Here is a 69523-nt window from a genome sequence, read left to right as displayed (position 1 = left end):
AGGCTCAGCTGGCAGGCCCCAGGCAGCACGCCGCCCCCTGACCTAGACTGCACAGCCCAGTGCTCCCCTGACCTCTGCTCCCAAAACCATCCCCCGGGAAAATGCTGCTGCCCAGTTGGGCAGGGGCACTGGGGCGGAATGCAGGTGGGAGTGCCGGAGGGAATTTCCTAAGAAAGCACCAGCGACAAGGGGACTTCCCCCACAGCCTGGCCGTGGGAAGGTCTTACACCGTGCCCAGCACCTCTGGGTTGTGTGTTACCTCACTCATTCCCACCCCCCACTCTAGAGAAGATTCTAGAGTGGGCTTGCCTTGCATGGAGCCAACCCGGTTTGATCCTCAGCACCTATATGGTCTTCTGAGCTAATCAGAAGTGACCCCTGGGGCTGGAGTGGTAGCACAGCGGGTAGCGCGTTTACCTTGCACACGTCCGACCTGGGTTCTATTCCCAGCATCCCATAGGGTTCCCCGAGCATTGCCAGGAGTGATCCCCCCCCCCCAAAAAAAACAAAAAAAGAGAAAAGGAAGAAAGAAAAAGGGAAAGAAGAACTGATCCCGGGAGGGCGGGAATGCCGACCTTGCCCCAGTTGTCCACCAGGGGGCTCTGTGAGCGCGCCCCTTCCTGAGCACCCCAAGGGCAGGAAGGGAAAGTGGAGTTTTCTCCCGGGCTTCACTTCGCCCCAGGCGGGGAGAAGCAGATCTGGCTGGAGGCTCTGGGGTCTCCCAGTTTCTCCGCCTAGAAAGAGGAGAGCATCGGTCTGGCGCACGGGAGGGCCAGTGAAGGCCTCTGCGCCGGGCTGGCCGGCTCTGTGGCACCCCTCCGCTGCACAGAGCTGGCGGGCAGGGAGCCGCTGGCCCTAGGGCCCCCCTCGCCTGTTGGCCCTGGCTCTGGGCTCGCAACGACCCCGGCGGTGCTCAGGTGCTCAGGGATTGAACCGGAGGGGCGGGGGGGGGGGGGGGGGGCTCGCCGGCCAGAGCCTCAGCCCTCGCACCGGCTCTCCTGCGGGACTGCGAGTTCTGGCTGCAGCCGGGACTGTCTCACCTGCCGTCCCCACGGGCCCCTGCCCTGCAGCTTCTGCTCCCGATGGTCTGGCCGGCTGATTAAGCATTCCTTCCGGTCATGCTCTCCAGCTCTGGAGCCGGGCCCTGAGCAGCGTGAATAAGGTGCACGAGACTCTATAACCAAGAGTTCTGGTTGCCTCCTCTCCGCATGGCGACTGACTTGGTAGAAGAAACTGTAATTGGAAGCAATTACAATCTTTACAATCTTCTCTCGATTTCTCGAAAAAATGCCAAGGAAAAAATAAACTTTTCTTTTTCTCTTCTCTCTGGTGCTTTTTTTTTTTTTTTTTTTTGGTGTGGGGATGGGAATCATGTCAGGGATTGAACTCAAGACTTGGACATGCAAAGTATGTACTCTGTTTCTTTTCTCTTTCTTCTTCTTTTTTTTTTTTTAATGATTTTTGGGTCACACCCAGAGATGCACAGGGATTCCTCCTGGGTCATGCACTCAGGAATTACTCCTGGCAGTGTTCTGGGGACCATATGGGATGCTGGGAGTAGAACCCGGGTCAGCTGCGTGCAAGGCAAACGCCCTATCCGCTGTGCTATCACTTCAGCCCCTGTACTCTTTTTCTTGAATCACATCCCCTGTCCAAATTTCCTTTTATTTGTTTATTTATTGCTTTTTGGGTCACATCCAGCAATGCTCAGGGATTGCTCCTGGCTCCTGTACTATCGCTCTGGCTCAGGTCCAAATTTGCTTAAAAAAATTTTTTTGGACACATATGCTGCCTGAGCCCATGTGCTACTTGTGCCCACGTGGCCAAGCACATGTGGTGCCCGAGCACAAGTGTCGCCCACGTCTCCCCTCTTGAGATGTGTACTTTCATGCTTTCATGTCTAATGCTGAGATGTGTGTAGGGGCTCTCTCCACCCTTGGAGAAGCCCAGGATCTCTCTTGAGCAGGTTACTCTCCACTCTCTCCCAACTTTCTCTCCCTCCTTCCCTTCAAAGCCTCCAAATAAAAATTGGAATTTCAAAAAAAATTTTTTTTGGTTTTTGAGTCACACCTGGCAATGTTCAGGGATTACTCCTGGTTCTGCACTTGGGAATTACTCCTAGCAGAGCTTGGGGGACCAAAGGAGATGTCAGGGGGCTGGAGCAATAATACAGCAGGTAGGGCGTTTGCCTTGCACATGGCTGACCCAGGTTCAATTCCCAGCATCCCATATGGTCCCCCCTGCATTGCCAGAAGTCATTCCTGAGTACATGAGCCAGGAGGAATCCCTGTGCATCACCGGGTGTGTCCCAAAAAGCAACAACAACAACCAAAAGAGATGCCAGGGATCAAACCCCAGTCAGTCATGTGCAAGGCACATGCCTTAGCCGCTGTGCTACCGTTGCTCTGGCTCCTCTCTTCTTCCTCTTCCCTTGGCTGCTGCGACGTCCAGGAGATGCCCATGTACAGAGATTATGCAGCAGTGCCAGGCGCTCAGGCTTGTGGAGGGGTCACTGTCACCATCACTGTCCTCCCATTGTTCATCGATTTGCTCGAGCAGGCCCAGTAACATCTCCATTCTGTTGCTACTGTGTTTGGCATATCGAATACGCCACGGGGAGTTTGCCAGGCTTTGCTGTGCAGGCGAGATCCTCTCAGGAGCTTGCCGGGCTCTCTTGCCAGGCGGAGGAATCGAATCCGGCTCGGCTGGGCTGGCTGCGTGCAAGGCAAACGCCCTACCGCTGTGCTATCTCTCCAGCCCTTGTGGAGGGGTCCGGGGATCAAATTCTCAGCCTCACTCATGTAAGTCAGGTGTTCTACCATGGAGCCACCACCCCTTCACCTGAACATACTTAGTGTCTATGAGGTAAGTTTTGATATAAGTATACACCTGGGAAAACGTCACCACAATCACAGCAATGAGCGTGCCCACAGCTTCTAAGAGCTCCCTCCTGCACTTTGCAGTTCCTGCCTTTTGCCCCCTGCTCATTCCCAGGTGACCACGCATGTGTCTGCGCATCTGCTTCTGACCACTGCTGATTACTTGGCGTTTTCTAGAATTATATCCACGTGATATCACCCCTCATGTTCTCCCGACTGCCTGGCTTCCTTCACTCAGCAGAATCATTTTGGGACCCGGCTACGTGGTTGTCCACGGGCATGATTCATTCCTTCTTGTTGCTGAGTTTAGCTGTGTGAGTTGCACAGATCATGTCTGTCGCTCACTCCACTCCCTGGGTGGAGGTCGCTTGGGGTCTCTTTCGTTCTGAGCTCTATGGAAGAAAAGCTGCTTTCCACATCTGCCTACTTCCAGTCCAGCAGTGGACAAGGTAGATCTGGACACGTTCGGGACCCTGCATGCTTTCCAAAGGACCACTTCCATTCATTTTGTTCTGTGTCCACACCCAATGCTGCTCTGTGGTCAGGGGCTGTTTCTGGGGACCAGATGATGATACAGAGGGTGGCCAGGGTTTGAACTGGACCCACCAGCATGCCAAGCCCACACTCAGTCCGTCGTGCCCCCTCTCCAGCCCCGCTGACACTTCTCACCAAGTGCCCAAGCATTCCTGCTGCTCCGTTCCTCTCTGGCACATAAAGGTCCATCTTTTTCATTTTGGTCCTCACGGCTCTGTGTGTCTCTCAGTGGTTAGGACTGTTGAGACCAAGTCAATGATCCCTAGAGTGGGGAGTTCCAGGGGAGTCATAGCTGGAGGCTCTCAGGGGTGGCAGTAGCATTGAATGCAGTTGGGGGGGGCTTTTGTTTGCTTAAAAAGAGGATCAACTGAGGTCAGAGGGATAGTACAGTGGGTAGGGCATTTGTTTACCTTGCACGCAGCCGACCAGGGTTCGATTCCCAGCATCCCATATGGCCCCCGAGCACTTCCAGGAGCAATTCCTGAGTGCAGAGCCACGAGTAACTCCTGTACATCACTGAGTGTGACCAAAAAAGCAGAAAAAAAAAAGAGGATCAGTTTCCTGGTGGCCCATGGGATGGGGACACTGTGTGTGTGTGTGTGTGTCTGTGTGTCTGTGTGTGTGTGTTTAAGTTTTGGAACTCCTAGAGGAGATGGTCAGCCTAGACCAAAATGGTACCCATGGCCCGTATCCTGCGTAATAGAAAGCCAGGAGCTGTGGTGAGACTTTGGAGAGTGAATACTCTATCAGGGTAAATTAGTTTGGGGGCTGGAGTGACAGCACAGCGGGTAGGGCATTTGCCTTGCACGCGGCCAACCCGGGTTCAATTCCCGGCATTCCATATGGTACCTCAAGCACCACCAGGAGTAATTCCTGAGTGCAGAGCTGGGAGTATGAGCATCATTGAGTATGACCAAAAAAAGCTAAATAAATAAATGAATGAATTGATCTAATCTTCATACTAACTGAAGCAATCAGAACAACCCTTAAACAAATTGTATCTGGAGGAAACTGGCTCAGAGAGATGATGACTAGCCCAAGCTCACACAGACACAGGATTTTTTATTTCTTCCTTAGGCCACGCATCAAACTCAGTTCTTACACCTGCAGGACAGTGCTTGGCCACAGAGCCTCAGGCCTGACCCCTCCCTTTCCGCCCCCAGGATTCAAACCCAGGCTTTCCTGGCTCCAAAACTTGTAATTGACCTGCATTCCACCCACCCCTTCTGGGTGTCACCATCCTGGAAAATGCCCACCATGACCTAGAGGTCACAGAGGTGGGCAAATGGACTGCCTGAATCGTGTCCACTTTGAGGTATGGATGAAGGGATTCGGGCCACTTACCCAGGAGGAGAGTCACAGCAGTGGGACGGAAAAAGCCCCTAGTCTTGGGAAGGACTGCATTGGACCCAGAACCTTTCCCTTTTTAGCTTTGCCTTCAGAAATAGTCTCAGGATTAGTCATGCAATAATCAATGCATGGATCAGCATTTTCTTGATTCATTCTTTCATTTAAAAACAATGAATAATTAGGAAGTAGGCATTTTGGTTTTCAGTAAAAGGGCTCATGTGGGAACTGAAATTAGCCAAACAAATTCGACCTCACCCTGTTTCACTCCTTTAAATCTTCAACACAAAACCTTCAAGGAGTCACAGGAAGTGACAATTGGAGTGGGTCAGGCTCTCTTTCACATTTATAATCCCCAACCTCTGTTTTTGTTTACTGGGGGGCTACCCTGGAGGCTCTTAAGGGGTGACATCCGGCTCTGTGCTCAGGGGCCTTACAGGCATGTGGTGTTAGGATGAAAGAGATTCTCTTGCGTGCAAAGCCCGTGCCCTGGAGGCTGGAGCAATAGCACAGCAGCTAGGGTGTTTGCCTTACATGCAGCTGACCCGGGTTTGATTCCCTGCATCCCATATGGTCCCAGGAGCACTGCCAGGAGTAACCCCTGTGCATCAACCGGTGTGACCCAAAAAGAAAAAAAAAAGCTGGTGCCCTGCCCACTTTGGGATGAGTGCTATAACTGGAAATTCTCCAAATTCACTTCTTCCACATAACCTACCTTTTTAATACTATTTTTTCAGTAGTATAAAACCCAAACCCAAACTAGATAGCAGTAAGTTTGAAGGGGCACACCTGGCAGGGCTTGGGGCCATTTCCGGAGACACTCTGGTGGTGTTCCGGGAAACACACCGTGCTGAGGATGGAACCCCAGGCTCATAACTGCAAGGCACATGCTCTGGCCTTTGAACTATCTTCCCAGCCCCACTGTCCACTGTCCACTGAACTCCCGTTGTTCATCGATTTGCTCGAGCGGGCCCAGTAACTCTCCATTTTGAGACTTGTTGTTACTGTGTTTGGCATATCGAATACCTCATGGGTAGCTTGCCAGACTTTGCTGTGCGGGCAAGATACTCTCGGTAGCTTGCCAGGCTCTCCAAGAGGGGCGGAGGAATCGAAACCAGCTCAGCTGGGCTGGCTGTGCGCAGGCAAATGCCCTACCGCTGTGCTACTGCTCCAGCCTTCTTAGCGCAGCAGGCAGCGTGTCAGTCTCCCAGCCCCAAAGGAAATTATCAAAAAATGCTTAATTTTTATTTTATTTTGGCTTGGGGGCCACACCCAATGATGCTCAGGGTTTACTCCTGGCTCTGTTCTCAGGAATTACTCCTGCAGTGCTTGGGGGACCCTGTGGGATATGCTGAAGATCGAACCCATGATGATCGTGTGCAAGACAAACACCCTACCTGCTGTATTATCACTGTGGCCCTGAGAAGTACTGATTTAGGACCCCTGGGATTGCTCAGTGGTGGAGCACCGGCCCTGCAGGCAATATGTCAAGAGTTTGATCCCCAGAACTGCCCCACATGCTGAGGGTGATGTCACAGCACTGCCATTTGGTATCCCTGGCACTGCTAAAGCAAGCCACCGCTAGGCAGTGAAACAACGAACAGGGAAGGGATACTTTGGAGTACCCATCCCTCCACCAATGCCCATTTCCCACCACCAATAATCCCAGTATCCCTCCCACCACCCCCACCCCGTGCCCTCTCCCCACCCCACCTCTGTGGCAGCGCATTTCTCTTTGTTCTCTCTCTCCTTTTGGGTGATGTAGTTTGCAATAGAGGCACTGAGTGGCCATTGTGTTTGATCCATGGTCTACATTGGGCAAGCATCTCCCAACCCCAGCGGGTTCTCCAAACACCCTTTACTTGGTGTTCCCTGCTCTATCTGAGTTGCTTTTCCCCACAGCATCCCACCCTCCCCACCCACCGCTTCCAAACCTTGTAGTAAACCTCCTGGTTCTTATCTCTACTATTTTTGGGTGTTAGTCTCCCATTCTGATACTTTAGGTTCCACAGATGAGTGCAATCTTTCTATGTCTTTTCCTCTCTTTCTAACTAATTTCACTTAACATGATACTTTCCATGTCGATGCACTTATATGAAAATTTCATGACTTCATCTTTTCTAACAGCTGCATAGAATTCCATTGTATAGATGTACCAGAGTTTCTTTAACCAGTCATCTGTTCTTGAGCACTCAGGTTTTTTCTAGATTTTGGCTATTGTAAACAGTGCAGCAATGAACATACAAGTGCAGATGTCATTTCTACTATACTTTTTTGCCTCTCCAGGATATATTCCCAGAAGTGGTATTGCTGGGTCAAATGGGAGCTCAATATCCTTCATGTTCTTCATTTTTAAATTATTTGGGGGCTGGCCCCGCGCCTGACTGTCCTCGCCACCGGGGCCCCTTGGAGGGGGAGCGGGTTGAGCTTTCCTCCCCGCCCCGACCAGGGCTCCGGCAGCCAAAGACCTCCAGGACCAGCCACCACCATGCTGAGACCATTCTCCGCATGCATGAAGGTACTGGCAGAGGGACAAAGTCACGAGGGTTCCGGGGCCGAGATCTCCAAGCCTACTCGGATTTGGGCCGAGCATCCTCCACCCAGATCCTCCAAATTCCAGTAGTCGGGGGTCACACCCACCAACTGGCCCCTGGTGCCGTGTAATCCCATCAACGGCCAAGACTCAGAGACTATAAAAACCAGCTCCCCGAACCGTGTGGCCGCGAATGCGCGACATCCTATTATGACATCTTATTATCTTATTCCTACTTTGGACAAACTGGCAGGCTACCGAATGTAGCCTGCCCACACGGCAGAGTCTGGCAAACTCCCCTTGGCATACCCAATATGCCAAATACCAGTAACAATGATGGGTCTCATTCTCCTAAAGAGCCTTGAATATAATCTCAGGGCTAGGATGAAGGAGATGTTACTGGGGCCTGCTCGAGGCAATCGACGAATAACAGGATGATTTGATTTTGATTGATTTGATTGGGGGCTGGAGCAATAACACAGTGGGGAGGGCATTTGCCTTGCATACGGCCAACCCGGGTTCAATCCCTGGCATCCCATATGGTCAGTCTCCCAAGCACCGCCAGGAGTGATCCCTGAGTGCAGAGCCAGAAGTAACCCCTGTGCATTGCTGGGTGTGACCCAAAAAGAAAAAAAAAAAAGAATTTTTTTTTAAGCCCAGCTGAGGTTGGTGATGGTGGTGGTGGTGGTGGTGGTGGTGGTGGTGTGTGTGTGTGTGTGTGTGTGTGTGTGTGTGGTGTGGGGTGTCTATTTCCACCCTGTGCTTGGAAATCATTCTCAGGGTCCTTTGGGGTGTCTGTGCTGCTGGGGCTTGAACCAGGGTCGGCTGCAAGCAAAGCAAACGCCTTCACCCTTGTGCTATCCCTCTGACCTAAAGTGTTCAGGGTCAGGCAGAACATGAGCGTTCAGTCACGAGGCAGACAGCAGCGCCTGCGGAGTTGGCCCTGTGGGTAGGAGGGGGACGTCCCAGTTGCCAGACTCCTGCGCGGTCCGTGGCCTGTATAAACACAAAGATAGCAGCGGTCTATCTCTCCCGCCGCGCGTTCTGTAGTCTCAGGCCGTTTCTCCCACTCAGAAAGGTACATGGCGATGGGCAGGCGGAGGAAGGAAACAAGGGCCAGGCTGGTTGGTCTTAGTTGCAGTTTATTCCAATCCTCTTTCCATTCACTCCTGTCTTTCCTCTGTCTCTTCCAGCCCACTCTTACAGTCTCATTATACTGGTTTCTTGTGTCCATACAAAAAGGACAGTGCTCTGAATAAACTATGCAAAAGACTTAGGGAGAAGAGAAAAACAATATTTACAAGTCAACAGAGAACAAAGTAAGAAGTTACAAATAAACACAGAGGAATAGCAGCACTCTGATGGGAGCAACCCAGTATACCTAAACTACCTGAGACTATGCAGGAAGGACAAAACAGTGTTATCCTACAGTGGCCTGCACCCCGTTTGTGAGGGCCAGGCCCACAATGGACCACCACCAGAATTAATTTAGCTTAGCTTAATAGGAACCTGCATTGCAGAATAACTGTTTTTTTCAAGGAACAGGTCTAGATAAGCTTTTTCAGATCCACTTTACAGGAGCCTGCACTGCAAAATAACTGTTGTTTCTGCCCCTGAGCAAGGAATTCAGATATAGGTACTCGAAGGGTGGGGGTCAGACCAGATAACCGGATGTCTCTCATAAGACCCATGTTGCAAGACCCAGGACTGCCCTAAAAACCTGTCAGTTCCTAAGCACTGACGCAAAATGCTGATCTTTAAACTATAGGCTAAGAAGTGATGTACCCTTAATTGGATTGGTCAGGAAAGTTTGGGTTATTACAAATCTACTGGCTATAAAATGCGCAGGCTCTGCTGTAACGGCCGGTGAAGGCCTATATAAGATCTCCTTTGGAGAAGCCTGCGTATCTGTGTAGGCGGTTGGACCCTGGCTAGCCAGTCTTGCAATAAACCCTGCTTGCTGTTTGCAGTCTCTTGAGTCTTTTTGTCGCTAAAGGGAGATTTTGATCCGCACCCTAACATCATTTCTGCAGGACGCTCGGATGCAGGAGCAATGGGGTAGGACCTCGGACTTGGACGTCCCCCCCCCCCCCCCCCCCCAGAAGGGAAAGGATTAGGCTCAGGCAAGACTGTCCACAATCGGGCTCACCCGGGCAGGAACCGGCTGCTGCGTGGAGCTCGCGCGCCCTCTGCTGACGGCAGAGAGGATGACAGTGAGCCGATGGGTGAGTTGTGGTGGGTAGCTTTGGACAGGTGCTTACCTGGTCCAGGTCTTTGCTGTTCCCAAGGTGAGGCATCACTGTGGGTGGCACCAGATCAAGGCAGGCAGGTGTAAAGCCCTATCGCGGACTGCACTGTGAACCTCGGTTCTCAGATTAAAAGAAAAATCAGAACTTTCCGGTATCAGAAGAGTGTTGCAGGTGTGTGTTGAAATTCCAACTGGCAACGTGATGGCCTGGGAGGGTGCCCAGGTCTCAGCGAGGCTTTGGGGTCCACACGACAGAGCTCTCGGCCAACTTCCCGCCACGCGAGGGTCAGCCACGGCACTCGCCAGAACCGAGCCCTGCTCCCAAGGTGCTGCTCGGTGGCATTTCGGGATCACAGTTGAACGGACTCAAAACACTCCCGACGTCACCTCCCACTAGGAGAGGCCCATTTTCACCCTTCCCAGGAGCTGGAGTTGGAAGCCGGGGCACCAAAAGGGACTGGGGGGGGGGTGAGTCTGGACAGCGTGGAGCTGTGTGCTACTAAGTGTCAAGAAGCAGATCTCTGAAACCCCAAGTCCTGAGGCTGAGGTGAGGCAATTTGTCATTTCCATGGTGCGGATCTTCCCAAGGTGGCTGACTTCCTGTCTCAGCAAAGGAAGGGGCAAACCACCTTTTCATTTCACTTTACTTCTAATTGAACCACCAGGAGATACAGTTACAGAGTTGTTCCTGATTGGGTTTTACCCACACATGCCTTCAACACATTTCCAGCCATCAACGTCCCCAGCTTCCCTCCTACTGACCCCAGTTTGCTGCCATGGCTGACTTTCTTTCTGTCTCTTTTTTCTCTTAGGGCGCTGTGGTTTGCAATACTGTTACCGAAAGGTGGTCATGTATAGCTCTTTACCTCCTTTTAGCACCCAGTTCTTGACCAGAGTGATCATTTCCAGCTGTGACTGTCATATTGGTCCCTTCTCTGTCCTAACTGTCCCCCTCGGCCCCATGTGGCAAGGGGGATGCCATCTTGGTCCCCTCGTGGTCTTGGTTGTTCTACAGGAAGAAGGGAGCTGAGCACGTGTGGCAGGGGACAAGGTGGTCTCTGCGGCCATGAGCGGGTGGACTGTCAGGCTGGCTAGAGAGTGGAACTGAGGCATCAGTCTGTGACCTCGAGAGCCAGAATTGGGGCTGAAGGTGGCCCGGGGGTCTGGGACTTTTCGGAGGGGACTTTCCTCCACAGGCTGGTCGTGGGAAGTGTGCCTGGCACCACGGGGTTGTGTGTTACCTCACCCATTCCCCCACTCTAGAGAAGATTCTAGAGTGGGCTTGCCTTGCACAGAGTCAACCCAGTTTGATCCTCAGCACCCCGTATAGTCCTTTGAGTTAACCAGAAGTGACCCCTGGGGCTGAAGCAATAGCACAGCGGGGAGGGTGTTTGTCTTGCATGCGGTCCGTCGACCCGGGTTCAATCCCCAGCATCCCATATGGTCCCCCGAGCATGGCCAGGAGTGATTTCTGAGTGCAGAGCCAGAAGTAACCCCTGTGCATCGCCTGGTGTGACCCAAAATGGGAAAAAAATCCCCACAGAAGTGACCCCTGAGCTCATAGCCAGGAGTCGGCCCTGAGCACTGCCAGGAGTGCCCTTCGAACCAGAACCAAGTATCTAGACTGAAGGGCACAGTCCGGGTTAACTACATATCCCTGTTCCGTTATCCATGGCCATCCACTGGTCAGTGGCACAGTTCATCCTTGGATTGATTTGGAGCAGTAAGAGGGTCCCCTGCTCCAGCATATTTGCCAATGGATCCTTTAGAAACTGGAAAAAAAAGCCAATGGTCTCTGTGGGGTTGGTTCCCTGGGACGCTGGGTACTGAAGAAGGCCGGGGGCAGGGGTGGGGGGTGGAGGGGCTGGGTTCTCAGCTGGCAGAGAAGTGAGGTCCAGTTCCCCATAGCCTATGTTCCCAGTGGCCTGGGACGCTTCTTCCTGCACTGCTGCCAGCCCGGCACCCCATCTAAACCCACCAGCTCTGCCAGTTGTCCAGGAGATCCCAAGTGAATAAACCCCAAAATTGTGAAACTTTGGGTCCTCCTGCCTGGCTCCCTCTTGTGTCCACCAGAGGGCAGTGCAGGCACCAAGTGGCTTTGGGGCTGGGATGGAACTAGATGGTGCCAGCTTGGTCCTTGGCCTTGCCCTGTCACTGTCACTGTCACTGTCCTCCCGTTGTTCATGGATCGTCTCCATTGGAGACTTTGTTGTTACTGCTGGAGAATTGATCCCCTCCCCCGCCCCCCCCCCCCCAGCTCTTTGCACTGGAGGAAAGGACGGGGGTCCCAGCAGACCTGGGGGATGGCTATCAATCATTTTTGTCAAGCCAGACTTCTGGACTTGGGGTGGGGGGAAAGGTGCGGGTGTGACGGAGGAAGTTGCCCACATCCCGGGTCTCAGTTTTCTCCTCCGCAAAATGGGAATAATACTAGTCTCCAATTCAGAGCTGCTCTGCACGTTCTGTGCCTCAGAGCTGGGACCCACAGTCTGCCATTCGCCCCGCACATATTTCCTGAGCGTCCACTCTAGAGCACAGGGCGAGTGCTCGGGCTTGGGGGTGCCGTGGTGAACAGAGCAGCCCTCCACGCGGCCAGTCCCCATCCCGGTGGGAAAAAGCTGAGTTTAAACTGCTGACGGGAGGCCTGACAGATACACAGCAGCTCTGACCGAAGGAGGCAGGTGAGTCCCGCAGATAACTCAAACATCTCCTGTTGGGGTCAGAGGAACAGTTCAGGGTTAAGGCACGCGCCTTCCTTGCAGCTAATCGTGACCAGATCCCTGGCATCACATATGGGTCCCTGAACATGGCTGAGCATGACCCCTTGAGCAGAGATCCTGAGCACCACCGGGTGTGGCCCCAAAACCCAGGAAAAGAACAAGGGAATTTCCCAAAGGAGCATTACGGAGTGAAAAGAGATGAGATTAGAGGTTCTACTATTAGGCTTAGAACTTAAAAAAAAAATCTGTTTAAAAACATTAAAATTTTGGGGCTGGAGCAATAGCACAGCGGGTAGGGCATTTGCCTTGCACGCGGCCAACCCGGGTTCGATCCCCAGCATCCCATATGGTCCCCTGAGCACCGCCAGGAGCGATTCCTGAGTGCAGAGCCAGGAGCAACCCTTGAGCATAACTGGATGTGACCCAAAAAGCAAAAAATAAATAAATAAAGAAATAAAAACATTAAAATTTCTGGGGCCAGAGTGATAGCACAGAAGGGAGGGCGCTTGCCTTACACGCGGCCAACCAGGGTTGGATCCCCAGCATCCCACAGGGTCCGCCGAGCACCGCCAGGAGTGATTCCTGAGTGCAGAGCCAGGAGTAAGCCCTGAGCATCGCCGGTGTGACCTGAAAACAAAAGCAGAAAACTTGAAAACATTACAATCTCTTCCACTACATTAAAACTTTCCTCATTGCAGCCCCTGTCCCTTTAGGAGACAGGTGTGGGCAGGGAGGAGGGGAGCTGGGGTAGGGGTCTCAGGGTGCCGGCTATGAGGGCGCAGGCCAAGAAGGCGACTGGGACCCCCGCGAGCAGCAGGGCCCCCAGCCCGCTCTCCTCCCCACCCGCCTTCAGACTAGCGGCAACTCCTCCCCTGCACTGATGCCCAGCCTGACATTGGCTCTGCTGTCTCACAGAACTGAACCGTCTGGAAACGCTCTGGCCAGGACTGGGGTGGGGACAAAGCACCCCTCGGCCCCCACCCTGCCTACCCTGGGAAATGGTGCGCCTCCTTATTCTGGGATGGGACTGGCTGACTTCAAGAACTTTGCCCCGCTCTGTCAGGAAGAGGTTAAGAGGAGAGTCGGAATTAGGGTGCAGGGCCAGGAGCCGTCTTTGTGGGGCACAGAGCTTGGGGACCACTTGGTGGTGTCAGGACCTCACAGGGCAGGCATGCGCTGCATGGACCTTTGGTGGAAAGCGGGAGGTTTTGTTTCCCACAGGCTTTTCTTTTTTGTCATTCATTTAAAAATTTCTTTTAATTGATTCATGCATCATAATAATATTCACCTCGACAAAGGGTGCAAGACGGGACAGAAGAACACGTGCCTGGGTAGTTGGACCCCAGGCTCAATCCCCAGCACCGCAAAAAGAAAAAAAAGAAAAAAAGAAAAAAGCGTCCAGTTCAGTTTTGCTTGTTTTTCCAGTAGATTCCCAGAGCTCGTGGGGCATCACCCAATCAGCGTGAGAACACGGTCTTCCTCCCCTGAGGAACCTCCAGCCCCATTGACACGGGCCCACTCTCTGTGGCCTGGCCTGGCCAAGCCCAACCGTTTTTTGCAGACACTGTCACACAGGGGGTCCTTCTGTCACAAGGGTGGGAGATGCAGAGGGAGGCCCCGCCGCGTCTCCCTCATCTTCCTCAGATGCCGTTGGGAGCCCAGGCTGCGGCTGTGGGGTGCTGTCAGTCCCCTCCGGGCTCGCTGGCCGACCTCTCGCCCTTCCCCTCAGCCCCTGCGTCCACTCTGCCTCTTGCCTCCTGGGAACCCCGAGGCCCTTTCTACCCCCGCCAGCTCTGGGGCGGACATTCCTTTTCTTTTCTTTTCTTCAACTTTTTTTTTTTGGTCACATCCAGCAATGCTCAGGGGCTACTCCTGGCTCTGCACTCAGGAATTACTCCTGACGGTGCCCAGGGGACCATATGGGATGCTGGGAGTCAAACCCGGGTCGGCCATGTGCAAGGCAAACGCCTACCCTTTGTGCTGTCGTTCCAGTCCCCAGCATTCGTTTTGATTTGGAGGCATAGGATAGCCCAAAACAAACAAACAAACCCGTCCCCAAATCTTCCTCTCTACCGTTGCGTTGTCTGTGTTCCTCCTGGCAGCTGCTTGGGATCCAAGCGCCTCCCCCCTGCTCGCCCCCCGCCCAGCCTTCCACTCTTATCCCCGCATCCTGCGTGCTTAGGCAAAGGGGCTCTCTCTCTCAGCCTTGGTTTCCTCCTCTGTGAAATGGGCACAATTGCTGGGCTGTCTCCCACAGGACACTTGAGTCAAACTGCTCTCTCTCGGCGGGTGCTTGGTGATGGGGGCGCGTCCCCCTCTATGGCTGTGACCCGTCTCTGCTCTGACATTGGGCTGGCCCGTCTACATCCACCTGGCTGCCTGCGGACTCTTTTTCCAGGAAAAACCGGGATCTGGGGCTCCCTGCGATGGCCTCCCTGCCCCACCCCTGCGACAAGGCCCTCCCGGTCTCACCCTTCTTGGCTCCTGGCCCCTTCTCTCCAGGGGCCCGTCGCACCCCTCCTCCCCGCAGTCCCCTCTGCCCCCAGGCCCCGACCCCCTCCTCCACCTGCCCTCTCCGGGCGGCTTGGTCGCTGTGGCGCGGCCTGCTCTCTGCAGACTGAAGTCCAAAGTTCAATCCCTTCGCTAAGCACACGGATAAATATGAACCTTGGAGAATTTCCCCAGCTCCAATGTAAACAGAGCGGCCCGGGGCCCGGATTCAGTGGCCACCGGGGCCAGGGTTGGGGGCTGGGGGTGCCCGGAGGGCTTGCTTCGTGGGGTTCGAGGGGACTCGGGGGCGCGGGGAGCCCGGCGTGGGTGCTGGTAGGCGTACAGCCCACGCGGCGCAGGGGGCAGCCGGTGGCCGGCTCCGCGGCTGGGTGACCGTGGGCCGCGTGGCCCCGGGGCCGGCCACGCCATGGTGTCCAAACTGAGCCAGCTGCAGTCGGAGCTCCTGGCGGCCCTGCTGGACTCGGGTCTGAGCAAGGAGGCTCTGATCCAGGCGCTGGGGGAGCCGGGGCCCTACCTGCTGGCCGCGGAGGGGCCCCTGGACCAGGCCGAGCCCTGCAGCGCGGGACGCGGGGAGCTGGCCGAGCTGCCCAACGGGCTGGGCGAGCGGCGGGGCTCGGAGGACGAGACGGACGACGATGGGGAGGACTTCACGCCGCCCATCCTGAAGGAGCTGGAGACCCTCAGCCCGGAGGAGGCGGCTCAGCAGAAGGCCGTGGTGGAGACGCTGCTGCAGTAAGACCCCTGCTCGCGCCGCCCCCACCCCGCCTGCCTCCTGCCTGCCCCTAGCCCTGGGGTCCTGGGGCCGGGGCCTTCAGCCTCCGTGTCCAGGAAGGGGCCTTTGGGGGGCTTGGCTGGGCATCAGGGCCTCCCCCGGCCCAGTACTCGGGGCCCCCTACTTCCAGCTCAGCACTTGGGCGATGGGGAGACACCCCCAGGGGCCCAGGAATGGGGGTGAGGGGCAAGGAGAACCGCAGGGTCCGAGGCCCCACTGAACCTCCATTTCTTCTGTGCCCGAACCCCAACTTTCTTGAGCACTCAGACTGGGGTCGGGCCAGGAAGCGCGGTGCAGGGGGTGGGCTGCGAGGCCAGGGCCAGAGGGGGTCCGGGGGTTTCGGCCAAGCCAGGGGCTTTCTTACCTGAGGCAGCTGGAGCCCCGTGCTGGAGCTTTACCCCCTCCTCAGGGGTCTCGTCCCTCCCCCCACCCCGCAGGTCTCACGTGTGTGTCCCCCCCTCCACCCGACGCTCCCCATTTCTGGAGGACGGAGGCTCCCCTCTCCTCAGTGGAGCTGACCTGGTTACTAATTACCCACGGGCGTTATTATTTCTCTTTTGTTTTATAAATTTATAAACGGCAAAAGGCTCTGATAAGGCCTGTGATCATTAACTCGTGGGGATGGCGGCTGGGGAGATCTGGGACAACCGCCCACCCCGGCCCACAGTGGGGGTGGGGGAGCGGGCCAGGGAGGGGGGCGTTTCACAGGAAGCCCGGTCCAGGCTCTGGGCACCCCTCCCTCCGAGGGGCTTGCACTGGGGTGTCGGGGTGTCTCTGGGGGAAAATGTCCAGGCAGAGGCCTGGGCAGATACTTCCAGGTCAGGGAAACTGAGGCCCGGAGAGAGAAGGAGCTCAGCGGCAGCCCTGCCACGGGAGGCCAGAGTCCAGTCGGGGGGCCGGGGTCCTGGGGAGGGCCCGAGAGGCCCCAGACTGGCTCTTTTCTGTCCAAGGTCCTGATCCAGCTCGCGGCGGGGGAGGGCCGGTCCCGCCTCTGGGAGCCTCGGCGGCCTGGGCAGGGGGCAGGGGACGGCGGGGCCCCCTGAGTCGGCAGGAAGCGGAGGGCAAAGGGCTTCTCTGCAGGGGAGAGGCAGCGCCCAGCCCGCAGCGGCGGTGGCGACGGGGCCAGGGTGGGGCCGGGACGCCCGCCCGCCCGCCGGCCCCGCGCCTGGGGGCTCCGGCGGGAAGTGGGGGTCCGGGTGCCGAAGGCCTTCCTTACCTGGCGAGGGGCCCTCGTGGTCAGCGCCCCCTCGGGCGGCGCGGCGGGGGGGCTCGGTCCGCGGCATCGGTGGGGGCGGGAGCAGAGGTCAAAGTTCCCCGGGCGCGGAGGGAGCCGCGGGGCAGGCGGCGGCCGGGCGCGGGGGGTGCCGGCCCGGAGGCCGGAGCGGAGCGGACGCGGACCGCGCGCCTCCCCGCGTGGGCACGGGGCTGCGAGCGCGCGCGGCAGGCGCCCGCCGGCGGGACGCAGCGCTGCTCCCTGCCCATTGGGGTTTCTTTAATGCCAGCGGCGTGCTATTTACTTTCCATTTAAATTTGAGATGTTGCTATAAATTATCAACCAGCTCCTTGTTCCTGCGGAGTTGATAACTAACTACCTGGGTTACTTATTGTTCAGGTAACAAAAGGCGTCAGGAAAAAACGCCTCGGAGCAGAGAAGTGGGGCTTCCCGGCCCCAGGGTCTGGGGAGCCACAGGGGCTAGGCTGGGGGTCGCCTGGGGAGGGGTTGCCAGGGGAGGTTGAGGCTGCAGGGTCTGCAGAGGCAGGAGGCAGGAAGTGGTGGTTTCTCTGAACAAGGTTGGGAGGGTCTTGAGGCGGCAGGTGAGGGCTGGTGGGAGCCGGAGTTTGGGGTCCCAGCAGGAACTTCCATTCTCCCCTCAGCTTCACTGCGGGACCTGGTACTGTTCCTTCTGCTGCTTTCTGCCTCAACTTCTCCCTGGACATAGAATCCCATTTTGGTTCTCTTTCCTCGTGGTCTGATCCCCCATGCCCCACCCCACGCACCCAGGGACCTCCCTTTGCTGCAGTCCCTCTGATGTAGCTCATGCCCACCTCAGGGCCTTTGCTTGAGCTGCTCCTTCTGCCCAGATGATCCCAGGGTCCATTCCTTCTGCTCCTCCGCTCAAATGTTACCTCCTCAGGGAAGCCTTCCCAGACTGTTCCACCCCCAGTCAATCTCTCTTCCACTGCCTCCGCTGATCTTCTCCTGTCCCTTCCTGTCTTGATGATTATCTTCTGGGTTTTTCTTTTTCTTTCTTTTTGGTGGTGGTGTGGGATACACCCAGCTGTGCTCAGGACTTACTCCTGACTCCAGGCTCAGGGCTCATTCCTAGTGGGAACCATATGGGATGTCGCAAGCAGAGCAAGTGCCCTGTCCACGGCACTGCCTCCCTGTGTCTGTCTCCTATCTCTGGCATGAGAACAGATGCTTCAAGGGCAGGGTCTGTTACTATCCTGTTCACCGAGGGCCTGACATAGTGGGAAGGAATGACAAGGATTCTCGGGGGGCCCTGGGAACCTCTGCTGCACAGTGGAGACAAGCCTCCTTTGAACACGTCTCGAATGTCCAGCATCCCCCCTCCCCCAGCTGCGCGAACCTTCTCCCGGAAGCCCTCAGGTCTTGCCCACCAGGAGACCCAGGAACACCGGCTGGCCCAGTCCAAATCCCTGCTCTACCCCTTCTGGTTAGGGCTGGGGATTGCCCTTTCCTATGCATCAGTTTCCCCTTCAGGGTGGAGAGGATGAGCGCGCTGAGAGGGCTCAGGAGCACAAGGCATGTGGCAGGTGTGTGGACTGCAGCCTACAGGAAGTGCAAGAAATGGGTGTCACCACTGGCTCCACTTTACAGAGGAGCAAATGGAGGCTGGAGAGGACAAGGGGCTCGTCTGAAGTGATGCTTATCAAGGCAGGAAGGTTAGGACTTGGATCCTGATCACCCCAATCCCAGACTCTGCTCAGTCCCAGGGAGGCGGGGGGGGGTGCAGAGATGCAGCGGTGGGGAGGTTGGTAGGTGGGGAGGAGAGGGGAGATGGGGGGAGGGGCCGAGGGGAGGCGTCTTCCTGGCCCTGTTCTTCACCTTCACCTGGAGTCACTGGCTCCGTCTTCGGCTCCCAGAGTCCTTGCTCAGGAGACTCTTCTCCCGTGGCTGCTGTAAAGCCCCGTTCGCTGGGGTTTACAAGCCAAGCTGTGAGGAAGCTCATCCCTTAGCGTAGCTCCGCTGCTCCCTGATTCTTGCGTCTCCCCAAGGACGATGTCACGAAGAATGTGAGATAACTAGAAGCAAGGTAGAGGAGGGGTGAAGGAGCTACCGCCCACGGGCGTAGAGGGGAGTGTTTATGTAGGGCAGGGAGGGAACACAGTTGAGACCCCCCCTAAAGTGTGGGGTCTGGGAGGCCGTGGGGAGTGGCAGAGTTCTGGTTGCTGGTCTAGGCTTCCTGCATTTCCCATCCCCAGGTGGGTGGCAACGCCCAGAAGTGAGGTCCTGACCACAGCTGGTCCGACCATGGGTTGCCATGGGAACCAGGCGCAGGTGTGACATTCAAGTGCCACGTCCCCCAGTGCTCTCCTGGGTCCGACCTCGGCTTGCCCCCCACTGACACTCTCCCTGCCTTCCTTACAGGGAAACATAAAAGTGGGTGCAACTTTCTCCCTACCATGCGTTTGGGCTTGGCCGGACATCTGGTTCCAACACTAGCATCTGCTTCCTCCTCCCCTTCTGTACTCCCATCCTCCCACGAGCTTGGCCATTGGCTTCCTACACGCAGATGTGAAGTCTGGCTCTGAGAACTCAGCTCTCCTCCCCAGAGAGGGGCCCTGTTGGCTGGCTGTCCAGGTCCATGGCCAGGGGACCGCCCCCAGCAACTCAGGGACAGTGGGCCAGAGGAACCAACAGGACGTAGGAAGAGGGAGATGGGGCAGAGGGTGCTTCCCTGGGCCTGCCTCGGTAATGGCGGCATAATGTCGGTCAGCCTTTGCAGGGCCTGTGTGCTGGATTGCTGGCTCTGCGGCAGGTGCTCTGCGCAGGGGTGGGGCATGCGAGGTCACTTGGCAGGTGCTGAACCCCGGAGCTGGGGCTGGAGACCAGCTTGGCTCGTCTCCCTGAGCCCTTGGGTTTCTTATTTTATGGGCTTGGGTCATGCCGGCACTGCTCAGAGACCATTCCTGGCACTGTGCTCAGGGAGTGACCCCCGATAGTGCTCAGGGGGCCCCCAGGCAGTGCCGGGGATTCAAACCAGGGTCCCGACCACCCCAGCCCTGCAAGAAGGCAAGCGCCTTGCTGCCCACACTCTCCAGCCCCCAGATGTGGCTTCTTAGCTCTGAGTTGAAGAAACTGTCCTGAAATAAAGAGTGAGGAGCTGCGGAGATGGCTTCAAGGGCTGGGGAAGCTCACCTGGCCGGAGGGAGACTCTGAGGGCCATCCCAGGTGCTGCCTTGTCAGTCAAGCACGGCTGGGCGAGAGTCTGGTGGCCTCCGGCAGGGCACTGGGCCAGCCTGGTTGGCTGCATATTGCTAGACGTGGCTTATGGAACCTCTGGGCAGTGCTTGGGAGATTTCTTGTCCCAGCAAACAGGGACAAAACTGAAAACTCCTCTCTCTCTCTCTCTCTCTCTCTCTCTCTGTGTGTGTGTGTGTGTGTGTGTGTGTGTGTGTGTGTGTTGGGGTAAAGAACAGAGAACACCAGGGAAACAGGCAGACACACATCAAATAAAACCAATTTCTGGGGGAGAAACCAAAACCTACAATAGGAAAAAAAAACAAAAACCAAAAAACAAAACCAAACTAACACTATCTGGGTCAGAACGGAACCCAGAAAGTAAATTCTTTCAATTGAAAAATTCTACGTGCTTCCTATATGACCTCGTTATATCAAACGACTTATGAAATTGGTAGCTGAGAGACAGACTCACAGAGACAGCGACGGGGAGATTGGAGCTGACGGCTGGAGCCGGGGTGGCGGGAGGAGAGAGTAGGGAGGGAGCACTGGTGGGGGAGGAGGGGAGGCCGGGGCAGGCCGGCTCCTGAAATCAGATAAACATGTTTGCTGCCCAGCACACAGCTGGACTTTGCCCGCCCTTCCCTCCTAGCCCTGACTGGCAGGCAGCCCGCGCACAGGTGGGGAGAGAGGTTCAAGGAGCTCCTGAAAGCCAATGAGAGGAGCCTGGGAGTGGGGTGCTTGTCGAGTCTCAGCCCAGAATGGGGGAGCTCCATGCTTCTTGGTCTCAGTCTTCCTATCTGTGCAGTGGGCACGGACAGTACTTACCTTCTCTGGGGGCTGTAAGACTTGAAGGTCCGGCCCTTAGCACTGAGCCTTCCTTGACATCTGACTCCCTGCTCTGGTGCTTACCCAGTTGGGACGTTGCCACTGAGGCTTCAGACAGAACCTGCCCTCTGGGCCGGAGACCTCTCAGCAGGTCTGGGCTCAGGATTTGCAGGCAAGAGGCGTGGGCTCAATTCCTGGCACCACAAGAAGAAGTGACCCCCTGCCCCCAGCACTGGGCACTGCTAGCGTGACCCTCCGTCCCTTCCCCAATAAAAGCAACTGAAAATGACCTGTCTTAGCTCTTTCTCCTCCTGGTGTGAGTGGGAGCTCGTCATGGCTGATGGGAGGAGGCCTGTGTCTCTCAGGGGAGCTGGGCATGGTCCCGGGGGCAAGGCGGGTCCCCTGAGGATGAAGAAGGTCTGGGGAGGCGGGCCGGGCTTTCCATAGTTAGGTTTGTTTGCAGGGCGTAAGGCTGCGCCATGGGCCTCCTGTGTGCAGAGCACGTGCTGTAACTGAGCCACACAATTCCTTCCACCAGGGGCCATGCCCGGTGGTGCAGGGGGCTGATTCCAGCTCTTCTGGCAGTGCTCGGGAGTCCTCGGAATGGAACCTGGGCCCCCTGCGGGCAGAGAATGTACTTGACACTTGGAGCTTGCTCCAGCCTCTTAAATTCATTTTTTGCAGGTGAAGCGTCTGAGCTCCACCCCACCAAAAGTGCTCTCAGGGCTTACTCCTGGCTCTGGGCTCAAGAATCACTGCTGGTGGGCCTCAGGGGGTGACCATATGGGGTACTGGAGATGGAACCGGGGTCAGTGGCATGCAAGGGAAGTTCCCTAGCCACACACTATTTCATCGGCCCCCCGATTTCCCCTGAGACACCTCCCTACACTTGCTTCCGTGTCCTTGCATGAAGCAGGGACACAGATGTTGCTTTGGTGGCAGCACAGCCGGTGGCCAGCCACACTCGACCCCACCTGGTCTCCGGCTTCCCTTTTCTGTGGTAGCAGGGAGGAGGTTTACTCAGCCTCCCAACTCTGGCCGGGCCAAACAAGTCGGTGACACAGGCCACTCGTCATACCGGCAACATTGGAAGGCTCCAATGCCAGAAGTGAATTACTGGGCAGAGGGTTGAGCTGGTCCAGGAGGTTTTGGAGACCTGGGATCCAATGCTTCGGTTGCCTATTTCCATGCCATGGGATGCTGCTTTGATGTCCTTGTCACACAAGCTCAGGAAGGGGGAGAGAAGGAGGGCGGAGACTCTGTGTGTGTGTGTGTGTGTGTGTGTGTGTGTGTGTGTGTGTGTGTGTTTGATTTATGGGGTACAGTCTGGTGTTTGGATTCCTTCTGTCTGTGAGCAGGGGACAGGAATATGGACTCTAGGTGTCCCCTACTCCTTTGAGTCTTGCTAGTGGGAGTAACTCAGAGCACAGGGTGGACTCTGGGGCCTAAGGTCTCTGAGTGCCCTCTTGGTGCCCACTGCCCCTCACTTGGGACGTGGCTGCCGGCCTGAGGTTGTGGGAGCTGGGGGCAGCTGGCTTAGGACTGTGGGCAGATGCTCATGCCTTGCAAAACTGCCATTTCCCCTGTAGCTTGACTCAGGCCTGAACTCTTTCAGGTGGGATGTGATTCTGGTGGCACCAACGGCACGAGCTACAACACCAGGGTGCAGCCTCTGCAGTCCCAGCTGTGAACTTATTTTTCTCCTTGTTTTCAGACCCACTCCCGCCCCCACCCCCGAGATGTCCCTTATCCATCTATCCGGCCACCCATGTGCTCACCAGTTCACCCATTCATATCCATTCATCTCCATCTACCTATCCATCCATCCATCCATCCATCCATCCATCTGCTCATTGATGCTCACCAATATATCAATTGATATCTATTCACCGATCCTTCCACAGTTCATCCATCTATCCACCCATCCATCATCCATGTACCCACATGTACCCATCATCCATGTATCCATCCATCCAACCATCCATCCATCTTGCATGCATGCATCCATCCATGCATCCATGCATTTATCCATCCAAGCATCATCCACCCATTCATCCATGCATCCATCCAACCATTCACGCATCCGTTCATACACGCATGCATGTATTCATCAATCCATCCATCCATTTACCCATTCATCCAGCCACCATCCATCTCTCCACCCACCCACCCATCCACCCTTCCGTCCATCCATCCGTCATCCATCTATCCATCCATCCACTTACCCCCTGCTTCCCCCAGGCATTCATCAGGGGCATGCTCATGTCAGGCTTTTTTTGGGTGCTGAACAGTTCCTTGGCCTCACAGTGGTCAGACAGCTATGAATCCCATCTCCATGTAGGATGCGGAGAGTACCACAGGAGACACAGAGGTGAGCACCCGCCATCTCTGCATGTGAGATGGTGGATCTGTTCACACTTTATCTCTGTGTATGCAGGAGTTTCTCGCTGTTCCCATGTCTGCATGGGGACCCCTCAGGCCTGCTGTGGGCGGGGGTGGGCAAGATTCTATGTCCTGCCGCTGTGTCCTTGTCCCTGTGTCTTGGCTAGAATCCTGACAGGGAGCTGTCCCTGAGTCCGGGGTGGGCACTGGGCTCCCTGCCTGCAGGCAGCCACAGTCTCCACTGCAGGGCTGGCTGGGGAGAAGGGCTCCTAGGACCTAGCCCTGCACCCCCAACTGAACGGGCTCACCCCCTCCCAGGGAGGACCCATGGCGTGTGGCCAGGATGGTCAGGTCGTACTTGCACCAGCACAACATCCCGCAGCGGGAGGTGGTGGACACCACCGGCCTCAACCAGTCCCACCTGTCGCAGCACCTCAACAAGGGCACCCCCCATGAAGACACAGAAGCGCGCTGCCCTGTACACCTGGTACGTCCGCAAGCAGCGAGAGGTGGCCCAGCGTAAGTAACAACTGAGACGGACGAAGCATGGGGCGGCCCCACCTGCCCCGGGACTGTTGTGCGCAGGTGCGCTGCGGGTGGGAGGGAGGGGGAGGGCTGGAGGGGGCTTAAAGGGGTTCCAAGCTGGGGTGGAGGGGCTGGGGTGGGAGAGAGGGAGAGAGCCACCCCCGCTCTCTCTGGGGGCCGGGGCAGCAGGAAAGAGCCCAAAGACGAGGACTTTAAGGGTGAGTGGAAGTTGGACCCCACCCCGAGATGTATGGAAGAGTGTTTCAGGCAGAGGAAGGGCATGAGTGAAGGCTCAGAGGCTGATGCTCAGAAATGCCCTATCTACAGGTGGGAAGATTTGGCCTTGGGGATGAGGGTGGGGCTTTTTTCATCAGTTTCAGCCTGACACCTCCCATATGCACTTTCACACTTTTGAGCCTGGGTAAAATTAAAAAAAAAAACCCACAAATATGTATGTGTGTGTATACATATACACATATACACATATATGTATATATTATATGTATATTCCCCTCTTCTACTAAAATGATCTAGATTTTGAGGGGAAAGGCACTAAGCATCTAATTTTAAGAAAAGAGAGGGGCCGGAGTGATGTACAGCGGGGAGGGTGTTTGCCTTGGACATTGACGAACCCAGGTTTGATCCCCCGCATCCCACATGGTCCCCGAAGCAATGCCAGGAGTAATTCCTGGGTGCAGAGCCAAGAGTAACCCCTGAGCATTGCCGGGTGTGACCCAAAAAGCCAAAAAGAGAGAAAGAAAGAAAGAGAGAAAGAAGGAAAGAGAGAGAGAAAGAAAAAAGAAAGAAAGAAAGAAAGAAAGAAAGAGGAAAAAAGGGAGACAATGAGCCCCAAAAGATGGCTTTGTGGCTGGTATGTGGCTCTGCGGGGGGTGGGGGGGCTGGGGTCTGACCCTGGGCACGGCCGGTCTCCAGAGCCTGCAGCAGCCCAGGAGCACTGCCCTCGGGGCTCACCAAACGAGAACCAACCGAACAAATGAAGGAGAAAAAAATTGACAATTAAAAACAGGGGGGCATCCGCCTGATGCAGCTGCTGACTGTCCCTTTGGGGAGCACCCCTGCCCGCTGAGGAGGTGTTGGTTTGGGTCCCCGCTTCACGTCATCTGGGCCAAGTCAGAGTGGCCAGTGCTCTTGATTTTGCTGGGCTGTGCTGGGCGTGGGGAGCGAGCCGCTGACCGGCATGTGGGCGCTGACCTTTCTTGGGTCTAACCGCCCCACCTCACCTGCAGAGTTTACCCACGCCGGCCAGGGGGGCCTGATCGAAGAGCCCACAGGCGACGAGCTGCCCACCAAGAAGGGGCGGAGAAATCGCTTCAAGTGGGGCCCTGCATCGCAGCAGATCCTGTTCCAGGCCTACGAGAGGCAGAAGAACCCCAGCAAAGAGGAGCGGGAGGCGCTGGTGGAGGAGTGTAACCGGTACCGCAGTGGGGAATGGGTGCTGTGCTCCCCAGACCCCGCCCCCCCCTCCCCCGCCCCCCCCCCCCCCCCCCCCCCCGCCACCGCCGCCACCGCCCAAGCCCTTGCAAGTCTGCTCTCGACCCAGAAGGAACCCAAAGCCCTGGCCCCCCCGCCCTACCACCTCGCCCCTGAGCAGCCACTCCGGGGACCCTCACTGCAGCACCCCTCTCTGTGGGGCTCGTGGTGAGAGGAATGACCCAGGGAGGCAAAGACACTCGCGCAAGGCCAGGCAGCAGGACTGGGGGCCGAGCCCAGAGCTGGGCCCAAAGAGGTGACAGCACAGCAGGGAGGGCGTTTGCCTTGCCTGCAACCCGACCCAGTTCAATCCTGAGCATTCCACAGGGTCCTCCGAACCCTGCCGGGAATAAGCTCCTCCCTGGCCCCCATAAATAACAGGGCACAGAGCCAAGCCTGCCGCCCCCGGCAAGGCCTCTCTGAGCCCAGATCTCTCTGCAGGGCGGAGTGTATCCAGCGGGGAGTGTCGCCGTCACAGGCCCAGGGGCTGGGCTCCAACCTTGTCACCGAGGTGCGTGTCTACAACTGGTTTGCCAACCGGCGCAAGGAAGAAGCCTTCCGCCACAAGCTGGCCATGGACACCTACACTGGGACGCCCCCAGGGCCAGGTCCTGGCCCTACGCTGCCTGCCCACAGCTCCCCGGGCCTGGCCCCGGCCACCCTGTCCCCCAGTAAGGTCCATGGTGAGTGCATTGTGGACAGAGGGCCACGGGGGCAGAGGTGAGCATGGGGGAGGAGTCAGAAATCATCCTACCCTCCATTCCACTGACCACTCGACTCCCTCAGCTCGTCCCATTTCGTCCTGCCCACCCTGCCATGCCTGTGTCCCCTCTGTCCACTGTGGATTCCGGTCAGCTCCATGACTGGCAGGTTCTCTTCATTCCATTCAATTCCGCTCGATCTGTGCAGCTCATGGTGACACAAGTCACCTACTCGAACTCCATACCCAGCTTAACCCAATCCCATTCCCGTCCAGTTGATTCCGTTGCAATAAATACGACTTCAGGGAATTCAGTTCATAATGCAACTTGGAGGGATTGGATTCCATGCACCTCATCCTGGTGTCATTTAGCTTAGCTCCGCTTCACCCCCATTTGGTCTCATTCAGCTCATTTCACCTTCTTTCCGGGGCCTGCCATTGAGTTTCATCAGCCTGGGTTCACTCTGGTCCCCTCCAGGCTCGTGGGAGCCTCCTGTGTGTCAGGCCGAGCACTGGGCTGTAGGGGTCAGGGCTCATCCAGCACAGCCCTGGCTTTGGAGGGTTGGAAGCCAGGGTGGGCTGGAAGTGGCCCAAGGGGCTGCCCAGGGACCGCCCCAAGCAGTGAGAGACGAGGGGGAGAAAGGGAGGCTAGCAGGGGCAGAACAGTGGGTGCTGGGGCTGATGTGGTTCTGTTCCAGGGGTGCGCTATGGACCGCCCACTACCAGTGAGGGAGCAGAGGTGCCTTCCAGCACTGGGGGGCCACTGGTGACAGTGTCTGCGCCGCTGCACCAAGTGTCCCCCACGGGCCTGGAGCCCAGTCACAGCCTGCTGAGCACAGAAGCCAAGCTGGTGAGTGTCCCCTGCCCGCCCCCTCCTGCCTTGCCTGGGTACGCTGGGGCGGGTCACCTGGGAGCCCGTGTGCCCCCCTGCCACTCAGCTTGGCTTCCCCTCCAAGGTCTCTGCCACCGGCGGTCCCCTGCCCCCCGTCAGCACGTTGACAGCACTACACAGCTTGGAGCAGGCATCCCCAGGTCTCAACCAGCAACCCCAGAACCTTATCATGGCCTCGCTGCCCGGGGTGATGGCCATCGGGCCGGGGGAGCCTGCCTCCCTGGGGCCTACCTTCACCAACACCGGTACCTCCACCCTGGTCATTGGTGAGTGGGTGGAGATGGGGGAGCTCTGGAGGGTGGGCTTATGGGACCCCCACAGGAGCTGGAGTGGGAATCACTCACTCACAAGCTCACTCACCCACCCACCCACCCACCCACAACTCACAGCTCATTCACTCACTCATCCACCCACCCACCCACCCACTCAGTCACCCACCCATCCAACCACTCACTCACTCATACACCCCCCATCTACTCACTCACTCACCCACCCACCCACTCACCAATTCACTCACTTGCTCACTCACTCTCTCATGCCCACTCTCACTCACATTCTTTTTCATTCACTGCTATGCTCAATCACTCACTCGCCCATCTACCCACCCATCCACTCACCCCCCCCACCCACTCTCACTCACATGCTCACTCTCATCCACCTACCCACCCATCCACTTGTTCACATTCCCATTCACTCATTCACCCACTCACACACTCACATGCTCATTCACTCTCTCTCTCTCATGCTCACTCTCTCTCAGCTCGTCCCATTTCGTCCTGCCCACCCGGCCATGCCTGTGTCCCCTCTGTCCACTGCGGATTCCGTTCAGCTCCATGACTGGCAGGAGCTCACCTGCTCAGTTCTCCCTCACCTGCTCAGTTCTCCCTCACCTGCTCAGTTCTCCCTCACCTGCTCAGTTCTCCCTCACCTGCTCAGTCTCACTCATCTGCTCTCACTCACAGGCTCACTCACACACTCCTCTCGCTCACTCACCCGCCCACCTGTCTACACACTCACATGCTCATTCACCCATTCAGTCCTCCCTCACATGCTCACTCATCTACCCACATGCTCACTCACTCATTCTTTCACTTATTCACTCATCAATTCACTTACTTATTACTCACTCCTTGAACTGGCAGCCTACTCTGTGCCAGGCACCATGATCGGGAAGGGGGGCATAAGTGACCAGGCAGAGCAAAGTCGCAGCCTCTCAAGTGGGAGGCACAGAAGGACACCTACCAAATCACGTATTTGTTCTTCCACCGAGTTCACCTCCTACGGTTCCATGTCTCTGGGAAAGCAGTGGGACGGGAGACTGAAGTTCTTTGTTTCGTCATTATTTCAGAGGGACCTCCTAAGTACTGCCCAGGGGACCCAGGGCCACTCCTGGTGGATCTCAGAAGACCAAGCTGGTGGTTTAGTGCTCAGGCTCAAGGGCCCTGCAGTGTCGGGGACCATGTCGGGTCAGATACAGTCTAACTCTGACCCCCTCGCTCTCTCCACCCAGGGACCATGGGGCCCCCTCCGCGGAAGCCCCCATCCAAGCTAAGCAGGAGGCTGTGAGGAGAGGGGAGAGCCCGGCTTCAGGGCCGTGGCACTGCAGGGGACGAGGGCCCCATGTCTCACACACCCACGGTCTCAGAACGAGCCAGGGGATCTGGGGCAGGAGGTCTTTCGCGGGCCCCGTGAGTGGCAGGTCCTAGCGTGAGGTGGTGTCTAGGTCTTGGGGAGCGGGGGAGGCAGAACTTTCAGTCCCCAGCTCTTTGGGTTTGGATGGGCGGGGCCCGGGGCGGCCAGGCTGACTCCTGTCCCTCCCGTGGCCCAGGCCTGGCCTCCACACAGGCCCAGAGCGTGCCGGTCATCAACAGCATGGGCAGCAGCCTGACCACACTGCAGCCCGTGCAGTTCTCCCAGCCGCTGCACCCGCCCTACCAGCAGCCGCTCATGCCCCCCGTGCAGAGCCACGTGACCCAGAGCCCCTTCATGGCCACCATGGCCCAGCTGCAGAGCCCACACGGTGAGTGGGTGGTCGGGGTGGGGGTCTCTGTGAACTTGGGGAAGTGGGGGGTGGGGGGCTTCCGTGACCGTGGGCCAGGATGTGCTTTGTGCGTGCACGTCTGGGAGGGGGTACACGTCGGGGGTCTGTCGATGTGGGAGGGAATGCACCCCTTCTAAGAATCCCCTGGAGGGCCCTGACCCTCACCCCAGAGCTCTTAGATTAGGGAGCAAGGAGGGTGGGATGGCAAGGCCAACCAAGGCGCGGCAGGAGGCTGCAGCCTTTCACACCTCAGTGGCATCTGTGGATGTCTCTGGGTGGAAGGGACCAAGCATCTCTGGGCGGAAGGGGACGACTCTGTCCTGGGCCGAACGTCTGTGTCTGCAGGAAGCGAGGCTCTGAGTCTGTGTGATGTGGCTTCCAGCCTTTTCTGCCGGAGCCTGTATGCTCTGTGTGTGTGCACGCATGTGGTGTGTTTGCATGTATGTTCGTGTGTTTGTGTGTGGTATGTATAGGGGCTGACGGGACTCTGGGTTCTGCGGAGATGCCCCCTCTGTGTGTCTGTGCACACGTGCAGGATCTGTGTGCATTTGCGCATGTGTTTGTGGGTGCAGGGGCTGAGGGGGTCCTGGAGATGGCGGTGCCGCCACCCTCTGTTCTGCTCGTCCCTCCCAGAGGCCCTCCCCTGGCCCGCTTTACCTGTCATGCCCAGGTGATAGGCGGGGCTGCGTTTGGGTTCGCAGCCTCCCCCAGGCCAGGCTGAGGGTCTCCTGCAGCTGGGAACAGAGTTCTTCCATCCTCTGGAACCAGCCTGGAGACCCCAGCCACCACCCTGGGGCCGATCGCCCCGACTGCTCAGAGCCTGAACGTGGAGGCTCCCGGGAGGGCCCGGCCGTCCTGATGCCTGTCTGCCCCCTCTCGTCCTGGCAGCCCTCTACAGCCACAAGTCCGAGGTGGCCCAGTACACACACACGGGCCTGCTTCCGCAGACCATGCTCATTGCCGACTCCACCAACCTGAGTGCCCTGGCCAGCCTCACGCCCACCAAACAGGTAAGGCTCCTGCCGGCCCCGGCCCTGGCTCCCGGGCTCTGGGAGGCACCCGGGAGTCCAGCCCTGGGGGCTCAGGACACTGCTCTGCCCACCCAGGTCTTCGCTTCGGACACGGAGGCCTCCGGCGAGTCCGGCCTGCACACGCCGGTGTCCCAGGCCACGGCCATCCACATCCCCAGCCAGGAGCCCGCGGGCCTGCAACACCTGCAGCCCGCGCCCCGGCTCAGCACCAGCCCCACCGGTGAGTGGCTCAGGCAAGAGGGTCACTGCTAGGCCGGTGCCCCCCGGAGCTGGCCGCAGGGTCGGTTACAAGGGCTCCTGTTTCTGGCCGGGACGAGGACCCTCAGCCTAGTTAGTTGCAAAAGTGGATCCTCAAGGACGGAGGGGCTTCACGGGGTCTCAAACACCTGCCAGGTAATGGGGCCAGATCTGTATCCTTGGGTCACACCTAGCAGGGCATGGGGACCATGCAGAGCCCGGGACTGGACCCAGAGTTCCCCGCATGCAAAGCCCATCCGCCCGCTCTCGGAGATCCTTCCCTAGCCCAGGGCCTGGCCTTGTTTCCACTCACCCCGTCTTTCAACTTTCTGAATCAGAGCCCTCCAGAGCCAGAAGGAACATGAGTATTTAGGGAGTTTGCTTACACGGTAGTGCAGCTGGCAAGTTGGATATAGGGCAGGACAGGGCAGTCAGGCCCAGAATCCTGATTTTGCTCTGACAGACTGGGCCAGCCCACGACGATGCAGCAGGAAAATCCTTTTTAAATTTTTTTGGGGGAGGGGCACAGCTGGCGATGTCCAGGTCTTACGCCTGGCTCTGCACTCAGGAGTTACTCCTGGTGGTGCTCGGGGGACCCTAGGGAATGCTGGGATCAAGTCTCCATCGGCCATGTGCAAGGAAAACGCCCTACCTATCGCTCTGGCCCCTAAGGCAGGAAAGTCTGTAAGTTGGTCCACTGATTGTAGGCGTGTTGCCCACAGCTGCAAACCGTCTTCACAGCACAGCTGGCCCCACACAGGGGTTATTAGCCTCAGCGCACTCACGCCCAGGGGCCAGGGAGACAGTGCCCAGAGCTAACGTGATGCCTCGTATATGCGCCAGGACCAGAGTTTGATCCCGAGCACTGCCCTGCCCCAAGCAACGGCTCATTCTGCTTGCTTGAACCGCGTAGCACCGAGTGGTCCCTGTGCTCCTGAGCATGGCTGGGGAGCTCTCTCTGCCCCCCGATAAATGACCACATTCTCACATCAGGGCTTCCTGCTAGGACATCTCTGGGTGGGGGAGAGGACGCAGAGGCTGGCCTGGGGCAGACGGGCGGGGAGGAGTGAGTAGCCAGTGTGTCCCTGTCCTTGCAGTGTCGTCCAGCAGCCTGGTGCTGTACCAGAGCTCCGAACCCACCCCCGGCCACAGCCACCTGCTGCCCTCCAACCACAGCGTCATTGAGACGTTCATCTCCACGCAGATGGCCTCCTCATCCCAGTAGCCCCGGCCGCCTACCAGGGCCTGCGCCTGCAGGCCTGCAGGGGAATCAGGGGACAAGAACCTTGGGCCCCCTGCCCTGGAGCACGGGGCCCCGACCCCCCGCATGTGTCTGGGGACAGCACAGGACTCGAACTCGTGCAGCTGTGACGCGCCAAGCTGGGAGAGACTCAAGCTCTGCCCTGGTCCCCCCACGTGACATTCCCTGAGCACCACTCGAGGCCAGGGCCAGACCGCCAGGTCCCCCCCCCACTCCCCCGAGCCCGCCCTGGTTTTCTTGCCCCAGCGTTGCGCCGTTCATGCCAGCCTGGCATCTTGCCATTCTGGGGCAGCCCTCAGGGCAAGGGGCTGTCCTCACTCCCTTGGGGCCTGAGTCTGGGGGCTGGGCCCCCACCTGTCTGGGGAGAAGCTGCAGTGCAGGGATCCAGGAGGTGCCCTGGGGGGAGCGGTGTCCCCCGGTGGGGACTGCACTTCGGCCTGGCTGAGGGGGAGGGGCCCCAGCAGTGAGTCTGAGCACCCCAGGCTGCTGCAGGGGGCCCTGGGGGGGGGGGGTCTTCTCCACCCAGGACTGAGAGAGCTGATGTGGGAGAACCAGGGAGCCTGTACATTTATTTAACTTTTAGTAAAAATGAAGAAGGAATGTACCAGAGGCTGCATGCTCGGTCCCTTGTACCCCCAGTGTGTGGGGTGGGGGTCAGGGGTCAGCATGCTGTCCTAGCCTGGATCACACGCTGTACTTAACCTTGAGCTCCCCAACCGCCCATGTCCAGAAGCCCCTGGAATCTATTATGGACATTATTGGTGGTGCAGCGGATGGAACCTGGGACCTCGCACCTCTGAGGCCAGTGGTTGAGGGCCGATCTACACGCTGGCCCCCCAACATCCTGAAGTCTCTAAGCTGGGGTGAAGGAACCCCTCTTGGGGGGAGGGGGCGGGCCTGATCCTTACCCCGACCACCGCAGGGTCAGGCGTCACTCTCGTCACTTTGGCTGGGGTGGTTTAAATTCTGGGTGGTTTATTCTCAATACTCACAAAGGCTCAGAAAGAAAATTCTGGAACCCTGCAGGGAGGAAAACTGCTCTTTTCCGGCTACAGTGAAAGCCGAGTCTGTGTGGTCTGAAGTGGAAGCATCTCCCTGCAGCTGGGAGGTCGGCCCCCTCGGTGTGGGTGTGTGTGGGGGTGTCCAGTCCTGCAGGGCCGTCGGGCTCCTTCCCAGAGCCACAGAAAGTCGCGGCACCCCAGGCCTGCCCACCCTCAGCATCAACGCAGGCGCAGCCTGGCTCCTGCGCTCACCCTCCAGCCCCTTTTCTGCCCAAACCCGGGCGGCCCCGGGGACAGAGCCTGGTCCTGCCGGTCCTCGGCCCAGCCCGCAGGCTCAGCCGCTGTGCTCTGCACTCAGGGGGATGGGGTGGCCTCGCTGGCCTGCTTTGCCTTTTTCTTCCTTTTCTTCTTCTTGGCTCTTGGGGATGTCTGGTCTCCATTGAGTTTCGTCGCCTCCTTTTCTGGCATGTCCATGGTGGCCCGGGCATCTAGGCTGGCACTGGCGGCCTCCTGGGCTGGCCCCTGCAGCTTCTTCTTTTTCTTTTTCTTCTTCTTCACTTCTTTTTCCATCTGCGCGGGGCCGTGGACGGCGGACTTCTCCAAGAGGTCAGAGGCCGACACAGCCGCTTCCCGGCACCGCTGCAGTTCTCGGTCACTCTCCTCGCTGCTGCTGGGGGATGCAGGACAGCTGGGGTCAGCTGGGGTCAATGGGGACAGGGCCCCCCAAGCTATCTCTCGCTGCCTCCTTCAGCGCAAACCTCCAGAGAGGCGAGTGGGAGTGCAGAGGGCTCAGGCCGGGGAGTGAGGCTGAACCCCGATGATCGCATGTGACCGTAGTCGTGTGACTGTAGTGTTATACCAGTGTCTTCAGCCCTTGGAGTCCTTTTTCTTTTTTCCCTTTCTGGGTCACACCCAGTGATGCACAGGGGTTACTCCTGGCTCATGCACTCAGGAATTACTCCAGGCGGTGCTCGGGGGACCTTATGGGACGCTGGGAATCAACCCAGGTTGGCCACATGCAAGGCAAATGCCCTTCCTGCCGTGCTATCACTCCAGCCCCAGTCCTTGGAGTCTTTAGCAATAAAATAGCGGCTTGGGGACCAGAGGGAGCTCGGCGGCAGAGCACGTGCTCCTCCAGTGAGGCCCCAAGTTGGATTCCCGGCACACACCCACGCAAGAAGCCCCCAAACCGCCACACACGTGGGGCTGCCCAGGAGCGGGTGGTCGGTAGCGATAAGCAGAGGCCAGCCCCGGGCAGCTGTGCCACAGGCACCCTGCAGCCCAATGCGTCCACTCCTCTAGCCACCTAGCCCTGGCTAGGACCCAGGGGACTGGCACCGACCAAGCCAAAGGGTCAAGGGGAGAAGCTGGAGTGGAGGGTGGGTGGGGGGCTCACCTGGAGCTGGAAGGCGGCCGCTTTTGGGGGCGCGGAGGGGACGCTTTCTTCTCAGGGTCTCCCGGGAGGGAGGTGAAGAAAAGGCGGAACCCTAAAATCCCAAGGGGCAGCGTGAGCACTGTGGGGGCAGCCCAGCCTCTGCCCGTGGGGGCCAACTCTTCCAGAAGCGAGGCCAGAGAGATGTGCCTCACCTGGGGGTCAGCAATGGCACCACACACACAGGCGCACACACACACACACGGGTGCAGACAGAGACCCCAAGCTGAGTATGGGGGTAAGGGTCTCAGGCAAGCGGCTTTATTCCTTAGGGTCTCAGTCAGCTGCTCCTGTAAGTGGGAGAGGAAGGCTGCCCTCCCCCACCCCTCGCCCTCCAAGTCCCAGCTTCCACCTCACACAGCCACGGTGGGCGTGGACCACTCACCACTGTCCTCCACCGGGACTCTTCGGGGCCCGGCCTTTGCCGGCGCCTTCGCCACCTCTGAGATGGTGATGGAGCTGTGGGGACAGAGGGGCGACGCCGGATGAGGATGGGGGTAACTCCACCACAAAACGCAGCTTGAGGGGCACAGCGATGTCTGAGCGGGACGGGCTGGCCCCATCTGACTGTGCTGTTCCATGTGACTTTTCTCTGTGACGCTCTGCCATGTGCTTACCTTATTTACTTTTTGGGGTGGGGGTGCATGGGGCCCTCCCAAGCAGTATTCAGGGGCTCCTGTTGGCAACAACTTTTGCTTCTTTTGGCTCTCCGGGTCAACCCAGCGATGCACAGGGGTTACTCCTGGCTCATGCACTCAGCAATTACTCCTGGTGGTGCTTGGGGAACCATATGGGACGCCAAGGATTGAACCCAGGTCAGCCACGTGCAAGGCAAGCGCCCGACCCGCTGTACTATCGCCCTGACCTCTCCTGCCAGCAAGTCTTGGCCCATCAATGCCAGCGATCCAATGCCAGGGCCTGTGGGTGTGGTGCTCCTGGGCTCTTTGGCGCCCAGGATGAACCAGGCCACTGTGACGGTGGTCAGGCGCCTCCAGGCCTTCCCCAACTACACCTGGGAAAACAGTCGTGTTGGGGGCTGAACCTGGGTAAGACACAGGCAAGACACAGGCCCTAGCCTGAATCATGTCCCTAGTCTACAGGTGTTTCCACCCCACTTTGTTCCAGAATGTACAAAGCAAGTTTAATTTATTGTTGTTCCAGGGCCATGCCCAGCAGTGCTCGGGCTTACCCTTGGATGTATGCTCAGGGATCACTCCTGGTGGAACTCGGGTCGGCACACGCCTTGCCTGCTGGACTCTCTGGCCTTAATGGAATTAGCTCTAAGCCACTTACACAGACACACATTAAATGCAGTTTCAAAAAGGGTAGAGAACTGGGGCTGGAGAGATAGCACAGTGGGTAGGGCGTTTGCCTTGCATGCGGCCAACCTGGGTTCGATTTCCGACATCCCATATGGTCTCCTGAGCACCGCCAGCAGTATATCTTGAGTGCATGACCCAGGAGTAACCTCTGTGCATCGCCGGGTGTGACCCAAAAAGAAAAAAAAACAAAACAAACCAAACCAAAACAAAACAAAAACAAAACACCCCCAAAAGGGCAGAAAACTGGAGCTGGAGCGACAGTACAGCCGGTAGGGCACCTGCCTTGCATGTGGCCGACCTGGGTTCGATTTCCAGCATCCCATATGGTCCCAAGCACCGCCAGGAGTAATTCCTGAGTGCACAGTCAGGAGTAAGCCCTGAGTATTGCCGGATGTGACCCAAAAAGGAAAACAACAACAAAAAAAGGCAGAGAACTGATGGCACCGGGAATGGTCAGGATGACCTGCGCCCGTCCACTGAAAGGCCCCTGGCAGCAGGCAAGGGCGGGCAAACTGGACCAGTCTAGGCAAATGGCTCACAGGGCATGTGTACCTGGGCGTTTTAGTTTAAAATAAAAAATAGGCTATACGTGGGCATGTGGTCATGCAAATATACTGGGAGATCCCACACGCTCTTTGCCCAGTTTCCTCTGACGGCAACCAGTCCACTAGCAGGAGCAGGACACCGGCACTGAGCCAATCTACTGACCTCACTTGTCAGCCTTCAGGAGCTTCTGGCCAGTGACTGACCTCTCTGACTCGTTAGACACAGCCTTAGGGCTGCCACAGGATGAAACAGGACAGCAGATACCGAGCACCCAGGTGCTCAGTCCGTGGGAGGGACAGCAAAGTGACAATGATCTCTGCCATCGGGATGGGCGCCAGGAAGCCTTGGACAACCTCAAAGGTAAAAAATAAAACACTCGGGAGAGTGCGAGCATGGGGGCTGGGACACGTGCACGGCATGCGGTGTCCTGAGATCCCCGACACCCGTGACCCACCGAGCACTGTGGGGTACTGGGCTAGAACTCCCCGCAGTGCTGGGCCTGAGCAGCACAGCAAGGCAGGCTGGGTACCGAACCAACCGACCCCCAATGCCAAGTGCCAATGGGAGTAGCCCTGGAGGCCTCCCTGGCCCCACCCCCCAATAACACAAACCCTCTCTGGAAGGAGAGAGGAGAGGAGGGGAGAGGAAAGGGGGGGGGGAAGAGGGAGGGAGAGAGAGAGAGAGAGAGAGAGAGAGTGTGTCGGGGTCACCTGGCTGCACAGGGTCACCTGGCTGCACAGAACAGTCTTCACAAAGATGAGGCTCAGATCCATCTAGCCCCATCTAAATCCTGGAGATGATGCGGCCTGCCAGGGACTTTCTCCCATCCGCCACTCACAGGACCGAAGTCACCCCAGAGTGCCACTCAGGGCTGCCGGTCCCCTTCTCCCCACGGCCCCCAGGGTTGGTTCCTGTTGCAGGAATGCCAGCCTGCAGCTGTGACATGCCACCTTTCTCCCCGGGACTCCGAGCAGACGCTTTGGTCCAGGCTGGCCTGGTTCCTGGTCCCTGGCAGGTGGGACAGGGACGAGGGTGTCCCAGGCTCTGCCTGGATCTCCCAGCCGGAGAAGGCGGCGCCTTAGCTTACCTGTCCAGGAGGGCTCCCAGCTTCTTAGCTACGTGGGCTCGGAACTCGGGGGTGGTCTGCAGCTCGTTGCCGTCCTGCTCATGCACCTTGCGCCTACGACACACGGCAGGCCCTCACTTCCCGCCCGCTCCGAGGCACACCCCTGCCCCCAGCAGGCCTCCAGGAGTCTAGCCAAGGCTCTTCCCACCCCCTCACCTCCTGCCAGCTCACAGGCAGGCTCCCACAGGGGCGTGGCCTCTGGGGGTCTCCCGGAGCGGTGGGTAACCTGCAGGGCACTGACATTTGGGGAAATAATGGAGCAAAGCCTAACCCGAGCGGCAGGTACCTGAGGCTTGGCTGGGTGGTTGGCAACTGGTTCTTTGCAGGGTCTGTGGAAAACAAGAACAGGCCCGGTGGGAGAAATACCAATATTCACAGCTATTGCAGGCCAGACTGTCCACTGATCTGGCCGGACAGTTCATTTCCCACCACCCCTCTTCAAGGCCCCCCCCCATTGTACCCACTTTGCAGAAGAGGAAAGGGAGGGAAGGAGATGAAAGTCAACTCAACCCAACAGCTAATAACCTCATGTGTCTGGGTGGGATTCCGGGTCACCGGGCTGCAGAGGGGATCGGCCAGCAAGGCAAACCCAGATGCCCTGTGCGCTGGCACGGACTGAGCACTTGCTACTCCTCTGGCTGCGGCCCTGCGCCTCTGTGCCGTGGAGGCGAGACCTTACGGGCACCCGCCAGCAGGCACTGTTGTCCTCACTTTCAGGTGGAGAGGCAGAGTCAAACGTCACAACTACATGGCCGGTCTGAAGCTGCACTGACTGGCCTTCTGGGCGATGAACCAAGTCTTGGGGTTCCCATGCAGCTCCGTGCAGAAGAAATCAAAGTTGGTCCCTTCCTTGCTCAACGTTTGGTGTCAGTTTACGTCTTGTTGTTGTTGTTTGGCTTTTTGGGGCACACCTGGCGATGCACAGGCCTTACTCCTGGCTCTGCACTCAGGAATCAGCCCTGGCGGTGCTCGGGGGACCCTATGGAATGCTGGGAATCGAACCCAGGCTGGCCGCGTGCAAGGCCAACGCCCTCCCCGCTGCGCTATTGCTCCAGCCCCTGGTTCAGTTCAGTTCGCCCTGAAGTGGGTGGAAGGCTCACGCCCTCCCGGCGCTTCGCAGTGGCCAGACGCTCCTTCGTTCTGGGACTTCTTCCCTGGGCACTGGGCCGCCAGGGTCAGAGTCACGTGGGGGCCCCGTGACCTGCACGAGCGCCGGAGGGGCCGCGCGTTGGACCGAGAGTCCGGGATGCCCCCGCGGGGCAGGGCCCAGGCCTGCGGAGTCGAGACCTTCGGGGGCCTCGGCCCTGACCGGGGCCAACCACCCCACTCTGCGCCTCACCCGTCCGTGGGGCGCTCTCGGGGCGAGGGGCCTCGGTCCCCGCCCCGGGGGGACCCCCGCCCCGCCGCCAGACGCTCCGAGTGCCGCCCCCTACCGGCTCGCGGCCTTCCCGGCCCCGTCGAGCGCTGCTCCAAGCCCCAGGCTGGCATCGCCGCCTCGCGGCACCGCGCTAGCTCCTCCGCGTCGCTGTCGCTGCTGCCGCCGCCGCTGCTCTCCAGTCCGCTCATGGCGCCACTGGGCGCCGCCATCTTGGCTGCCGCAAAGGATTGTGGGGAGGGCTCGCACGTGCGAGCCGCCCCGCGACGCAGCGAGTGTCGACAAGCATTGTGGGAATTGTAGTTCTCCGACTTAGGCGAGCGTTGGTACGAACTGCGCTTGGGGATTTTCGTGTTTTCAGACATGAGCTAGAGAGCCTAAGAGATCATCTCCTCGTTCCCTTTTCCTTATGAGAGAACTGGGACACACACCAGGGAAGGAAGTTCCCGAGGTCACCCATGGAGCCAGGATTGGTTCCCGTCTTAGGATCCAAGAGAGTTTCAATTTTAACTGATTTATTCCAGGAATTCTGAAGTCCATCTACTCATGAGGAACATTCTAGGGAGCTTGTTAAAACGCAGATCACTGGATATAGCTAAAAAATTACAGAATCGTTATCTTTTTGAAGTGGGGCTCAGTAATCTGTACTTCAGCAACAATCCAGGGATGGTTAGAAACAAGGAATTTTGGCATATGACTAGACCAGAACCAAAATAGTGTTTAATAAGATCTCCTCGGTTGGTGAGATAGTACAACAGATATGTTTCTTGCTTTGCACACTCTGGGTTATATCCCCACCGCCACATAGGGTCTCCTGAACACAGAGCCAGGAGTAAGCCCTGAGCACCTCAAGCTACGAATAAAACTGAAATAAGACCTCCAGGTTGGGAAGCAGCTTTCCCTGGTTCTCATGTACAGTTTGGGGAAGTTCTGCAAATGATTTCAGTGAAGTGGCAGAGTCAAGGAGGCAAAAAGAAAGACAGAGAGAGACAGAGAGTGAGGGAGTGAGGGAGCCAGAGGAGAGAGAGAGCCATTACCCTGCTTGACCTACTTTAACCTCCCTGGGGGTGTGCTTGGGTGGACTTGGACTGGTCAAGTTTGCCACAAGCATCTGCCCAGAATGGATGCTAGTGCCCCACAGGCCCTGTAGGGCAGCTATCAAATTGAACCCAAGATCCACTTGCTCGTCACAGCTCAGAAACTAGATCCCACCACTAGAATCTTTAGGACTGTAGCCTTGGACTGGAGAGCAGAATTGCTCATTGTAGAAGGACTACCCAGACTCCCCAGACTCCCAGACCCATCCTCCACCCTCACAGAAAGGAGTTGTAAGAGGAGAGTGTGAAGTGATTTCTGTGAAGTAAACTATTTCCACTCAGGAAATGTGAGTGGAGATAAACATGTTTGAGAGAGAATGAGGGGCTTTCCAGAGAGGCGAGAGCTGAGAGACACCAAGGTGAGATGCGGGTGAATCCCAGAAAAGGGAAACGTTCCGGCTTGCTTGCTTTTCAAAGTGACTTTTATTGGGTTTCACTCAAATTTCCCCAACCCCTTGGGGCTTAGGGAAGAATTTGTTATTGAGGTGTTGCTCAAGAGAAGAACTTGGAAATTTTGGTGATTTTCTTCCATATCACAGCCTTTCATTTCTTCTAGAGCTTCTTCTCTCAAAGGGGTGCAGTCTGCTGGTCTAATGCCTTCACTTCTGCATCTCAGGGCTTTCAGCCTTGATATCTTGGGGCTACTTTGTGCTGAGACAAAATATCTTCTTGAATTCGTATGTCAGTTTTGTTACTTCCTGAGAGAAAGAGGGGTCCCTCCTGTCTGCCTCACAAACTTTCTACATAGGACTTCTATTGCCTACACAGGAGGAACATTTGGGAAATGTTTAACTCCGGATCCCCATGACTTACGCAAGTTCCACAGTCTAGTATCTCTGCAGGGAAAAAAAATTGCAATGGGAAGAAGGAACAGAATTGCTTTGGTTTTTGGAATACTTTTCTTTATGGGAATATCTGAAGTTTAGTGTGTCAATAATTTTATTAACACAGTTTTTGTCCTCAGGCTTTTCTATTATAAAAGGGAGGGAGATGACTTCAGTTCCCTTCTTTAAGCAAGAATTTGCCCACTATCTACAATGTAAGTTATCCTTGATACTAAAAAAATTTGTGTGTGTGTGTGTGTGTGTGTGTGTGTTGGGTATTAAAGGATCTGAATATCATTGCACTATCCCATAGAAAGGAGACACGTTCATTGTTTTTGCCCATCAAGGCAAGGGTGGTGGGAAATAGGTTAGCACTGAAAAATTTCCCAGAGGCTGTTGAAAACCAGTAACAAACCACATTTTATATCCTATGGTTAGTTGTTCATCCTAATGCAGGATAAAAGGGGAGGGCAGGAAGAGGTACTTGATTGATTGGTCAAAATATGGTCACCAGATGTCCTTTGAATCTAAAGACACTATTTTCTAAAATACTGTACTGTTTCTAAAATATCGTATTGTGTGCGTGGAGTTGGGGGGAGGGAAACCACACCATTATTCCTGCCTCCCAGACAGGAATTTTCTTTGTCTTCGTTTCCCCATGGTCCTCACTTCTTCAGATTGAAAAGTTCAAATAATAACTGTAGCTTGGAGGACAACATTAGCCGCAGTGGAAATGAGTAGACCACCGACATGAGAACCAAGATAAATGATTTCCAATGTGGTCAGCTGCATCCCTAGCAGTTTAGGAGACTCAATGGGTGTCAAGGAGAAAAACGGGTCAATGCAAAAACTTTTAATGAAAAAATAAACTTCAACCGGAAGCTGTAGGAGGGCTGTCCAGGGCATCATGAGATTGGTTAGGGAACCTAGTTAGCTAGCTGTGGTTGGTCCTAAGTTGAAAGGAGGTGGGACTTAGGGGAAATTGGCAGTTTTTGACAAAGCCCCCGATGGTTTGGGGTTGATGACTGCGGAGGTGGTGGTTTGGCTCCCAGAGTTGGTGACTGCAGAGTTGGTGGGTGGGAGTTCTCTTGTCATATATAGTTTGGCCGATGTTCATTCGGTGTCTCTCCTATACCTCTTGATTCTGGCTCTGGTGGGCTGTGATAAAAGTGGAGAAGAGGTGGGGCCTGCCCAGCGGAGAGCTGGAAGGGGTAGTGGGTGGGCTGCAGCAGGAATAGACGGTACGGAGAGGATTCTTGGAGGAGACTAGCTGAACGGAAGGGGAGCCTCTCCTCCTGCTCTCTTCTTGGAGAGGATGAGGGTGTTGTTGTCTTGGATCCCGTAGTTCCCAACGCTCAACCAATCCTGCAAGACTTGGCCTTGGAACTCAAGCTCCTGCTGTGTTTGGAGCAGCCCCTGCCTGAGTTCAATCTGCTGCTTCAGGTTCCCGATGAAGCTGTTGGGGTGAATGGCGTAGGCCTGGCTCTCTCCATGCAGGTTCTTCACAAAGACCTGCCTCTCCGGGGGGACAGTCTCCAGCAGAAGGAGGTGGACGCTGGCGAAGATCCCATAATAGGCCAAGGAGCACTGGGCGGCGAGGCCCTTCCGCTCCCCCCCTGGCTCCTGGAAAGACAGCCGCAGCTGGACTGAAGAGCGCCTGCTCCTTCGCAGCCGAATTTTCTTTATAATCTTTGTTATGGGGTCATAAGGGTTCACCCAGAGGATCAAGTCGGGGTAACCAGACAGCTCCACAGTCACTTGGATGTCCCGAGCACTCTGGAGGGAGAGGAGAAGGAGGGGGTTAATGCCCTTCCAGCCTGTGTGCCAAGTTCCCTTTGATGGCAGCTTTTCAACGGCAGCAATAGCGACAGCCAGCCAACAATAACTTCGTTTAAACGTCTTTTGCGCCACCCCGTCCCCATCCTCGCCCCTAGATGGAGTGTCCTCGCTGTACCCCCCACGGTTTTTAGGGCCCCGCCCAGCCCTTGCTTGTTCCAGTTGCTTATTCTCTTGAAACTTCAGATAATATTTATGTTCTGTTTCCGGAGCCTCCACAACACGTGGGTGTGAATATTGGCTCTGCTGTCCCTTATCTGTGTGGCCTTGGCTGATTCACTCATCCTCGTGGAGCCTCAGTTCCCAGTTCCCTCATCTTTAAAATGGAGGTGACGACGATGATGATAAAGGTAAAGATCAGGGGCTGGAGTCATAGTACAACGGGTAGGGCGTTTGCCTTGCACGCGGCCGACCCGGGTTTGATTCCCAGCATCCCATACGGTCCCCTGAGCACCGCCAGGAGTGATTCCTGAGTGCAGAGCCAGGAGTATCCCCTGTGCATTGCCGGGTGTGACCCCAAAAGCCAAAAAAAATTATACAGTACTTGATTTGGGGGTCAAAGAGATAGTACAGAGGTTAAGACTCTCGCCTTGTATCTGGCAACCCAGGTTTGGTTCCTGGCACCACATATTGCCAACCAAAACCCTGCCACGAGGGATTTCTCAACAGAGCCATGAGTAAGTCCTGAGAACAGCCCCCAGACAAACAAACAAAGAGCAAAACTCTGGACTTTCCCACTGTTCAAAATTTTCCCTGGCCAAGTGCCATGCAAATGGTAAAGTAGAAAATGAATAACACAGATTATGATAATCTTTTTTTCTTTGCTTTTTGGATCATACCCCCTGATGCTTAGGGGTTACTCCTGGCTCTTCACTCAGAAATTATTCCTGGCGGTGCTTGGGGAACCATATGGGTTGCCGAAAATTGAACCTGGGTCGGCCCCTTACAAGGAAAAAGCCCTGCCTGCTATCCTATCACTCTGGCCCCAATTATGATGATCTTTGCCTGCACTGTAGACTTGGCATCATGCTATAATATAATAATAATATTATTATATCAGTGCATTTTATATAATAGTTATTACAATGTAATGATTATTATGCTATACTTTAAATTATGATATAATATTATTATAAGACTATAATATTATTCAGCATTTTTGGTTGGTAAGTATCTTCTCTGGTAATTCTAGAAGTTTTGCATAAGACTGTTCCATGGATTTGCTTCCCAATAAAATCTGGGATCAGATCTGTGAAAGATTTCTTTTTCTTTTTTCTTTTATTTCTTTTATTTATTTTTTGGCTTTTGGGGTGGTCACACCTAATGGTGCTCAGGGGTTACCCTTGGCTCTGCAGTTAGGAATCACTCCTGGTGGTGTTCGTGGGACCATATGGGATGCTGGGGATCAAACCTGGGTTGGCTGCGTGCAAAGCAAATGCCCAATTCGCTGTACTATTATTGTTCCGCCCCAACTGTGCAGGATTTCTTTACCCATATTGCCCCCTCGTCTTCATCCCACCCAGACCCAAACAAGTCAAGTGGTGATCCAATGTAGTTGGCTAACTTAGCTTTACTGGGCTCGTGCAAAGAGGGATGAGAGCCAGAATGGATTCTCCAGCAGGTTATGGGAACAAGAAAAGGAGAACAAGTACTTGCAGATAAGCAACCCAGAGGGCAGAGGTCTGAATCTTCCCCAAGTTTATGGAGCTGCTATCTGGTGTAGCCGTGTTGCAAATTTTCTAGGGCTCGAGGGATAGTACAGGAGGAAAGGCGTTTGCCTTGCGTGATGCTGGCGCCAGCCAGAGCCCCAGTCCCCAGCATCACATATGGTCCCCTGAGCACCGCCAGGGGTCGCTCCTGAGCACGAAGCCAGGAGTAGCCCCTGAGCACCCTTCTGATTCTACAGCCTTATTGGCTGTGGGGGGAACAGACACAGAGCCACAGACTCGGCTGGTAACTTTACCTTCACATTCCAGCTGGGGATGGGGTTGTCCTTGTCGTCATAGCAACAGTCCTGTTTCAGGCAATGGCTTGCTCGCTGAGCCACGATGTCCCACCTATAACCTTCAGCCACATTGTGGGTGGGGTCTGCGGGGTCGAGGATGATGGGCCTGAAACACAGGGAGAGAGGGTCCGGGTGCTCTCTCTGGTGGGGAGGCACGCAAACCAGAGAGAAGAACCTTCTTCTCAGGCCCCTGAGGGGTCACTCTGTCTAGAGCCTGGGCTTGTCCATGCAGGACGAGCTCATAACACCGCCCGGGAGTGACAGAAGGGCTGGGTCTGTCCCCCATAATTCCTCCCAAAGAGAGTCCTGGAGGTCCTCTTAAAAGATGAAAGAAATTGGGGGCTGGGTCAAGAGCCAATGCCCAGCCCTGCAGGGGGGCTTATACACTCAGACGTTTCTGCAGCTGTGATCAAGGCTGGCACTGCTGAGCTGCTTTGGGGAATAGTGACACGATCACCACCACCAACAACGATTGTCATGCATCGAGGCTTTGGGCTTGAAATTCTGTGCATTATTTTATGACTATCATTATTATTATTTCTGGAGGATTCCATACCCATAGGAACTTGGAGAACCATGTGGTACTGGGATTTGAACTCAGAGGCCTCACATGTGAAAGGAGGCCTTCGAACCATCTCCTTGGCTGATTTTATTATTTTTTTTATTTCTGTTTTTTTGGGTCCTACCCGGAGGTGCTCAGGGCTTACTCCTGACTGCACTCAGGGATCACTCCTGGTGCAGCTCTGGGGACCCTGGTGAGAGTCCTGGAGGTCCTCTTTGCAAGAAATTGGGGAGTGACTCAAGAGCCAATGCCCAGCCCTGCGGCGGAGGCGGGGGGGAGCTCGTGCGGACAGGCACCACAATACCCATGTGGTACCGGACATTGAACACTGCCAGATGTGCCCCCTCAAAAAACAAATCAAAAAATTCTGTGGGATCCCCAGCCGCACCTGGAAGTGCTCAGGAGCTACTCCTATCTCTGTGCTCAGGGGTCACTCCTGGCAATGCTCAGGGGGGTGCTGGGGACTGAACTGGGGTTGCCCACCTGCGAGAGCTTAAGCCCTTCATCCCTTTACGATCGCCCTGGGCCCTCAGTCCTCCACTCCTGGAAGGATACTGGGTTTTTAGTCCTTGTTAAAAAACCACCCGCGGGGCTGGAGCGATAGCACAGCTGGGAGGGTGTTTGCTTTGCACGTGGCTGACCTGGGTTCGATTCCCAGCATCCCATATGATCCCCCAAGCACCGCCAGGAGTAATTCCTGAGTGCAGAGCCAGCAGTAACCCCTGTGTATCGCAGGGTTTGACCCAAAAAGCAAAATAAAGAACACCCATGACTCGCAAGGGAGGCTCATAAACACGGAAACATCCTGGTGACTACACACACGACCCTGAGCTGTTAATGTCAAGGGTCGTCAGGCTGGGTGGGTTCTTCCCTGCAGCAGACCCTAAGATGAGAGAGTTCAAGTGCAAGTGGCTTATTTGGGAGAAAGTACCTGGAATTACCAATAAAAGGGTCAGCAAGTGAGTGAGTGAGACAGGGCTGGGAGGGCAGCATGGGCCTGGGGCCACGGGGATTACCAGGGGTTGGAGTGGCTTGGGGAAGCAGGGGAGAAGCCGTGACCCTGAGAGTCCTTCCATTGGAGATGTGAGGGGGCTGGGTATTCACTGCCTGTGCTCATGGGTCATTGGGTGGGACCTGGAATATTTACACGAGTAAATCGGGAGGACTGCTGGGAAGAGGAGGCTCCAGGCAAAGAGCTACTGGTGCTGACAGAAGGACAGGCCAACCTCTGGGAGAGGGTTGGAGCCCTGGGAGATGGATAGGGCACACTGATCAGAGCCTCTATCCACATTCCATCGGCTGTTCACCTCTAAAATTTCTTCCAACCTTCAATGGTCCTCGCTGTGTTCTATCAGTGAGGACCAGGGGCTCCCTGGCCAAGGGGACAGACTCCATGCGCTGAGACTCTCTCTCTGATGCCCATATCTGGCCTTTGAGGGTGAGAGGCTGGGGTAGGGGTGTGGTGGCCGGAAGGACAGGGACCAGCCTTCCAGAGTCTAAGCTCCAATTGCTTCTGGGACGAGGTGTCTCAGGTGTCAACATAGTGAGTCTGTGACTGGCGGTGTCTTTACTGCCTTAGAGTCTCCCCCAGCCAGCCGGCCCCCTTGTCCTGAATTCCCTCTCTGGTGCATCGCCTGTGGGCCTGAGTGGCCCCGTACCTCTCCCCTTTGAGCTTTTTCCGGACGAAGTCCCCGAGGACCGGGTCCTCCAGCGAGTAGAACTTGGTCCAGTAGATGCAGAGGAATTGGTAGTTCTGGAGCAGCTCCATCACTGTGGCCAGGCCTTCATGCAGGGGGAAACTCTCCTCCTCCTCAGCACCCATCTCCCAGGCATAGACGGTCAGGAGCTCGAGGGCATAGAGCGGGGGCAGCGTGGCCCTCGGGGACCTGGCTTTCACGTACTGTGGAACAGATGGGAGAGCCCCAGGTTCTGGGTAAGGATGAGCCTGGCCAGAGGCAAAAACCCATGGTCTGGGTGCTGCCCTGGGGTTTATGCCACACTCTCTTCCAGCCCTGATGCCATTTTCTATTTCCCACCCAGCTCATTCACCGAGTTTCCCACCAACCTAACTTCTGGACCTAACTCAGGGGGTCGGAGCGATAGTACAAGCAGTCCTTGCATGTGGCTGGCCTGGGTTCCAACCCCAACATCCGCTATGGTCCCCCAAGCACCCAGTAGTGATTCCTGAGTGCAGAGCCAGGAGTTACCCCTGAGCATCATCAGGTGTGCCCCCCCATAACCAAACCAACCAAGAAACCAACAACAACAACAAAACCTTCCGAAGTGCAGGTATGAAGAAGAGCCCCCCACTTGTAAACAGATGGGATTTTTTAAAGTGCAGTATAGTGGGTTTCTAAGAATTATTTTTTTTTTTCAGTGAAGGTTGCACATCGGGTAAGGCGTTTGCCTTGCACGAGGCTGACCCGGCCAACCCAGCCGACTTGAGTTCGATTCCTCTGCTCCTCTCGGAGAGCTACCACTGAGAGTATCTCGCCCTCACGGCAAAGCCTGGCAAGCTACCTGTGATGTATTCAATATGCCAAACACAGTAACAACAAGTCTCACGATGTTACTGGGCCCACTTGAGCAAATCGCAAATCGATGAACAATGGGAGGACAGTGCTACAGTGAAGGTAAAACAGGTTCTATTTGCAAGTTTTGAGGCAGGGGAAGGAAGGAGAGAAAGAGAGAGTAACACTCAGGAGAGAATGCGTGCCTCGCCCCGTCCACAGCCTAGCGTTAGAGTATGAAGATGTGAATGTGCACATCTGAAGAGGGGGCATGCAGTGACAACTGTGCTCGGGCACCACGAGGACCACATGGGCACAAGCAGCACGTGGCCTCGGGCAGCATGTGTCTCTAAGAAGGCTTTTTTCCCATAAGGACTGCAAGCTGCAGTGGGAGTGGGCAGGAGAAGAGACTCACAGGTAGGAAATAGCTGAGTTCCAGGAGGGTGCCACACCCCTATGGTGGTACTGCATCCTTCATTATGTCTGACACCCACATATTTGTATGGGAACGATGTTTTTAAATGTTTTATTTTTATTTATTTATTCTTGATGGTGCAAGGGTTCACACCCAAAGCTTCACACATGCAAGACCCAGGGCTGTACTGGGGAGCTACCACCCCAGTTTGCCTGGGGCCTCATCTCACCCCTGTGTGAGTCCTGTCTGGACCATGAGCATAAAGCTGGTCCCTTTTCCAAGCGACAGGTCTAAGAAAAGTTATGTGATTTAAGTTGGCTGAATCGAGGAAAGCCTAGCACTTTTGTTTAGTGGTCGAAAGAAGTTAAGTTGAGACTCAACAATAAATCTCTCAGATGAGAACATAAAATGACCTGCCACCAGCGTGCCTCCAGATCCTGCGACAGGCTGTTTCATTCGGGGCACCCGGGAGGGTGGCCAGTGAGGCACTTCCCTGCCCCACCGGAGCCAGCCCCAGCAGCGGAAAACCTCCAGAACTTACCGCCGCCGTGCTTATGGCTGATCTCCACATGCTTGGACGAGCCTCACCAAGGAGGAGTGAATCTATCCCTGCATTTGCGGCCATGCGACATCTCATACTTTACACCACTAATACACCAAAAGTAGCACACTACATTTGATGGGGTTTAAAGTAGAAGGCAACCAATCTTAGGGGGAAATATACTTATAAAGATATGTATACACACACACACATATATGTACACAAGTCTCAACCTTTAACAACATGTTACTAATCTCTTATAGAAGGGCTTACTGGCTCCTGCATGAAATGCAACAATCCTCACACACTTTCCTCTAATAAACCTCTTTTGGATCATTTTTAGTGGATTATTCATAACAAGTAATATAAGATAAATGATCTCAGTTCTGCTTTGGGGCAGGGTTTAGGGTTTGGGACGGAAACATTTGAAATATGGTGGTGGGAAGGTGTAATCGTGGTGGGATTGGTGTTTGAATATTAAATGTAATCAAATATTGAGAAAAAGAGAACTATGTGCTAAAAGTAAGTAAAGGAACAACATGAAAAAATAAAGAAAAGAAAAAAGTCAGTTCCTCTCTTGGGAATGGATGTGAGGGCAGGAGCAGTTGTGACCATTTTATCGCTTTGCGGGAATCCTGTCTGAGGATCAAGCTGACATACAGAGGAGGGAAGGGGAGAGAAATCGAGCCAGATCCTTCTCTGAATAGTGTGTGAAGCTTTTTCTTGCTGGGAGGGGTCTTTGCAAGGGCCTGGTAATTTTCTTATAGTTTAATGCACTTTGAGTTGGCTTTTCTATATTTCCGTTGCTGCTGAAAGAAGGCATCTTAATGGACACCAGTTTCTTCCTCTCAAGAACCTTTCTAATATGCATAGCAAGTGATCATTTTCATCCAACTTCCAACTATTTGGTTTCTGGAAAAACACTGATCACTTGTTTCAGGCCATTTTAGAAAAGAATAGTCTGATGACAATATGATTGATCTGCAAGTTTATTTCCATCTTCTATTCTATTATTGGAAATTTTTATCACTGCCAAAGGAAATGGAATCAACATTTCACCCGACTCCACCAGCAGAGGGCCTCATAAAAAGTTGATTGCTTAGCCAAGGATCAACAAAGTGAGAATCGATCATGCTGGTGTATATACTTCTTTCCATGTAGGATATTTTCTATTTGATCTAGCTCCTACCTCACTCTAAGGCTACACTTGTTCAAAGTGATATTAAACAGTCTTTAAATGATACCTTACTCAGAATAAAAATCACTGTACAATGTCTAACAACTTAAAAAACTCAAAGATAATGTAAAACAAGTCTTCAAATAAGATTAAATGGAATTGCTTATAAAATTACGAGGAAGATGATTAAACATTCTCTAAGTTTCCTTTGTGAAGTTCCTTTTTCAAGACTGTTCAATGTTTATAATAAATTCAAACTAAATCTGTCCTCCTTATGAGGATAAACTGGATAAGTCCATCTATCAACAATTAATCAGATTTACAAGCACATTTGCATTTCTGCCAGAAGTTTCATTCAAGTTAGGTACGGTAACCCCACAAGTAAGAATGAGGGTGAGATTAAATAAAACCCAAAGGACAAATGCTATTGTTCAAAGAGATTTCCTCTGTTTTCCCTAGTTGGTTGCCAGGAGACATGCCATCTTCAACCACCTTAAAAACTGCAATCCCTCTGCTATCTTACAATCCAGTGCTGTCTGCAAATGACTCCTCAGGGTCAGTATTAGTGTTTACAATTCTTTGCAGGCCAAGTTGGGAGAGAGTCAACAATCTTCCTCTGCCAGGAAACAGTCTCCAAGGTCTGTGAGCCCCTGGCACAGCCTGCAGCTTCCAAAGCACTTAGCTATCAAAATATGCCTGGAGCTGCCTCATGGAGCCAAGAGGCTTTAGACATCTTGCTCATAAGCTCGGAAGAGGACAGAGAGCATCATTGCCCATGCAGCCGCGGTCCCAATTCATGCTCCTGTGAAGAGGACCTGTAAAAGCCCTAGACAACAGCGGTTCCACGGCGCTCTTTGATGCCTCTCTAAAAACTGGTTTCTTCTTCTTCTTCTTCTTCTTCTTCTTCTTCTTCTTCTTCTTCTTCTTCTTCTTCTTCTTCTTCTTCTTCTTCTTCTTCTTCTTCTTCTTCTTCTTCTCCTTCTCCTTCTCCTTCTCCTTCTCCTCCTTCTCCTTCTCCTCCTTCTCCTTCTCCTCCTCCTCCTCCTCCTCCTCCTCCTCCTCCTTCTCCTCCTCCTCCTCCTCCTCCTCCTCCTCCTCCTCCTCCTTCTCCTTCTCCTCCTCCTCCTCCTCCTCCTCCTTCTCCTTCTTCTTCTTCCTCCTCTCCCCTTCCCCTTCTCCTTCTTCTCCTTCTCCTTCTTTGCCTCCTCCTCCTCCTCCTCCTCCTCCTCTGCCTCCTCTTACTCCTCCTCCTCCTCCTCTTACTCCTCCTCCTCTTACTCCTTCTCCTCCTCCTCCTCCTTCTCCTCCTCCTCCTCCTCTTATTTCTCCTCCTCCACTTCCTCCTCACACCCAGCGATGCTTAGGGGTTACTACTGGCTCTGCGCCCAGCAATTATTTCTGGTGGTTCTTGGGGGACCATATGGGATGCCGGAGGTTGAACCTGGGTCGGCTGAGTGCAAAGCGAATGCCCTACTCGCTGTGCTATTGCTCCAGCCCCCAAACTGGTGCTTCTTTGAAAATGTCTTGTCTCAAATTCTAGTCATCAATTTTCCGTGGACTAATATGGCATCACCCTCCTCTCTCTCTCCCCCCTCTGTTCTGTCTCTGTCTTTGTCTCTGTCCTTTTTTGGGACAAAGATGTTCAGGGATTACTCCTGGCTCTGCACTCAATGATTATTACTGGTGGTGCTCTGGGATCATATGGGATGCTGGGGATTGAACATGGGTCGGCCTTACTGTATTATTTCTCAGGACTCCCCTTCCACTCTCTTGCCACAAAGATTTACACCCCCTCTACCCCTCTCCTCATCTGCAACATTGTGATTCCACTTAAGTGGAGGACAGGACATATGCAAATTCCTAGAGATAAAATGTGGAGTGCTGGTTGCCAGGGATTGGGGTGGGGCCGGGGGGGGGGGGGGGTAGTGAGGGTGGAACAGGCGTTTACTAGGTACAAAGTTTCTATATATATGGTGATGACTAAGTTCCTTCAAATAGGGGTGATAGTTATACACTGTTACTGTATTTATTGGATTGGGAGCCACACCTGCAGGTGCCCAGGACAATAGGTTTGAACTGGCAAACACCTTCACTCCAGTACTACTTCTCTGGCCCTTGTGAATGCATTCAAAGCCTTGAGATTGTATGCTTCAACTTGCATCTCCCAGAAAACAAACCTAAAAAGTGATATTAAAATCTCAGTCAAATTGGAATAAATTCCACCATGTTCCTAGAATAACATTAGGTTAAAGCCTTCAAAATAGGAAAAACCAAACAAAAAAATCGCCCCAAAAAACAACCCCCGCCCAAGGGGCCAGAGCAACAGTACAGCGGGTAGGGTACTTGCCTTGCACAAGGACTACCTGGGTTCAATCCCCGGGATCTCGTATGGTACCTCTAACCCTCCAGGAATGATCCCTGAGCACAGAGCTAGGAGTCAACCCTAGGTACTGCTGGGTGTGGCCCCCAAAACAAAAGCAAACCAAAACAACAAAACATTACCCTTCCCCGCCACAACAGTTCGTTGGTTAAGATTAAAAAAATATATCAAGGGCAGCTCCTCAAATGTGGAAAGGGTGCTTCTAAAGACCTTCCTGGAAGCTGGCCTGACATGTTGTCAGATTTATGAAAGCCCTGCATTACAATAGCAAGAAGGATGCGTTTAGGGGCAGTCCATGAGCTTCTCCAGCGTCAGTTGCATAGTTCATGTATAACCTAGAAGAGCTGCCCTGCATGATCCGTGGTCCCAACCCAGCAGGTCGACCGATGAAAGCCTTAAACGCCGAGCAATAAGCATAAGTGACCGTATCAAGGCTTTTCCTGAGCTTCCCAAGGAAACAGAACTGGAGCCTCTTCATCAATAGGGACCCCCAGATTTGCCCATCATACAACCTGTGCTCTTTATTATACTTGTGTATTTATTGATCAACACATCCTCTAATAGTGAAACCTTGTCAGATAAAACAAAAAATTAATAACACTAACTATATCGTTCCCAATGTTCTCCCTTCCGAAATCCAACATGCCATCTCGTCGGTAAAGAAACAAAGAGCACCTGGCCCAGACAAGATCAGACCTGAACACCTGAACAACTTACCATCAGTACTCATCAATACATTGGCTTGGCTCTTCACACGCTACTTGTCTGAATGCAAGGTTCCATCCCAGTGGAAAACCAGCAGGACTGTACTACTATACAAGAAGGGAGACATCCACGACATTGGCAACTATCGCCCAATCTGCCTATTGTCTATCGTCTACAAACTGTTCACTCGAGTCATCCTGAATAGGATTAGCAGAACACTAGATGAAGGACAACCATGTGAACAAGCCGGATTCCGAAAAGGATTCAGTACCATCGACCATATCCACATAAGCTCATTGAGGTTTCTCGAGAGTTCAAGATGCTGCTCTGTCTAACGTTCATTGATTTAAAGAAGGCCTTTGATTCTGTTGAGACGGAAGCGGTCATGGAAACCCTAGCCAATCAGGGCGTACAAACTCAATACATCAGGATCCTTCATGAGCTCTATTGCAGATTCACTACCAAGATCTCACCATTCTACAAAGAAGTAATCATCCATATCAAGAGAGGGGTTTGGCAGGGTGATACCATTTCATCAAAACTCTTCAGTGCCACCCTCGAGAACATCATGCGACGACTGGAATGGGAAAGCATGGGAGTGAAGATAGATGGTCGGCAACTACACCACCTCCGCTTTGCTGATGACATCGTTCTAATAACACCAAACATCAGCCTAGCGGCACAAATGTTGAACGACTTTGACCGTGAATGTGGAAAGGTCGGACTACAGCTGAATCTTACGAAGACAATGTTTATGAGAAACAGCCTTGTTCCTGACGCTCCATTCACTCTCAACGGAACCACCATCTCCGAATGCAACAGTTATATATACCTAGGTCGAGAAATCAACATGATGAATGACCTGGCACCTGAGTTGCGCAGGAGGAAGAGAGCGGCTTGGAATGCCTTCAAGAACGTTGAAGAAATAACTAAAAGGACAAAGAACCTCCAGCTACGAGCACATCTGCACATCTCTTTGATTCCACTATTCTTCCTGCATTAACATATGCCTCAGAGACCTGGACCCTACGAAAACAGGATGAGAACGCTATTCGGGTCTCTCAAAGAGGAATCGAAAGAGCTATGCTTGGAATATTACGATTCACTCAAATGAGAGATAGAATCCGGAGTTCTGATCTTCGTCAACGCTCAAGAATCAGGGACGCTGTCTCATTTGCCAAGACATCAAAAATCAGATGGGCTGGACACGTAATTAGGTTTACAGACAACCGCTGGACTAGAGCCATTACTGATTGGATTCCACGGGACATCAAAAGATCACATGGACGTCCACCTACAAGATGGTCAGACTTCTTCGTTAAGACCCTGAATGATCGGTTTGAGGCTCTGCATGTTCCTAGAACGAATAGATACCATTGGGCTACGCTAGCACGCAACTGGGATGAATGGAGACATTACTGGCACCCGCTCGAGTAAATTGATGAATAATGGGGATTAAGTGATTAAGTGATTAAGAACTTTTGGGCAGAAAACTGTCCTTTAAGTCCTATAATTCTAAAGTCCTATAAAGCCAAATTCCCATCTTGGGGCAAAGACTTGAACACAAGGGGGCTGGGAGACAGAAATAAAGCTGAGATCATTGTTTGTGGTACACAGAAAGTTGCGTACCGTCACAGGAAGAAAGCTCTTTCCACACTGAAAACAAGCAAGAACTGAGAGAACAAGCAAACTGAGCCAGCCCGCCCATGCTGCCTTTGTTTTGTTCTACTTCTCTGATGCATCCAACTTTTGATCATTTTCTGGGACTGACTCACCAATGCAAACGACTTAATTTTAGCTGTCCAATGCTAGTGTCTGAAGATATATCACAACTTGGGTTGATGTGATCATCACATGAGATTGCTATTTTCTTACCAAAAACCAACTAGTTGAGGCTAAAGACTGGGGTGGAGCTCAGACCTTGCATGTGTGAGGCCCTGGGTTTGATGGCCAGCACCCAAGAAAACAAAACCACCTTGGGACTGACGGGCACGCATGATGGGGAGGGTGTTTGCTTTGCAGGCAGCCAACCTGGATTTGATCCCCAGCACCACATACGGCTCCTGTGTGCAGCCCAAACACTGCACCCCCAAAACAGAACCAAATAAAAAATACAAGCCCTCTCCCACAAACAAAACCAAAAAATATAACTAAGACCAGACAAACTGCAAATTTATTAATTTTAGTGATTTTTCTCATTTCCTCCCTTATTATTTCCTTTTAGGTTTTCTAGTCCATAACAGTTCTAAAATCTTGGACTCTTACATTTTTAAAAAAATTTTTTTCCCCCTTTCTAACTTTTGTGTTTCTTTCTGAGTCTTCCTTTCTTATATTTTAAAAATCAGAGTTTGTCCCACCATGACTTCCAACCTGGTTTCTTTCCTGTGACCCCCCCCCCCCATCAGTCAGCCCCCTTATTTCATCCTGTGTGCCCTCCCTAACATGATTCTTACCCCCATGAAATACTTGGGGAGCTCCTAGGGGTCCTGTTGCCCTTGTCAAGAAATGCTGATTCAGATGACTAATTATGTGCATGTTTTGAAATTGATTGGGTCCATACAGAACTCGCACGTGAAACCTAAGCATCTCGGCATGGATTCAGTTAAGCACCAGGAGACTGGGGAGCTGCATCCATTGGACAGAAGGGTGCGAGTGGGATGGAACAAAGCTCTCCTTTTTGTGTGTGTTGTGTGGGGTCACCCCTGGTGGTGCTCAGGGCTGATGTCTGGCTCTGCACTCAGGGATCACTCCTGGTGGGTTTTCGGGGCCCATATGGATGAACCCATGTCAGCCATGTGCAAGGCGAGTGTGTGCTATCACTCTGGGGGTGAGAGAAGCTTGCTTGCTTTCTTTCTTTCTTTCTTTCTTTCTTTCTTTCTTTCTTTCTTTCTTTCTTTCTTCCTTCCTTCCTTCCTTCCTTCCTTCCTTTCTTTTTTCTTTCTCTCCCTCCCGTCCTTCCTTCCTTCCTTCCTTCCTTCCTTCCTTCCTTCCTTCCTTCCTTCCTTCCTCCCTTCCTTTCTTTCTTTCTCAGTATTTCCCAGCAGAGGTTAGCGTTTGGAAGACTGGGTAAAGTGATCATTAGCGGCAATTGGAGAATTATAAGCATTTGTTGGCTGAATATAATGCATCTTAATTCTTCTCTTTTCTGTCCTCTTCCTCCACCACCAACCATTTTCTGCATTTGACAGCTCCCAAGATCAGCGATTTTCTCTCTCTCTCTCTCTCTCTCCACTTCCATCCCTCCATCTTGGCTTGCTAAGATGACAGCAGCCTCTGCCTTTCTGTCCCTTTTCCTCCTCCGGCTCTCCCAGTCCCTGCTGTTCCCCTCACCTGCAGGTACCAGTGTTTCACCAGCCTCATGAGGCTCTTCAGCTTGGTGGGCCGATGTTTCACGAAGTTTCTTTGCAGTTCGCAGAAGGATGGGGAGAAATGCCCAGGGTTGCCCTTGGCCTTAATCAGATCATCATAGACAGCAGGATGTGGAGGCTGAGTGTTGGTAACTGAAGGTCCTGGGGAGAGAGGGAGAAAGTCGGGGAGGGGGTTTAGGAAGCCCCAAGGGTTGGGGAGTCTGGAGGGAGAGACCAGCTAACTTGCCGCCTTTTTTTCCTCCAGGGGAAACAGACCTCGTAGCCCAGGCTTGAACCCTTGGACTCCCCTGCTTGTCTCCAAGAAAATCCAACTCGGGCTAATCTATTTCTCAGACCCTTGTCTATACTCTTGATGCCTTGAACTTCCTTTCCTATCTAATTGGCAAGGAGGGGGTTGGGCTGCATCCTTTGATGCTCTGGGGTTACTCCTGACTCTGCACTCAGAGATTACTCCTGGCAGTGCTCAGGGCATGGTACCTGGGTCCGCAGAGTGCTGGGCAAGAGCCCTAGCCACTGAACTATCTTTTCGGCCCCTGATCTGGGTGATTCCTCGGTAAAGTGCAGAGTCTCCTGTTCATAGCCAGAGATAAATCAGCCTGGGGCCCCAGGGCGAGGTTTGGGATTGGTGCAGGCGGCCGCCCCTTACCCAGGGCCCTGTAGGCCGGCACGATGCTGACAGTGATGGGCTCCTGCATCCTCCAGGACCAGAAGGTGAAGATGAGAGCGTCGGGAACTCCCTGGACCACGCTGGCGCTCTCCAGTCCCACAGCCTGCAGATCTCTAGAGCGCTGGGCCCTCTTCCGAATCAGATGCAGTATGGCCTGGTGGAGACTGGCTCCCTCCCGGAAGCTGCGGAAACAACTCGGGAACACCACCAGCTCCACCTCACTGCAGCTTCGGAGCCCGGTGCCGTTCCCCAGGGAGCCCACCTGCCGAACACAGAACTCGTCACTCTGAGGCCCCTGATGGTGCCCCTTAGCCCGTAGGCTCTTTTTCAATTCTCCTTTTTTTTGGGGGGGGGCACACCCAGCAATGCTCAGGGCTTACTCCTGGCTCTGCACTCAGGGATCACTCCTAGTGCTTGGGGGACCCTCTGGGGTGCTGGGGCTTGAACTCCGGCAGGCCCTATGCAAGGCAAATGCCTTCCTGGTTGTATATCTCTCCAGCCCCCCCTCCCCCCTTCCTCCTCTTTTTTTCTAGATGCCCTAAGTCTGTTGTCTGCCGGCAATTCAGTACAAACACCACCCCCACCCCCATCTTGAACAGAGGGAGCCAGAAGTAGACACTATTGAAATTTTCTTTTTAGTGTTTTGAGATTTTTAGTCTTCCTGACCCCAGGGGGAACAGAGTCCCACTTCTCTTTTCCTCTCCCTCTTCCTCCCTGCCGAGGTGGCAGCTGACTCGGGCAGTGGGGAGCCCCGGCTCACTGTTTTTCTTTCTTTCTTTCTTTCTTTCTTTCTTTCTTTCTTTCTTTCTTTCTTTCTTTCTTTCCTTCCTTCCTTCCTTCCTTCCCTTCCTTCCTTCCTTCCTTCCTTCCTTCTTTCTTTCTTTCTTTCTTTCTTTCTTTCTTCTTTTTTTCTTTTTGGGTCATACCAGCGATGCTAGGGGTTACTCCTGGCTTTGCACTCAGGAATGGTGCTCGGGGGACCATATGGGATGCCGGGGATCGAACCTGGGTTGGCTGCGTACAAGGCAAACACCCTACCTGCTGTACTATCGCTCCTGCAGCTCACTATTTCTAATGCAGCCTAGAACCGGCACTCTACCTCATGCCACCCGTGGCCTGGAACCACGCATGGTGCAACAGAAGTCAATCTTCACACTATGGATTGGGTACTGGAAGCATTAGTAGCTTGTATGTGCAGACGAGAACACTGAGTCCAGGTGGGGGTTGTTCACTGGGTGCCGGGAACTCAGTGCAGTCTGGTCAGCTGAAGGGCAGTCACGGGGTGGGGTTCTTCTAGCCCTTTCTGCCCTGTGACCCATGTTTGCTGGCTGGGTGTGCACCCAAGGCGGGGTTTGCCTCTGCCCCTCCCTCCCCAGGCTCTCTCCACCCACACCCCTCTGGACTCTCGTTTCTGCCCTTCCCTCTCCTTCCCCAATGATAAGATCCCATGCCAAGGAATGAATCTTCTAGAAACGGCTTCATCCCTTGCTACCATTGGGACCCTTTGAGTGTGTACTCCCAAGCACCGGGAGATTTTTAGTTTTGGTGATGGTGGGAGAGGGTATAGTCTGAACAATATTATTCCCCATTGGTTGTTGCTTTCGGTCAACTTTTTTGTTTGTTTGCGTTTTGGGTCACACCTGGCAATGCACAGGGGTTACTCCTGGCTCTGCACTCAGGAATTACTCCTGGCGGTGCTCAGGGGACCATATGGGATGCTGGGAATTGAACTCGGGTCGGCCGCGTGCAAGGCAAACGCCCTTCCCGCTGTGCTATTGCTCTAGCCCCTTGGTCAACTTTTTTGCCCTTTTTTTTTTCCATGTGGGAAATAAACCAAGGTTATATACAAGGCCACCCTTGAACCCATGAAGTCACATGCCCACCGCCCTGGATCTTGGTTTTTGAGTCTATTTTTCAGTGGCGTATTGGGGAGAAGTGGCTCTGGAGGTGCTATGGGGACCTTATGTGGTGCCAGGACTGAACCAAGGTCCACAGCATGCCAGGCGAGAACCTTAACCTCTCTCCTATCTCTAGCTCTGAGGGAAGAATTGGAATGCTGGCTAGATACCACTTCTGGCCATCAAGGCTAGTTCTGTTTGGAGCTGTCTCTTGCCATCAGCCTTAGCCTCAGGGTTAGCAGCTGGGTGGTCTAGTAGGGTCACTGGACTCAAACTTGCACCCCAGACCTGGAAGGAAGGTGGGGGGTGGTGGTCAGCATCTAGAACCTTGCTTTGCTTTTTGTTCTGGCCAGCCCTGTGCTCTGAGCGTTCTGCTCGCATGGTTCTGTTTGCTGGATGAGGTAGAGTTGTGGATGGGAAGATACAGTCACAGGTGAGAAGACCTTCAGCCTGTGGTCACATACAGGAAGGGAGAAACCGAGAGTTCATCCCAAACTTCTGATGTAAGCAAGTGAGGAGGAAAGGAGGCTGGGGTTGGGGCTTCTGAGTCCTTCCCTGGGGTGCCTTCCCCGGGGGAGTTGAAGTAGAGCATTGAGCCAGGAGTCCCCATTCTCTTGTCTCTCTGCCACACTTGCTGTGACACCAGCGTCTTTCAGCCCTTCTGTGTTTGTTTCCTGAATACTTTTTTTTCTTTTGATTTTCTTTTGTTTTTGGGTCACATCTGACAATGCTCAGGGGTTACTCCTGGCTCTGCACTCAGGAATCTCTCCTAGAGGTACTCATGAGACCCTATGGGATGCTGGGGATCAAACCTGGGTCAACCACATGCAGGGCTAGCACCCTACCTGCTGTACTATATCGCTCTGCCCTTCCTTAACATTTGAGTGGGATCGAGGCTGTGGAATTCTCTCAGGCCTCTAACCCTGACCTGCTTGAATTTTGATTCTAGTTAGGACATGAAGCAGTTGTGGGAAGCGGTGGGGGGTGGGGGAAACTGAGTGGGGCGGCCTGAAGTCCTGGTTCTGGGGCTAGATAGGGCATCCCAGCTCCACCAGGAGCTGTGCAACCATAAGTAAGTCACTCCATATCTCTGAGCTTCTAGAAAACCCAAACTCCAACATTTCCCACAGCAAGGGATGTGAAAGCCAGAAAAGCAGAGTGCCCAGGAATACCCATTGCTTGATGAGTGAGAGCCCAGAAGGGAAACGGGCACATTTTTCTCTCCTAAACCTCTTAATAGTATGTTCTAGACACCAAGGAAGTTGGTCTCTAAAGATTCTGGCATTAGTGCCCAGCAAAAGACAAGGCCCTCCTCCAACCCTAGCTGTAATTGCACCAAACTCAACAATAACTCCCTTATCATGGGCTGGTGATATGGCACAGTGGGTAGTGTGCTTGCCTTGCAGGCGGCTGACCCAAGTTCGATCCCCAGCATCCCATATGGCCCTCTGAGTACCACCAGGAGTAATTCCTGAGTGCAGAGCCAGGAGTAACGCCTGAACATTGCCAGATGTGTCTTCAAAACATAAACCCAAAAAACAATAATTCCCTTCTCTAATAGCCAGGCTACACCACAGTGCCCCCAAATGCTACTTCTCATCTACTCTGATCCCCCCGAGACCGGCATTGCAACTGGCTTGATATTCCCTCCTAAGTCCCTGTGCCTCCGTTTCTTTCATCAGTCAAAAGGGAAGAGCTTCGCCCCCCACCCCAGGCCGTAGATTTAAGAAGGACACGCACAGAGCAGCGAGGCTATAATTAGCTTCCTTCGTGGGTTCATTCCGCTTGCTCTGAGGCTGGTGGCAAGGAGCCATGCAAGGGGATGGGAGCAGAGGGCAGCAGAGGGAAGGGATAATGGGGCAGGAGGGCCCCGGCCTCTGTGGCGGGCCTGGGTCCTCGTGCTGACGGGGGCTGGAGGGGGACAGATTTACCTTGAGTACCTTCAGCATCCGCACCTCCTGGTCCAGCCCGTGCTCCCACTGGAAGCGCTCCTCCCGAAGGAACTTTTCCACGGTGCCTCCGGCCTCCAGCACCCCCTCCTTCCATTCCTGGGTGGGCTGCACCCAGCGTGCCACAAAGGTGTCCAGGCTGGACGCCGGGGTCTCATACAGTTCCGGGGCTAGCTCCATGTCTGTTCCAAGAGCCTGGCTGCTGGACAGATAGATGACCACACACCTACCTGGCTGCGGGTACACACCCCTTTTTTAAGGGGGTTCCTGTGGTGCCTTCCCAGGGCAGGTCCTGTGGGATAAAGGGCTAGTAGGGAGTGACGCGAGGGCGGCTGACCAGTCCAGAATCCCCCTCTTGAAGCCCGTCTCCTGTGGCAGCGCCACTGAGGGCCACTGAGCTGACATGGGAGTTCTGGCGCCACCTTAATAGGGCATGGCCCCCAGCCAAGCTCTACGTTTAGTTTCGATTCTCAGCTTGAAGGATTTCCTTTTTATGACGTTTGAAAACTGAAATGGATGTTTCAGTTTCAGTTGCCTGGATGAGGCAACTTTTTAAGGAGCTGGCACTTGATCATCTGTCAACCCCGTCATCTCGCTTTGGTATTTTTTTTTTTTTTTGCTTGGTTTTCATTTTTTTGGTCTAGGCACACCTGGCCGTGCTCAGGGGTTCCTCCTGGCTTAGTAACCAGAAATCATTCCTGGTGGTGCTTAGGGGACCATTTGGGATGCTGGGGATTGAACTTGGGTCGCAAATGCCTTTCTTGCTATATTATCTCCCAGGCCGCTGGTTATCAGGCCTCCCTGTCACTCACTTCACTTTGAACATGAGCTCCAGATAGGGGAGGGGTAAAAGGTAAAGGTAAAGGCCCTCCCGTTGATCGTCGATTTGCTCGAGCGGGCCCAGTAACGTCTCCATTGGAGACTTTGTTGTTACTGTGTCTGGCATATCGAATACTCTCGGTAGCTTGCCGGGCTCTCCGAGAGGGGCGGAGGAATCGAACTCAGGTCGGCCATGTTGGCCGCGTGTAAGGCGAACGCCCTACCCACTGTGCTATCGCTCCAGCAAGCTGAAGAAACCTTTTAATCCTCCTACTTCTTACAGATTCATCTAGAAAGCGGGTTGAATAACCGCCTCTCTCCCGGAGGTGGCTAGACAGGTAGAGCATGAGAACTGAAGCGCCAAGAGTGTGGTGACGATTAGGACTTTCAGCATCTGGGTTTTTATTTAACCAAAGCGTTCTCTTGTTTGCTTTGGGGCCACACCTGGCAATGCCTGGGGGCTACTCCCGCTGTGGTACCTGGATTTTTCTCACGTGGTACAGGAGACAGAATCTGTGGCTCAGCCCTTTGACTCATCTCCCCAGTCCTTCCCCTGAGTTTTAAAAAATGAGCACATTAGCCAGAGTGGAGGTGCATGTGAGGAGATGAATGAATGGGGGTGGTGGGATGCTGGTCACCATAGAATGTCTCTGGTGTCTGGTTCTCCCCGGCCTGGACTTCAGAGTCGCTCCCCACGTTGTCCTGGAAAATAGCGTCTTGGTTTTTCTTTGCCTTCAGAGTGGTGCTCAGGGGACAGGAGGGCCCCAGCGGTGTCTCTCTGCCAACCAGGCCAGAGGTTCAGGCAAGGACCGAAGGGTGTTCTCTTACCTGCAGTGTTGGGGATCCCGGGTCATCTGGCAGTTCCAGGGGCCCCCAGGCAACACCCAGCGATGCCAATGGGCCAATAGTGACTGCAACAAGCCTAGGTTGGGGCCTGTAGGTCTGCGTCCTAACCCTGTACTATGTCCCAGCCACATGTGCACATTTTAAAGACAGTCATTTTCACGGGGACTCTGGGTTGCAAGCTGCTTCTCCAGGTTCCTGGTGGTCACACCAAATAGGTACAGGCTTCCCTAGACTGTTATTTCAGTCAAATACCCTCGGTCCACCTGAAGTGACATCCCCCGGGACCTGGCCATGCCCCCACTGGTCACTCATTCACTGGACACTGACAGAGTGTCTGCTTAAGGAATGCCCACTAGATGGAGTACCCACTAGGTGAAGTGCCCACAAGGTGATTTTCACCGTGCCAAGATGGTGAATAGGGAACCCCCAAAGCAGAAGGAGAGGCAGACAGGACTCCAGGGGGCCATGTGGGAGGAAGCTAATCTGGTGGGGAGTCTCATGCGAGAGTTTTTTCTAGCTCAGCTGTAGTGTCAGTGGACAAAGATGGGATGGGGAGTGGTCAGGAGGAAGGGACAAGGCAGGAGGAGAGGTTGAGATAAACGAGTGGCCCTGGTGTGTGCCAAGGGCCCCATAACTGGATGGGTCGGCAAGAGTGGGGTCTCGGGGCGCCCACGCCTTCACTCATTCAGCAGCTCTGTGTGGAGTGAGGCCGTGCGTCAGAGGCGCTGGGACACAGCAGGGAACAGGGAACAGGCCAAGGACTCTCACGGCAGAGGCGGACAATCAAGACAAGGACAATTTGAGTAAAGAAGATGATGCTGTGTGCTAAAGCAGGAGAAGAAACCAGGATTAGAGGCATCGCGTACACTCTGTTAAGTCACAGGTGAGGAGACGCAGAGAGATCTGGAATGGAGACATGTGAGCCAAGCTTGGAAGGAGGCGGGGACGGAGCCTAGAGCACATCAGAGAGAAGAGCTCTGACAAGGAGAGTGACGCACGGCCCAGGGGCGACTGCGCTGGTGGAGCTGCAATGCGACTGCAGTGGAAAGATCGAGAGAGGAAGGTGAGCCGGAGGGGATGGGGTCGAGTGGGCAGAGGGGATGGTGGAGAGATTTTTGTGTTCATTTTTGGGCCACAGCTGGGTACGCTCAGGACTTACTCCTTAGGAGGCATAGAGGATTCCTGGTAGAAGACAGGATTGCTTCCCCTCCTACATGGAGATTATCCAAGAAATTCTAGAATTGTGCTCTCAACTGTTCCCATCTTCTCTCTGCCCACCCACTGCAAGGTTACAGTCCCTTCTAGGAGGAGGCAGGGCCTTATTCTGCATCCCTTGGAGCTGGTTTGGATGTGTGACCCAAGGAGATACTAGCAAACATGGGACGAAAGGAGACTTAAAGAAACTGTGGTCCATGTACACAGTGGAATACTACTTGGCTGAAAAATCATGGACTCATGCAATTTGATGCTGTGTGGATGGATCTGGAGAGTTTCAGGCTGAGTGAAGTGAGTCAGAAGGAGACGGGCAAACACAAAATGATCACACTCCTATGTGGGACATAGACAGTAGAGGTGGGGCGGAGTGATAGTACAGTGGGTAGAATGCCTTGTACACAGCCGACCGGGGTTGGATTCCCAGCATCCCATATGGCATCCGGAGCACCACCAGAAGGAATTTCTGAGTGCAGAGTCAGAAGCAACCCCTGAGTATCTCTGGTTGTGACAAGAAAGAAAGAAAGGAAGGAAGGAAGGAAGAAATAAATAAATAAATAAAGAAAGAAAGAAAGAAAGAAAGAAAATGAGGTATAACAAATGCTTCAAGACAACTCAAACTCAGAAACAGAGAAATGGTTGTCAGTAGAAAGCTTATTATGGTGAGCTAGGGCTGGGAACAATAGGATGGGGGTGACACTGGGACAAGAATGGACACTTAGGGGAGTCTGTGGTGTTGAACTGTGTCATGCATTAACAAAACAACAGTGCCTAATTTTTAAAAGTGTGACCATGTTGGAGCCGGCCCTTTCTCTTGCTACCTCAAGACCTCCAGCCACCAGGTGACGCGCCTGTAGGAGAATGAAACAGACAAGGCTAAGGCATTTGTACTTTTTCAGTAGAGATGGGGCCCATTGCCAGGAATGAGGCTGTAGTAATTCTCCAGCTCTAGGTGAGTCAAATCAAGCCAGAAAGACTGCTTATCCATACCACGAACAAATAAACGGCTGCTTGGAAGTGGCGACACATGGTGTGGACAAACTGACATAACTTCTGGCTTCGTTTAGATTTCTGGACTCAGCTTTGTCTGATGCTAGCCATTCCGGAAGGCTTGGATGTCGTTGCAATGGGGTTCTGACTGGCTTAGCTCTCTCCTATTCTGCCTAGAAGTTTACCCTTCTCTTTCTTTTTCTTTTTGGGTCACACCCAGTGATGCTCAGGGGTTCCTCCTGGCTCTGCAACCAGGAATGACTCTTGGCAGTGCTCGGGGGACCATAGGAAATGCCAGGGATCTATCCCAGGTCGACCGCATGCAGGGCAAACACCCTACCCTCTGTGCTATCTCTCCAGCCCCAAGTTTACCCTCCTCTTACTGAACCACTGCACCCTGCTCGTGGGCTTGCTTTCTCCAGAACTCAACATCTGATCGACTAAGGAGAAGCAATGTGTGAATTCTACCTTAGGTTACTGACTACTTTTTGGCCCCACCTGACTTGGACAAAGGGCAAAGGTATTGGGGAAGAAGATGGGGGGCTATTCCTGGATCTGTACTTTTGAGTGATCCCTAGTGGTACTTGGCGGAATCCCTTGCACTGCCAGAGGTCAAAGCGGGGGTCAATACAAGCTCCTTAACTGCTATACTATCTCTCTGCCCCCCTTAGCTGACATTATTTTATTTTTATTTTTTATTGAATCACTTTTAGATACAGTTACAAAGTTTTCATGTTTGAGTTTTGGTCATACAGTGATCAAACACCCATCCCTTTACCAGTGCATATTTTCCACCTCCAAAGTCTCCAGTATCACCCCCCCCCCCCGCCTCCACATCCCAACCCTTCCCCTTCCTGTGTGGCAGACAATTTCCACAATACTCTCTCTACTTTGAATACTCTCAATATTTTAAAAAATTTTATTATTAATATTATTAGTGAAACACCATGAGGTACAGTTATAGACTTGCAAACTTTCGTGCTTGGGTTTCAGTTATACAATGATCGAGAACCCATCCCTCCACCAGTGCCCATTCTCCACCACCAATGATCCTAGTAGCCCTCCCACCCCCACACCCCATCCCCCCACCCTGCCTGGTGGGGAATTCCCTTTTGCTCACTCTTTCCTTCAGGGTCTTGTAGTTTGCGATAGAGGTATTGAGTGGCCACTGTGTTCGGTCTATAGTCTACTTTCAGCACGCATCTTGCATCCTGAGTGAGTCCTCCAAACATCCTTTACTTGGTGTTCCCTTCTCTATCTGAGCTGTCTTTTCCCCCAGCACGTGCTGTCGTCTTCCAAGCCCTGGAGCAGACTTCCTGGTACTTATCTCAACTATTCTTGGGTGTTCGACTCCCATTCTGTTACTTTATATTCCCGAGATGAGTTCAGTCTTTCTGTCTGTCCCTCTCTTTCTGGCTCATTTCACTTAGCATGATACTTTACATGCAGAACCACTTGTATGTAAATTTCATGACTTCATCATCAAGAGGAACTCTGTGACCTCGGACTCCAGGCTCAATGGATCCGGGAACAGAGATCCTCTGCCTGCTCCAGCAGTCTGCCAGACCTCCATTACCTCCACTACCTTCACTACCTGGCCGCCGACATGCTCCAGGATGCTTTCCGGACCATGAGGCCGCAACAGTACCACACAATATTTGATTGCATTGAAATATGGTTTGAACCATGGGAACACCTGTAAGGACAATTAGAGGCCGCCCTAAAAGCCTCTATTCCTCTTGAAGAACCTGGCAAGTTGCAGAGAGTGTTCCGCCCACACGGCAGAGCCTGGCAAGCTATTCGCGGTGTATTCAATATGCCAAAACCAGTAAATACAATGGGTCTCATTCCCCTGATTCTGAAAGGGCCACCATATGGCAGCATTAAGAAGGATGAGGGGGGCTGGAGAGATAGCACAGTGGGTAGGGCATTTGCCTTGCACGCGGCCGACCACGGTTCAATTCCCAGCATCCCATATCCCATATCCCATATACCATCATCCCTGAGCACCGCCAGGAATAATTCCTGACTGCAAAGACAGCAGTAACCCCTGTGTGAATGCAAAGACAGCAGTAACCCCTGGCATCGCCAGGTGTGACCCCAAAAAAGCAAAAAAAAAAAAAAGAAGGATGAGGAAGGAGAGGCTGACAAAATCTCAGGGCCGACCTAGGCTGCCACAATGAAGAAAGACAAAAATGACTGTCTGTACTTTCAATACATGTACGCTGGCATCGGATGCATCCATTGAGGACATGATGGTGCAAGTGCAAAAGATCAAGTACGACATCATTGGTCAGACTGAGATGAGAAGACATCAATCACATCACGCCATTTTCGACACTGGGGAAGAACTGTTCCTCGGAACATGCGACAAAAGAGGCATCAGTGGTGTCGGTGTCCTTGTCAACACAAACCTGGCCATAAACATTGATTCATTCGGATGCCTAACTACCTGCATCGATGATTACACTTGAATAGATGTGGCTCACTGCCAGCAGTTTCTATCTTTGTTCTCTATGCACCAACATCCAATTATGATGGAGAAATTGAGAAGTTCTACATGGAGTTGGAGAAGTTCTATAAAGAAGACCACATCTTCTACAAGATCATTGTTGGTGATTTTAATGCCAAGATAGGACCGAGAAGATCAGTTGAAGAACTCCACATCGGGACCTATGGCCTAGAATGGAACGAACAGGGTGAGAGACTGTCCGAGTTCATCACGTTGACCAAGACCATCTATGGTAACTCACAGTTCCAGAAGGCCGAATCTAAACGTTGGACATGGGAGTCTCCCAGTGGATGGTTCCACAACCGTCAGAATATGATATTCATATCATATTCACATCATATTCAATCGATGGTCTTGCCTGACCAATGTCGCTGTTGTCCCAAAATTCCAAATGGGATCGGACCACCATCTCCTTTGTGCTCCTCTGTGAAAATTCTACTTCACAGAGCGGAAAGAAAAGGCTGTAAAGTTTAAGAAGAGAACTCCCAGAACGACCACCAACTGAGAGCTCTTTAGCGCTATTGCAGCAACTTGGGAAGATGCCGTTGTTGACAACATTGACTAGGAATACAATCGACTGGTTCAGCACCTCCATGATTGTTTGAAGAACGCCTAGAGAGAGATAGCCACAAAAAGACGTCTGTCTTCAAAAACTCTTGAGCTCATTTGCCAACGTGACTTGGCGCAAGCCTCAGGCAACCACAAGCAAACGTCTGAGCTTGCAAAGCAGTGCAGAGAAGTGATCAAGGAAGACCTCAAAGAGAGAAGAGCAGCAGTGCTGGCAGATGCAGCAGAAGGTGGGAAAAGCATTTGCAATGCCCACCTGTCCTTCGCCAACTATAAGACCAAGATGACTGCCCTCCGACGTCCTGATGGATCTCTCACATCTTCCAGAAGGGCAATGGAGAAGATTATCCACGACTTCTGCTCGGATCTCTTCAATAACCACGTCCACCTGCCCACATACCAAATACCACAGGATGGATATGTTGTTTCCAAAGTTCTCCCTTTTGAAATCTGACATGCCATTTTGTCGGTAAAGAACGGAACAGCACCCGGCCCAGACAAGGTCAGACCCAAACACCTGAAGAACATGCCATCAGTACTCATCAATACACTGGCTCAGCTCTTTACACACTACCTGTCTGAATGCAAGGTTCCATCCCAATGGAAAATCAGCAGGACTGTACTACTGTACAAGAAAGGAGACATCCATGACATTGGCAACTATCGCCCAATCTGCCTGTTGTCTGTTGTCTACAAGCTGTTCACTCGAGTCATCCTAAATAAGATTGGCAGAACACTAGATGAAGGACAACCATGCAAGCAAGCTGGTTTCCGAAAAGGAAGCACAATTGACCATATCCATGCTCATTGAAGTTTCTCGGGAGTTCAAGATGCCGTTATGTCTAACGTTCATTGATTTAAAGAAGGCCTGTTCATTGATTTGATTCTGTTGAGACTGAAGCAGTCATCGAGGCCCTAGCCAAACAGGGTGTTCAATGTCAATACATCAGGATCCTCCATGAGCTGTATTGCAGATTCACTACCAGGATCTCACCATTCTACAGAGAGGTGATCATTGATGTCAATAGAGGGGTTCGGCAGGGTGATACCATTTCACCAAAACTCTTCAGTGCCACCCTCGAGAACATCATGAAATGACTAGAATGGGAAGGAATGGAGTGAAGATAAACAATCGGCAACTACACCACCTCCACTTTGCTGATGACATCGTTCTTATAACACCAAACATCAGCTAAGCAGCACAAATTCTGGCCGACTTCAACTGTGAGTGTGGAAAGGTTGGACTACAGTTGAATCTCACAAAGACAATGTTTATGAGAAATGGCCTTGTTCCTGACGTTCCATTCACTCTCAACGGGACGAACATCTCTGAATGCAACATTATGTGTACCTAGGTTGAGAAGCCAACATGACAAATGACCTGGCACCCAAGCTGCGCAGGAGGAAGAGAGCTGCTTGGAACGCCTTCAAGAGCGTCAAAGAAATAGCTAAGAGGACGAAGAACCTCCAGCTCCGGGCACATCTCTTTGATTCCACTGTTCTTCCTGCATTAACATATGCCTCAGAGACCTGGACCTTATGCAAACAGGATGAGAATGCTATTGGTGTCTCCCAAAGAGAAATTGAAAGACCTATGCTTGGAATATCACGTTTCACTCAAATGAGAGAAAGAATCCGGAGTTCAGACCTCCGTCGACAATCAAGAATCAGGGACGCTGTCTTGTTTGCCAAGGTGTCAAAAATCAGATGGGCTGGTCACGTAATGAGATTTAAAGACGACCGCTGGACTAGAGCTGTTACTGACTGGATTCCACGGGATGTCAAAAGACCGCGTGGCCGTCCACGTACCAGATGGTCAGACTTCTTCATCAAGATCATGAACGATTGGTTTGAGGCTCTTCATGTTCCTAGAGCGAACAGACGCCATTGGGCTACACTAGCACGTGACAGGGACAAATGGAGATGTTACTGGCGCCCGCCGAACAAATTGCCGATTAACGGGAAGTCAAGTGATCAAGTGATCAATTGATCCATGAGCAGGGGATATAGTTCCATTTTCTCATGTCCTCTTTTATTTCCTGAAGTAGTGTTTTGTAGTTTTCTTTGTATAGGTCTTTTACGTCCTCGGTTAAGCTGATTCCTAGGTACTTGATTTTTTGGGGCACAATTGTGAACTTTTTTTTTGTAGGAGTACTGCTATTTATTCAGCCACTGATTAGCTGATTGAATTGGGCATGAACTCCACCTTAATTAATTAATTAATTTTTCTTTTTATATTTATTTATTGAATCATTGTGGGAAAAGTTACTAAGCTTTCAGGTTTAAGTCTCGGTCATACAATGATCAAACACCTTTCCCTTCACCAGTACTCATTTTTCACCACCAAGAACCCCAGTATACCCCCCCTTCCACCCCTCCAAATGCCAGTGAGGCAGACGATTTCTACTTAACTCTTCTCTACTTTGATTACATTCATTATTTCGACAAAAGATTATTATTGTTTAGAATTTATTGTTTAGATT

General features: G+C 53.7%; 3 protein-coding genes across 4 annotated transcripts; 1 reads left to right on the top strand and 2 right to left on the bottom strand.

The window, feature by feature from the left end:
• The first annotated feature begins 15080 nt into the window (after positions 1–15080).
• Positions 15081–31790, top strand: HNF1A (HNF1 homeobox A). Its single transcript, XM_056131041.1, is given in 11 exon segments — positions 15081–15504; positions 23499–23628; positions 23630–23699; positions 24953–25139; positions 25638–25879; positions 26595–26746; positions 26853–27054; positions 28617–28808; positions 29718–29839; positions 29936–30080; positions 31195–31790. Coding segments are annotated over 11 exon segments (1896 nt in total). The 5' UTR covers positions 15081–15178; the 3' UTR covers positions 31323–31790.
• A 530-nt stretch (positions 31791–32320) lies between these two features.
• Positions 32321–38372, bottom strand: CUNH12orf43 (chromosome unknown C12orf43 homolog). 2 transcript variants are annotated; one of them, XM_056131043.1, is made up of 6 exons: positions 38219–38372; positions 37072–37114; positions 36747–36839; positions 34177–34250; positions 33756–33846; positions 32321–33029 (listed from the first exon to the last, which is right to left on the bottom strand). In XM_056131043.1, exons 1-6 carry the CDS (start codon positions 38370–38372, stop codon positions 32714–32716), a joined length of 771 nt encoding a protein of 256 aa, XP_055987018.1. In that variant the 3' UTR covers positions 32321–32713. The 2 variants fall into 2 exon arrangements, with proteins under 2 accessions (XP_055987018.1, XP_055987020.1); XM_056131045.1 differs by having other exon boundaries at positions 32321–33026.
• Positions 38373–40919: 2547 nt separating this feature from the next.
• Positions 40920–60274, bottom strand: LOC130039177 (2'-5'-oligoadenylate synthase-like protein). The gene is made up of 6 exons (XM_056131042.1): positions 60077–60274; positions 56227–56509; positions 55543–55721; positions 46143–46384; positions 43881–44028; positions 40920–41857 (listed from the first exon to the last, which is right to left on the bottom strand). The coding sequence occupies exons 1-6, from the start codon at positions 60272–60274 to the stop codon at positions 41348–41350; spliced, it is 1560 nt and encodes a 519-aa protein (XP_055987017.1). The 3' UTR covers positions 40920–41347.
• Positions 60275–69523: the final 9249 nt, after the last annotated feature.

Source organism: Sorex fumeus, unplaced genomic scaffold (assembly GCF_029834395.1).
Source record: "Sorex fumeus unplaced genomic scaffold, SorFum_2.1 ptg000083l, whole genome shotgun sequence".
Taxonomy (NCBI): Eukaryota; Metazoa; Chordata; class Mammalia; order Eulipotyphla; family Soricidae; genus Sorex; species Sorex fumeus.
This window is presented reverse-complemented; position numbering and strand designations above follow the sequence as displayed.

Bases quoted from the DNA above. Each gene is read 5' to 3' on its own strand.
- CUNH12orf43 (XM_056131043.1), bottom strand. From the start codon at position 38,372: ATGGCGGCGCCCAGTGGCGCCATGAGCGGACTGGAGAGCAGCGGCGGC. The intron at 36,840-37,071 runs GTACCTGCCGCT...CGTGTGTCGTAG, and splicing joins ACCACCCAGCCAAGCCTCAG to GCGCAAGGTGCATGAGCAGG. The intron at 33,030-33,755 runs GTGAGCCCCCCA...TGCATCCCCCAG, and splicing joins CGGCCGCCTTCCAGCTCCAG to CAGCAGCGAGGAGAGTGACC.
- LOC130039177 (XM_056131042.1), bottom strand. From the start codon at position 60,274: ATGGAGCTAGCCCCGGAACTGTATGAGACCCCGGCGTCCAGCCTGGAC. The intron at 46,385-55,542 runs GTGAGGGGAACA...TCTGTTCCACAG, and splicing joins TGAAACACTGGTACCTGCAG to TACGTGAAAGCCAGGTCCCC. The intron at 41,858-43,880 runs GTAAAGTTACCA...CTCTCCCTCCAG, and splicing joins TCCCCAGCTGGAATGTGAAG to AGTGCTCGGGACATCCAAGT.